We start from the raw sequence: 70,647 nt of genomic DNA, 5'->3' as shown, positions 1-70,647 counted from the left end.
AATAGATAAAATGAAATAAAAATTATCATTAAAAATATATATATAAGGCGTGTAAAACCAAATACAAGACAACAAAACCATAGAAACTTAGAAAAAAGGTTCTTTTATCTAGGACAAGAAAAGAAATAAAAAGAAAGAAAAAAATAAACTTGGGTCAATAAACTTAATGAAGAAATAGTTGAGTGCAACATGTTTTTTTCTTACTGACAATATCTGATGCACCCAATCATTATGACCATGAGATGGCAATTTATGGGAATATTAGGAAGTGATTTGATATGTATGCCAAAAAGATAGGCAAGAAAAGAAGTATCACAGTAGACAGCAATACATGGAACCCTGCCCAGTGCCCATGGTTTTGTCGGATTAGGCAAGAAAAATAACATTTTGTAGAGAAATCAGTCAACGGATTCATATGACAAGAAGAATACCTGTTCAAATATAGTTGTTTTATGAGGACCAAGGCGAATGAGATTGAGAAAATTGTACGAGATAGGAGGAGCATAACGAGCAACCATCCTGGGAACAAGTAAGTATAGAATATAACTGGTATTCATTCAACAGATAGGAAATTCAAGAAACAAAAATAACTACTAGCAGCAACAGCAGGAGGAGGAAATGAATTAAAACTTACGAGCATATCATAAGCAAGTTAACTGAGCTGGTCTGCCTGGGTGTCAGTGAGTAAAACATCAACATTCCAATTTTGAACAAGGAATAGTATGTACAGATACACATGTACATGAGAGGAACGAAAGCAAACACCTGGGCAAGAAATTGATTATTTGATTTCATACATCCTTTCAAAGATCAGAGAGTGAACAAAAAATACAAAATGACGGATAATTCACATTATTATAAATATACCAATATTTGACAATACGGGGACATTAACTCTAAATAAACATAAATTGTCTGTGATGCCAGAACAGATGAACACAATATTGAGGTGAGATTCTAAAAGGAACTTGTCTTCATTTCAAATAATATAGTAGCAATGTAGAATCAAAAGCAATTTAGACACATTATGTGAGATTCCATGAGCAATTTGTTTGCATTAATATACATCCTTAAACCAAAAGGCGTGAAAGTTTATTTTCATAAAAAAGAGAGAGAGTGAACCACCCATATTAAAAGAAAATCACATAAGCCGTAGATCAATGTATAAACAAAAGTCCATCTTAATCACAAAGAAGTTCATTTGAGATATGATAGACTTCAGTTTTCTTTAGAATATTATATGATTTCCAAAATTCTAGAATGAAATCCTCATCAAAAATTTCTTTCTAAAAGGTGAAAAAAATATTTTAAATATAATCTCGATGTCCAGTCCACTATACAAAAAAATTCTCGAACAAACTTAGTCTACCTGCACAAGCACTTCCTGTGATCCAACATATTTTATAAGAATGGAGAAAAGCGATAGATCAACGCTGGGCAAAAGAGTTGCCTCTGCTAAAAGAATTGCAACAGACATCATCCCAAGTAAAACAGCCAAGCCTTTCTCAACTTGTTTCCTTAAAATGCATTTCCAGAAAAATTCTGCAAAGAAGCAGCATTTATTCAGAACCCCAAGCCCAATGCCTCTAACTAAAATATTCCATATTCATAAAGGAGAGCAGAATGTGGAGTTATCCTTGCATGATGAAGCAATGTAACATAAGATGTTCATTGAGAAAGGTAAAACAAAAGTGAGATGAAATTCAAGAAACTTTTAAGCCAAAAACAACATATTAAGTATGAGCAAATTAGATTGACAAGCCACCAGGTTTGTCAACTCAATACTATATTCCAATGCTCTCATTTCAAAACCTAGGGAGGTAAATTTAATTTGCTCTACATGTACAAACAATTATGTACCACAAAATAAAAATATGTAAAATAGAATTACTTGAGGTCTCATTTACAAAGGAAGCAACCGAACAAGTAGGATATGGAGCATTATTTTGTCATTAATAACTTAATATACACACAAAGGGAAAAATGTTAACGGGACATCTCGAAAAACTAACAGAAACAGCATTACAAATTAAAAATAGCCAATGCTATTCCAGATGCAGCAAAAAAAATTAGGTGAAGTTAGGAACAAATGGATTTATTAAAAAATCTCAAGAATACCTAAAGTATCACATAGGGACCCCAACTTGCCAGTCCGAGCAGGTCTAATGCTCGAATTATATTCCCTGAAATTATTGAATAAAAAATTGTGAAAGGTGAGCTAGAAGAACCTGTAATATATTATAGAAGGATATTGAAGTGGGGCAAACCAACAGAAATGAAAACAAAATTGAAGCAAACCATCCGGTTGAGTTGCGGCGTTCATAATTCTTTATCTTATCTTCTAATTCAAGGGCTTCCAGTACATAAGTCATATACTCACTGCAAAAGCAACAATATTAAATAAAGTTTGGTTATCAATAGAGGAAAATTCTAAGAGACCTTAGTTGTAAGCATTTGATAGAACAAAGCCACAACTATGTAATCAAGCTGTTGTATATATCTTGTCATCATATACCAATCATTCTAAAAGAGGCAGGAAGGAATCTATTTCATCATTGCATAACATCAGGATGCCCAATTTTATGACGTCTTACATATTAATAAAAGCTAGGAAACAAAGATGAAACTCCTCACAGTTCAAGTAAAAACAAAGGATTGAAAATTTGAAATTAATGAACAGAATTATTGACCAGACCAATTGTTAGATTCAATAGTACATATAATTTAAAAGAAAAAGACCTAACAATGTAATATGTGTGGGCCACGTAAAGAAACAGCAATTTGATTCTCAAAAATAAGCTGTGCCTCTGTAGGCATTATCATTAATATGAAAAACAAAAAGAGTAAATACATTTTTTGGTCCCTAACAAAAAAATATGTTCTCCACTTTAGTCCCTTACAAAAATAAATTAGTCAGTTAGTCCCTAACAAATTTAAAGTGGACCCATTTAGTTGAAATCGTGGTCCCTCACAAATTCAAAAAAGACCCATATTAGTCCCTCAAAAGGACTAAAATGGATCCATTTTGAATTTGTTAGGGACTATCTGACTAATTTATTTTTGTAAGGGATTAAAGTAGGGACCGTGTTTTTTGTTAGGAACCCAAAAGGGTATTTACTCAAACAAAAATAAACAAATTTAGGTCAAATAGGTGTTTTTCCTCATTGTAAGAATTTAACAATTGAATTTACCACAGCTGCTGTAAAGGATTCAAGAACAACTTTTCAAGAGAATAACACAACTAAAGATGGAATTCATCATCTGCTTACCTTTTATATCTGTAATACTGCTCACGAGCTCCCCGAAGATGTCGCCTTAATTTCGCCATTGACTTCTCATCGGTATCATAATCCATATCATTTTCCCCTAATTGGCCACCTTGTGGTTTGAATGCTGGGTCTTCCCTAAACTGAAAATTTGAAGGTTATATCTAAACAAAGAAAACAATTTAGGTTCTGCAATCAAAATCCTTAACCGAATAATGTAAGCTCAATACCATTTGAGTTAGCATATCATCAATGACATCCATATAAGGTCTCAAAGGATCACGCTTGGACATCTGCTTGGATGTTGCTTGAGCAACCTATAGAAATAAACAATCATTAAACTCACAGTTTTTTTTTTTTTTTGTGGGGTTAAGGGTACTTTAAAAACATAGTTACTCAAAAGCAAGCCATTCTTATTTAGCACTCTACCCCTGCCCACGAAAACAAAGGAAAACACAATTCACATGAGATCTTCCATGTACAGAAAAATTGATCCAGTCCAATATTACATAGTTTTTATGAACGTAGGCACCAAAACAGCCAACAATACACTGCTGACAAGTAATACTTTCCCCAAAATGACAAAGAAAGACGGAATTGATGGAGATGCCTAGTTGTAAATTGGAATGTCCCTCACTAACACTTCCCTTAAAACCTTATCATAACTAGCCACAAACAAGTTATTAATATTTTATATATGAGAAGTGAAGGAACAAGACATCAGACACTGGACATAATTCATTCAGCTCCATGAATGAATGATGGGGTGTTTCAAATGCTCTCCATTTTCTCTCTTTTTTTACTATATTTTTCTTTTCTGGTTTATTTATTTATTGTCTTCTTCTTTTTTCCTTTTTTTCTTTTTTCTCTTATGTATTTTTCCTTCTTATTTATCTTTATTTTCACTTTGTTTTATTTTATTTTTATTTTTATTTTTAATTGTTTATTGATTTTTTTTTATTTCTAGGATTACTTATATATTTTTACTTATTTATTTTTATCCTCTCTTTTTTTTCCTCAATTTTTTCGTACTTTTCGTTTGGGTTCATGTGCCACCGACCCCTACTAGTTTGGGATAAAAGTATTGTTGATATTGGTGTTGATAAAAGAGTAAGAAACAAATCACAAACAAGAAAAGCTAGTTCTATCTTGCTTGCAAGTGATCGATTAAAAATATTCCCAAACTTGTAAATGTGCACTAGGAAAACAGCAACAACCGAGCCTTGTCCTTCTAGGTGGATTTGGCTACATGGACCAAATCACTACATTGGGCTCTATCAAAAACCAAAATTTTCAACAAAAACATTTATAGCAATGTCCTTTTAAAGGTAAAATTACAAAGAGAATATAGTTTCTAATGTTGTATGAGAAAAAATTGTCTCATATACACGCACAAAAACGGGTGGGACCTACTAAGGAGAAGAGAGAGAAAGAAACCAAGTGGATCCCACCCACTTTTCTGTGTGTGCACGAGAGCAACATGAGAAACTATATTCTCAATTATAAAATAAATTTACTGTCAACTTGAACAAATCACTTACAACAATAGCATTTGAAAGTTCTTGGTGTGCATCATCAAGTTTGACAGCTATTTGGGCAATTTTGTGGGAAAGAACTTTCTGGCGGGTGGTCCAGTCAGCATTTCTCCAAATGCTTTTAGGAATTTCACTTAAACCAAAGCCAAGAAGAAATGCACCAGTAACAAGTCCAAATGTATTTGAGCAAGCCATGGCAAATCCCAAAAGACCTCCATCCCTGTTTACAGAATTATCAAACAATTAGAAATCATTCCAGAATAAAAAAGGCATTGACTCACTTAAAACCAAAAAATAAACACACAGATACGGAAGAAAAAAAAAACCTTGTTGAATGCTAACTTGTCAACCATGACTATCATGTCAAAAAATAGACAAATAATTTGGCACAGAGCAGATATTTATGTGTTCATGACTTAAAAAATCACACAAGCTACTGATTATTGAATAGCTGTGACTTATGTGTACAATTTAAACCTGTAATTTCTTTATCTCGTGAGCCTAGCTCACTTGGTTGGGACATTTGCTTGCAAGTTCCCCATAAAGAGCTCAACATTCCTAGATGGAACATCACTTCCCCTTTCCCCCTCATTGGGACCCCTAGTGGGGATTCCTTAGGCATCACTCTAACAGTTGGGCCTCCCCTAGGCCCTAGCAGGGTCTACTACCCAAAACAACAACAAAAACCACTCCCCGTTAAACTTGACTAGCGAGTGTGGGGTGGAAGAAATCCTTGTACGCAGCCTTACCCTTGCATAATTGCAAAGAGACCGTTTTCTGAATTCGAACCCATGACCTTTCAGTCATAAAGGAACAGTTTTAATACGGCTCCGGTTCGCCCCCTTTTACCCAAAACAAAAATAAAAAACAAAAAACGTAATTTCTTTCATATGTCCTCACAACTTTTCAGCAAGTTATCTATATTATTATATACTAGCTCACTTGGTTGGGACATTTGCCTGCAAGTTCCCGATAAGGAGTTCAACACTCCCTGATGGAACATCCCTTTCCTTTTCCCCTCCCCCTCCTTGGGCCCCCTAGTGGGGATTCCTTAGACACCACTCTATGGTGGCGCCTTCCCCTCGGCCCTAGCAGGATCTAATACTAAGAAGAAGAAAAAAAAACTGTAATTTCTTTTATGTCCTCATATCTTTTCAGCTTGTGATTTATCTAAATTGTTATATACTCAATGACTTTTGAAGATGTTATACCGCATTTTCTTGAAATTTCCTCACAGAAGCAATGTCTTAGCCTCCAGGAGTAAATGAACAGATGTCAAAAGACTATACAGGTTATATTAAAACCTGAACTTCCAAATGCACAGCTTTATCAGATAGAGTAGTGTTTTACAGAAGCCCCTTAAAAAGATGTTTACAGGAATCTCATTATCCACATACAAAAAGAAATGAGAGAGGGGGGAGAGAGAGAGAGTTTGGTGCCTATAAGGCTCCATTTTCATGAATACATCAGCCTCACTCATAACAAAGCATGCAGCCAAACATTACTAACAAAGCATGTCCACATATGACACAGTAAATTATCAGGAAGAAACTAGCTGTCATGGGTGATGGGTGTATTTGAGGAAAACATATAAAACAAGAATCTTAAATTATTTAAAAAAAAACTCTAGGAAGCAATAACTTTGAGCTAACATCAAACTACCAAAAACTTAAATCAACATCAAAATATATAAGGTTAGGACGATGAGAACTAACCATTTCTTGTGCATCAAAATGAGAAGAATAAGTCCAACAAAGCCAATAGATCCCACTATTAGATAGAAAACCAAGTTAACATGTACACTAGTCTTCAATCTTTCTGATACAGTGAAATCCCCAGCATCTTCAAAACCCTGAATAAGGGGCACCACAGCCCTGCTTAGGATAAATAACTTAGATATATGAGGAAATTTGCATCTCTGATCCGTAAATGCCATTTAAATATTTCCTTGCAATAATCATGCTTATTATGTAGGCAAGAACATTAAGAGACAAGGAGTAACAATAAAACAAATTAGCAACAGAGCGTGCACACAGAAAATCACCTAAATTTTGCAATTTTACATAATAACTAAATCATGTTTTTTTACTCATTACTACTGCCAGTATAGCTCAAAGTCTGACCTGCACTGGAAAAATGTTAAAATGCATGCATGCCTTATGAATTATGAAATTCAATATAAGAGATACCAAAAGATAGTTATAGACATTCACATTAAAGAGTTACTTTAGCTTGATCCCATTACATATCGGATACATAGCAAAAGCATGCAGTCCACTGACTCAAAACAAGGATCCCAGAGGAATGTTTGACTGTCAGGCAATGAGAGAACAAAGCAAAAAAAACTGTGGGCTATTAACCAACATGCAAAGATAAAAATTGACCGGCCTTTCTAAACAATACAACTCATTTAAAGAACACACAAGGATGTGAAAGTGATGCAAACATATAATCATAAAAAATTTAGATGAAGCGTACCAAGTAAGCAAAAACGTACTCCAATATGACCAGCTCCAAAAGAAAGAAATAACTCCATTCTCATGGTGAGAAGACAATGTCTGTATGTGTCACAGAAACAACATTACATCAATGAAGTCAATGCACATATAGTTCTTCAATTAACCATAATTCTTTTCACCTTTAACAATGTAAAGTTCCAAAAATCTTCCTTTCGAAAGAAAAGAAAAGAAAAAAATAGCTTATGTATAAGCCAAAGAACTGCCAAATTTAACTAAATAGGAAAGAAGAGGCAATCACAACCTTGATTTAATTGACACAAGCTTAACTAAATAATACAAACTCATAAAGCTGCCTTGGCCACAATATAGAGGTAGCGTAATATTTTTGACAAAACTATGGACACTTTTAGACTGATGCAGAGTAAATCTTTCTAGTGCTTATACTTATAATATTATTTCTTCCAGTTTCTAATTTAAAACCCAGCTCCATCTGTTCAGAACTTCTCCATATCCAAGCCCTTTTTGAAAGTTAAGGCTTCCTCTAAGATGAAGACTATTGTATGGTAAGTGATACTTATAATCTATGCATTTATCACTTACCTTTTTATACGACTACCAGCATCTATGGATTACCTTAGGACATACAAAGCTCCCAAATAACATATGCATTTGTTCCTCAATTGTAAAGCAACTCTCTCTTTCATGACAAGTGGTAATAAAGAGAAAACGAAAAAACAAGCCATATTTGTGAATGTTTTTCGGTTTCGTTTCTATAGTAATCACACATCCAACTCAACACTGTTTCTCTGGCCAAATCTAAAACTCCAGCATCCCTCACAATCAATGATAAAAGCAAGTAAAAACAGCATAGGGCAAAACATTCCTAAAAATAAAATTCCGTTTATGCAACCCTATGACACTGAATTAAACAAGTCTAATCGGAATTTCAAAGAAGAATAAAAACGAAATCCGTTAATATGAAACAATGAAAAACTAAATTCGAAATCAAGAAAGTAGAAATGGAAACGGTACCGCCCAAATGTCAGCGGGGACGAGGATAATGATGGAGAGGGAACAGAACCATGTATATCCAACGGTGAAGAGCACGTAGCGAGGTACCTCTGGCCCAGCGAAGTACCTCAACGTGAAAATCACCATTCCAGTTGTTAGAGGAAGCGAGATCAGGTAAAACACCCACATCTTTCTCCCTCTCTCTGTGGAATCAGCAACACTGATCAAAGAGATAGATCATAGATCGGTTACAAAATTTAGAATCGCAGAGTGACAGTGACGTTTTTCAGGTAATTATGTATAAAGCTAGCCCCCGCAGCACTCTTTGGCGCGCCACACGTCCCTTCGAAGCGGGAGCTAGCGCCTTCGCTTATTAGATTTTCTTGTGTCTCTTGGCTTCGTCGTGACCGAGTTTGAACCAGCCTCGCTCAAGCTCCACACAGGTTGCACGGTTAAGTTATGACGGTTGGCACCACTATCGTCTATCGTCTCCGGCGAAAAACGCACCTTTTGATTGTTTGCCTTTACTGAAACGTGAATAAATCACAAATGCTTGAGGTTTTATTAATTAATTTATAAATTTCTATTAAATTTATAACACTATATATAAAATATATTATTTTAAAAAAATAATAATATCGTATTTTTAAAATAATTAGCAAAATAAAGTTTTATTTTGTTTTTAAATATGAAACTCAAAAGAATATGGACAAGTATTTCTTTTTTTTGGAAACTGATCATAATTACCTCTTTGAGGCGAATCAGAACTCCCGGTATCCCACGGGTTCGACTCTTTGAATCGCCTATGGGACTAATCCAGAGTTCGAGTGCGAGTCCAAGGATTACGGTACTTATGCCCCTCCCCAGATGGTGTTGGTGGGATTCCAACTGAGGTCCTCTCTCACCACTCAGTCTCATGCATGGACAAGTATTTCTTGGATAAACGAAGATAAGTTATTTTCGTTGAGTTCAAAATAATATTATTTAGAATTATAAAAATATCTTTATTTTTATAATTCTAATATATTGCAGTTTGCTGAATTATATTAGTCTTTATTATTATAATTTTCTAATTTTCTAATTTCACAATAAGATAATTATGAGTTGATTATAAATAATTTTATCTCAAGAGAAATATACTTTTCCAAGAGAATATACTTTCTTTGTGGTAAAATGAATTTTATAAATAAAAAAAATCACACGTCATCATGCTCTATCGCAGATGTAAGGATTATACTTTTATGCCAAGTATGCCTATTTCTTAATCACAATTCACATTGTGTATTTGTGTTACTTTATATGTAATGGATTTGCTAGCCAACATTCTCAAAGTTTCTGGTCTATATAGAAACTTTGCACGGAGATATGTGCAGATTAAATTTGAAAAAGAAAAAAAAAACTATGAAAAAATTAACGAGATTGCAAATGCTCAAGGGCCTACGTGTTCGAGCTTATATCAGCCTATCTCTGTTGCAAACTTGCAATTGGCCCATCCAACTGGTGCTGACTGCTATGAGAATAAATTTTTGGTGCCATGGTTGTTTTATTTGTAACTTTTACGAGCTAGTTTTTTTTATTTATTTTTTTTATGAGGAATGTGGTTTATTAGTGGTAAGATAAAAATAAAAAATAGAAAGGTGGATTGGCACCCTTACGCTTAAGACTAAATTGATTTTGTTTTAGATATATGATAAATTATCAAATAAAATAATATAAAATTATGGACGGATGCAATAGGATAAAAAATAAAAATAGGGGTTATATTTATTGAAGGGAAAAAAATGCTACAATTTTACGTAAAGTAGTTTGATCACGTGAACAGAAGATTGATAAAAGTTTAAGTAAGAATACACCAATAAGAACTTAATAATTAGATATTGAAAGGTCCTGAAAAAACTATAGTGAAAAATATCATTAAAAAGACTTCGATATAAAAAAAATAACGTAATAGCATCATTAGATGTATGTAGCATATCACGCCTATACAAAATAGCTTTTGTTGTTTTTATGAAATAATTTACGAAAAGAAAAAATATATATAAAAAGATTTATTGCATTTTATCAATTCCTTGTTTAGCTTGAAGATTTATTTATTTTCTGGAACATTACGAGACATTTGAAATAAATTTTGTACTAAATATTTTAATATTAATGGCTCAACGGGGCTGATTGATTCAAAGGTTTTTCATAACAAAAGGTAAATAAAAGAGTTGAATTGTTAAAAGAAAAGTTAAAGCGTGTATTACAGCTAACAACCAACAAGGTAAAAAAAATTAGTTTTTGAAATTCGCATGTTTGACCTATAACTTAACTTATTTATAAGTTTACCTTAATATAAAATTGTTATGTTTTAACAATTTGATTCCTCGATTAATGGGTCATGCTAAAACGTCTAAACTTAAATGAACAATTAATTAATTAGTCTAATTCCAGAGCTCATTTTAAGAGTATATTATTTAAGTTGTTCAAATATATAGGTGGACAACTCAAACGAATGTTTGTCTGGTCAAATTTTAATAGAAACTCGATCAGGTTTTCCAAATTCCTTTTATTATTTTGTTATTGTTATTGATTGGTTCATGGGTTTTGCATACATTTTTTTTTTGTCAACTCCCCACTTACAAGATCAAAAATGGCACGATCGGTTAATGTTAAACATGTTGCCATACAAAAGCAAAGGACTTTACCCTCATTCGACATCTTAACTAATATGCTTCTAACCTTGTACATCGTATGGCATACCCTTACTGATTTGAGCGTCGAAGAGTAAAGCAACAACATCATCCCTTTTATCCACCGAAAAAAGGAGATCTGCAACCATTATTTAATCTCCATCAACAAAGATTTAAACACAACATTTCAGTATTTCCAGGCATACTTGTCTAGACATTGTTAAGCGAACATAAAGTCTCCTTAACCCAATTTTGGGATAATGAAAAGTTTTCCTAATCCTTCGTGATAGGTGAGCAGAAAGCTCCTTCTGTACTTGATTATGTCGTAGGTGATTATAAAGTTTCTCTAAACCACTTCTGTATAAGTGAGCATAAAGTTTTCTCAATTTGCACCATAACATATTTTGTGGTGTTTCTGCCTGCAACTCACTATTTGTTGGAGTATTTTCTAGATGTTTCAGACCCTCACAAATATTGCAATTTCTGGCATTTTCCAACTTCCCTAATATGTTTGACTTTATGTAGGTTAAAAACCTCCACAAAATATTGCAATTTATGGCATTCTCTAACCTCCACAATATGTTTGACTTTCTGTAGGTTAAAAAAGTCTACAAAATGTTTAACTTTATGGAGGGTGTAGACTGCCACAATTTGTTTAGCATTTTTGGCATCCCTAAATCTCCACTATTTTTCTTATTTTGTGGCAGCTTCAAATTGTCTGTATATGAATTGAAAGTTTTATATATCATAATTTGGGGATTGGGCACTATCTCATCACTTGATTTGTTAGCCAGTTTATTTTTTAGTATTAGTAATAATGGTAAACAACAATAAAGCTGCACATTTGGAGAATTCAAGTTGATTGCCTTAATTGGTCTATCTCATCCAAATTCAAAGTATAATATAGATAACTAGCAAGAATAAATAAGGAATGAAGTCTTAAAATTATTGAGATGATTGCACCATCCAAAAACAAAACAATCATTTAATTACTAAGTCTAAATTTGCATCACAACCTGGCATACTTCTGTTGTTTATTGAGTAATATGACAATTTCAATATTTGGTAAAACCATAAGCACTTTAATAAAAAAAAACCAAAGAATTTGCACAAAATTCAACAAAACTGGGAAGCAACAGAAAACAACAAACCATAAGAGGAAGCAGAAAACTCACCTGAGAATAACAACCTACCTAAACCTGCAAAGGCAAAGAAGTTGAAAATTGATGTTCTCTGTGTTAATGAAATTTTTTAAACTAAATTACTGTAAAAAAAATCAAAAAGTAAAATAGACCCCAACAAAGAGAAAGAATGAGAACTTCATAATCAAAGATAAAAAGAGATTGAGAAACCAGAGAACTTCATCGTCTCTCTCAAGTTCGAATTCGGGAAAGAGGTTTCTGAGAAGAGTGACAGTGACAGTGACGTTTGCAATATATGATAAATTATCAAATATGATAAAAGAAAAGATAAAGCGTGTATTACAGCTAACAACCAACAAGGTAAAAAAATTAGTTTTTGAAATTCGCATGTTTGACCTATAACTTAACTTATTTATAAGTTTACCTTAATATAAAATTGTTATGTTTTAACAATTTGATTCCTCGATTAATGGGTCATGCTAAAACGTCTAAACTTAAATGAACAATTAATTAATTAGTCTAATTCCAGAGCTCATTTTAAGAGTATATTATTTAAGTTGTTCAAATATATATGTGGACAACTCAAACGAATGTTTGTCTGGTCAAATTTTAATAGAAACTCGATCAGGTTTTCCAAATTCCTTTTATTATTTTGTTATTGTTATGGATTGGTTCATGGGTTTCGCATACATTTTTTTTTTTGGTCAACTTCCCAGTTACAAGATCAAAAATGGCACGATCGGTTAATGTTAAACATGTTGCCATACAAAAGCAAAGGACTTTACCCTCATTCGACATCTTCACTAATATGCTTCTAACCTTGTACATCCTATGGCATATCCTTACTGATTTGAGCGTCGAAGAGTAAAGCAACAACATCACCCCTTTTATCCACCGAAAAAAGAACATTTCAATATTTCCAGGCACACTTGTCTAGACATTGTTAAGCGAACATAAAGTCTCCTTAACTCAATTTTGGGATAATGAAAAGTTTTCCTAACCCTTCGTGATAGGCGAGCAGAAAGCCCCTTCTGTACTCAATTCTGTCATAGGTGATTATAAAGTTTCTCTAAACCACTTCTGTATAAGCGAGCATAAAGTCTCCTCAATTTGCACCATAACATATTTTGTGGTATTTCTGCCTGCAACTCACTATTTGTTAGAGTATTTTCTAGATGTTTCAGACCCTCACAAATATTGTAATTTCTGGCATTTTCCAAACTCCCTAATATGTTTGACTTTATGTAGGTTAAAAACCTCCATAAAATATTGCAATTTATGGCATTCTCTAACCTCCACAATGTGTTTGACTTTTTGTAGGTTAAAAAAGTCTACAAAATGTTTAACATTTTTTTTGGTAAATAAAAGGCCTAAGCCCAAACAAACAACAGGAAAACAGACAGAAAGAACACCTAAGGACTACAAACCACCTCATGTGGTCTACTAATAGAAGTCAAATCAGCAAGCAGCAAAAATTAAACACCCGGAGGAGGATCCCACCAAACTCTATTATCAGGCTGCTCATGATCATCAAGTAAAAAATTGGCCAACCAATCAGCAACAGTGTTGCTTTCTCGAAATGTATGACGAAAAGAAACTGTCCAATCTTTCTGAATCCAAATCTGTATGCGAGATATCAGATGACACTCACGGATTGCTATACCATTCTTGGATAGCAGAGTGATTACACTAGAAGAATCACTTTCGATCAACACATTGCGATAGCCTGAGCTCCAAACCATCTCCAAACCCCTAAGCACCCCCCATAATTCAGCTCTGAAGGCATTACAATTACCCAATCGATAAGCATACCCACCCAACCATCTCCCATTCGCATCCCTCATCACACCACCACAAGCAGCAGAACCAGGATTACCACGAGCAGCACCATCAGAATTGATTTTAATCATACCATAATCAGGAAACTGCCATGAAACATCCAAAACCATAGTTCTTCGTTTCACATAACGATTTGATTGAGTAGAGCAAGCATACTGAATATCAACAACAAGATTTCTAATAATCCTTACACTATCAATAACCGAAGGCATTGTAGAGCCACGACAAACTTCATTTCTCCACACCCAAAACTTCCAACAAGCTACAAAAAATACGGACAACCAATTCTGCATAGTACTACCTGTAGACTGCAAATTATAATTAAAATGAAGCCAAGAGTCGAGATCTCCACGAAAAAAACTATGACCATGCTCAGGTGGCACCAGGCACACCCAAACTGAATAGACATACGAACAATCTCTTAGAGAATGGAGGACCGTCTATTTCTCAAAGCCACAAATCGGACACAGATCATCACCATTACCCCAAAGAGCAGTTCGAGCCTTAGTTAAAAGTCTCCCATGCATAATTTTCCACATAAAAATTTTGACCCTTTGAGGACCAAACCACTGCCACAGACATGACCAGTTATGCCTAATATTACCAACCGAACTAACCTGGTCCAGAATATAAGAATAAACAGCTTTGACAGATACACCACCCTTACCTTCCAAACGCCACAAACACCTGTCAGGACCATCAACATCAAGCAAAGCATTGAGAATGTTACTATGTTTAACTTTATGGAGGGTGTAGACTGCACAATTTGTTTAACATTTTTGACATCCCTAAATCTCTACTATTTTTCTTATTTTGTGGCAGCTTCAAACTGCCTATATATGAATTGAAAGTTTTATATATCATAATTTGGGGATTGGGCACTATCTCATCACTTGATTTGTTAGCCAATTTATTTTTTAGTACTAGTAATAATGGTAAACAACAATAAAGCTGCACATTTGGAGAGTTAAAGTTTATTGCCTTAATTGCACTGTCTCATCCAAATTCAAAGTATAATATAGATAATTAACAAGAATAAACAAGGAATCAAGTCTTAAAATTACTGAGATGATTGTACCATCAAAAAGCAAAACAATCATTTGATTACTCTAAGTCTAAATTTGCATCACTACCTGGCATACTTCTTGTTGTTTATTGAGTAATATGACAATTTCAATATTTGGTAAAACCATAAGCACTTTAATAAAAGAAACAAAGAGTTTGCACAAAATTCAATAAATCGGGAAGCAAAAAAAAAACAACGCACCATAAGAGGAGGCAGAAAACTCACATGAGAAATAACAACCTACCTAAACCCGCAAAGGCAAAGAAGTTGAAAATTGGTGTTCTCTGTGTTATAGAAATATTTTAAAGCGAAACTAAATTATTGTAAAAAAAATCAAAAAGTAAAATAAACCCCAACAGAGAGAAAGAATGAGAACTTCAGAATCGTAGATAAAAGAGATTGAGAGACTTGAGAACTTCATCATCTCTCCCAAGTTCGTTGACTTCAAGGAAGAGGTTTCCAAGAAGCAAATCATGGAAAAAGCAAGGAGTGGGTTGAAGCTTCAATTAAACCCTAGCACAATATGGGAAAAAGCGTGAAATTAGAAAGTGACAAATGTGAGAGGAGACATCACATGCGAATATAAGATAATACTAAAAATATTAAGTGCAACGACAACCAAGAGCATAACAGAACGTGAACGAAAGAGCACGAAGGAGAAGAGAAGTGCCGCCAAGAGAGATGGTGGTCAAGTGAAAGAGACAAGTATAAGAGAAGTGTGACCTAAAATTTTTAAAATTATAATTTAAAATTTTTAAACTAATTTGTAACAAATAACCAAAATGTGAGAAAATCAATAAAAAAATATAAAAAATTGACCTAAAATTTCCTGGCAGTTCAAAGCCTCCACATTATCATCTAAATCGCTAAAAAAAATTAGTTATCGGGGTCCTAAACCTACTAAAAATTGCAACGTATGGTATCATTTTCTTTAACCCCACAAAATGACAGTAAACACTTATTTTTGTGTAGTATAAGATAGGTGAGCATAAATTCTCCTTATGCCTAGTTTTGGGATGTTTGAGCAAAAAATCACCCTATATATATCCAATTTCCGAGTAGAATGTCTCCCCAACCCAATTCTAGGTTAGACAATATAATGTCTCCCTAACCCAATTACGAATTATGCCAACAAGAAGTAACAAGAGCCGTGTCGAGATGGGCAAACTTTTACTCATCGTTTTGCATCAAATTCACTGTTTTACGTTGTATTCATAGCTCAAATGCTTTGATAATTAAACTATGCAAATATTTTATCCCTTGTGCAAGCTGCAAAAGAAGTAATGAACTTTGGACCTAGTTATTCAAAACATAAACCACATTTGCAGCTTGACAAGGACACCCAAACCAATCCAGCAAGCGAGACATCAATTCAACTCGATACTCTGACTTCACACAGTATCAAGTTCCAGGACTTTTGTTCTAGATTGGTGCTTAGAACCTACATAAGTAATTTGTTATGGATTGGTTCTTGTGCCTCGCATAAACCCCCATTACAAGACAAAGATGACATAATCAGTAAATATTAAACCCAATAACAACTCTTGTAATGAAATTCCCTAAATCCAAGGCCCCTTACTAGCATCTTAAACACTTAACAAAGTCAACTGTCCCTATTGTCATACATAAGTAAAGGCTTCGACATCTTGACAATGACCAATATTATGCTTTTAATCTCATACATTCTATCTCATGCACGTATTGATTTGAGCAATGAGGTGTTTGCAGGCATACCACTCCTTTTGCTTATCGAAATGCACGAATGAGTAACCTGTAGCCACCATCTTGTTAGTATATAGGTGTCCAAGAGACAATCTGTTTTATCAAATGAACACCTTTTTCGAAGTGGTATTTCATGATTTATAAATTTGAGCAAACTTTATCTTTATCATATTTATGTCTCGCCAATATTTTATTGTTAATATGTGAATAAAGATAAAGACCCTATGAATAGAGCAGGTGTTCACTCGGGGATCTATGATAGGGATCATGATCATGAGGACTCGATGACACTGTATGTCTATTATCTAAAATCTGTTCCTGGTTTTGAATCACTAAGAAAGGGTATTGGTGATCTCAATAAGACTAGTACGACGTCATTTACTTGTATAAAGATACGAGGTAGGAACCTCATGGAATGCAGGCACGGTGATGTTTTAGGTGATGTCGTGGGTGGATCTGTTAGAGAACAGATAGCACTGAACTGACCCACCGAGAGACTCCACAAGGATTCATTATAGAGAGTATCATTGGATTTGTAAAGTCTCTCATCGTTTGGTAGTGCAGATCGTCCTAGACTTAAGGATGTCATCGAATACTATGTCCTAGAGTTATACTTTGACTGTACAACTTTATCCGCCTGAAAAATGGGGAGAACAGTGTACTCTTGGGTATGACTCGAATACATGAGTATAGATGAACATGCCGAAAGGACTTCACAATCCCCTACAAGGGATTAGTCGTTCACAAGACCGGTAAGGCTTGGATGACTTCTAGTTGACTTGGGAATCTATGCATAGTAAGAGATCATGAAGAGTCATGATCTATCTTAGAGTCAATGGAAGAAGATTCCTAGTTCCTGTGAAATATTATATTTAGTCAATAAAGAGATATGATACTCTATCCTTACTCTCGACTAAATGTGAATGACGTTGTGAGGGATGATGCCGGCACGGTATCCAAATTAGAAAGGTAGATCACTTGATCAACTCAATTAGTTATGGGGCTACAGAGCGTTGCTAGTGTCTTATGTGGTCATTAGATAAATTGGGCCTGTTAAACGAGTTTAATTGGTTCAAGTTTATTTATGTCAGTGACTAATTGAGCCTAATGGGTCACACACTAAGGTTATTCTTGATTGCTTACATTTAGCAAGTTTGGACCAATGAGTGTTATTGGATTTTTCAAGACTATAGGTGTAATTGGGTTGGAGTTGAACTCCAAGTCCACTATCATCATGCGCCTTTGGACTATTAGTGAAAGATTAATTTTTCTATTAATAAGCCCAAATAGTTGACTTGGCCAAAATAAGTTTTTGGCGCAAATCGAATTTTGAATTTTCGAATTCCGAATTTGAATTCAAATTTAAATTGCGGGCTAGGATAAAATCGAATTTAATTTTATTTAAATTCAAGAGGTTAGGTAATTAAGGATAGTTTTGAATTATCCTATCTAATATGATTAGATAGAGATTTATTATTTCTATTTTATTTGAATTATGAATTTAAATAAAATTATATTTAATGTAACGTCTGTCTCTTAATGCTGATTAAGGGATTTGATGAGGAAACGTTAATGTAACGTCCATCTCTTAATGCTGATTAAGGGATTTGATGAGGAAACGTTAATGTAACGTCCATCTCTTAATGCTGAATAAGGGATTTGATGAGGAAACGTTAATGTAACATCCATCTTTTAATGCTGATTAAGGGATTTGCTGAACCACGTTAAAGTAACGTCTTTTTCTTCAGATCAAGACATACAGCACCTCTCTGGACTAAAATCCTAATTTTTGTTATCAAAAAAAAAAAAAATCCTAATTTTTGGCTGCCCCTCTTTCTCTTCATCTCTCTTCCTCCATTATTGGTCCTTTCACCTAACCTCAAGACAACATCACAGTCTTGAGAAAAATAAACAAAAACACTTGAAAGTCTCCACCTTGCCGCAGCCTAGCGAGCTTCCAAGGAAAGGGAGGGTTCAGGGAGAAAGCGTTTCTTAGAAGCAACCAAGAGGTAGCCGTGTGGATTACTGTTAGGTGGAGTCATCCACTTTGACACCTTCAAATGAAAAAAAGTATGAATTTTAAACCCTACATGTTTAACGGGCAGATCCTAAAACATGAGACGCATAGATTGTCTATGCTTCCGCATCAAAAACCATTTTTTTGTTTTTACTCTCATGTAGACCCATCAAGGTGGGATCTTTGTGCAGCCAATTTTGACTTTCAAATCTAATCTCCATCAAATTTGATATCCACCAACAGAGGTTCAAGTACAACCTTTCGTTATATTGAGGTACACTTGCCTGAATAATTACGCTTTATACTATCCATCTTATTGTCAGATCCTTCACACTTTATTTGAATAAAATGGCTTCGATTATTTTAGCATGATATGATATTATGATATTTGAGATAGAAAAAATGTTTGTCGTTTTAAATGACACAATTTATGTCATTTCACCCTCACAAAGAGGTGAGATTCACTTTTATATTTTTTTTTCATTCTTTCTCATTCTTTATTTATTTTTTTCTCTCACTTAAAATGACATAACTTTACATTCCTTTAAAATGATACATATTTTTTCTATTTGAGATCGTAAAAACATTGCGTATAACATCTCTCACATTTTCCACATATTTTACGTCAATATAAATGTTGTTGAGGAATAAAGGAAAAAAAGAAAAGGTTGGGGTGGATGACACTGATTAAGGATGTGTGGGATCGATATCTAAGAAATTTACTTGCATGTAATATTTGACAACCAATTTTATTTTTATTTTATTTTATACAATCACAACCACTTTTAAATAAAGAAACGAGGGACTGATTCTATATATATTTTTTGTTAATGGAAACATTAATATTTAATAAATTTTATTTTGAGAATAATTTTTTAAAAATTTAAAATGATCCAATTACAATCAGGTGGCGGAAATTACACAGAGGATATTACTGATAGCAATCATAGTTTAAAATGGGAATATCATATTTACTAAAACAAGTTAAATAAAATAGAAATAATTAAAATTTATTTTTGATTTATTATTCTACAAATACAATTTGAAAACAATTAAAGAAAAATAGGCATTCAAGCATTTTCTTTTTTTGTATTTTAATTTTTAAAAATAAATTTTTTTTTTCAAAAACAGTATTGAAACATGTCGTTAGTCTTTTTTGGTAGAAGAGAAAATTTTTTTTATCCGAGGATCTCGATTTTCAAAAATATGATTTTTACATTCAATTTATCATAATATCTAAAATTAAAAATTCAGAAAAATTTAATTTTCTAAAAATCTTAAAAAATACCTTATACCAAACGTCCATATTTTTTCCTGTACCCTGGCCATGCTTTAAATGCCCTTCTGACTTAGGAATTATAAAGTGATGATTTATTTATTAAGTTTTAGATGAGAAATTCTATATATTCCTTGGTGTATTGCGTTCAAGCTACAGGTAGTGAAATCTGGACCTTGTATTATATTATGCCCCAGGCCTGTACTTTACCTGAGGGGAACCTCTGAAATTTTCATCTTTGATGGGCTAAGGCCCAAAAAGAAAGTATCAGCAGAAAAAAAAGTCGTTTATTCCAGGCCTACTGAATTTTTTCCAACCAAAAAAAAAATAAAAAATTGAATATGAATGCTACAACTGGTGTATTGAAGCAACCAATGAGGAGCAAACAAATAAACCTCACGATCCGTGTGTTGCGCCCCAAATAGCATCGAAGTCGTTCATTTGAATTGAGAAAACACAGCCCAACACTTCAGCAACCGTCGGATCGTAACGGGAAAAAACACACGGATAGTCATTTGTATCCGTCCGATCAGTTACCTACGCCTCCACCCACGCGCTATATATAGCTCGTCTACTCTTTTCTTTCAAAATCTTTAGATTCTTCTCTTTGAGATTCAGCAAACGAGTTTTAGAGAAAGAGAACAAAGTCCTTCGAGGTTAGTTTTTATTTGTTGATTTAGGAAATTAGGGTTTCTGTTTTTTTGTTCGTTGTTGTAAATTATTGCGCGTTTTCGTTCTTTCAAAAATTCGAATGTGTCTTAGGTTTCTCAACGGGGTTGCAGGGAATATGAGGGTTTGAGTCTTGTATAGGGTTGGGTACAATGGTTATTATCATGTCTTAGGTTTCTCATAGTTTGCATAATAAGGGTTTCCATTCGTTTCTCGTTTTTATTGTTTGATTTCTCTATTCCTCTAAGGAACTAATTCTGGTGCCATCGCTTTAACATTGTCAATTAGTTTTTTTTCTAGGGTTCCAGTTCCTTAATTTGGCTTAATAGGCGATAATTTAACTCGACCGATGTTGTATTTTTGAATTGAGTTGAGAATTGAATTATGTCGGTAACCATGGGTCTTATTTTTTTTTTGTTAACGACTCTCTGGATCGACATGAATATCCTTAATTTGGTCTTCGTTTGTTTTCCCCAATATATATGTATATATGTGTGTATTATATTATTCAATTAGAGGATGTCTTCTGAAGTTATTGTTGGTCCTTGTTACAGATGGCCCGTACAAAGCAAACTGCTCGTAAATCCACTGGTGGAAAGGCTCCTAGGAAGCAGCTTGCAACCAAGGTCTGTTTTGAATCATATTATTAATCATCGTTTGTGTGATTTGTGTTATGTGTTTGAATTTTTGTCTAATGGTTTTTTTTTTTTTTTTTTTTTTTGGTTCTAGGCTGCACGTAAGTCTGCACCAACAACTGGTGGTGTGAAGAAACCACATCGTTACCGTCCTGGAACTGTTGCTCTTCGGTGAGTAGCGAAATATAACTGCTAAGAACTGTCGTTTGTGCTATTTAATTTTTATAGCCCTGGTATCTAATGATGTATTGGTGCTTGAAACAGTGAGATTAGGAAATATCAGAAGAGTACTGAGCTCCTGATCAGGAAACTCCCATTCCAGAGGTTGGTTCGTGAAATTGCTCAGGACTTCAAGGTATTGTTGTGTTATTGCTGCTGTTAGTTAAATCTTGTTTGTTTGGATCATAGCTAATAATTAAGAACTGGGTTATTGTTGCAGACTGACCTACGTTTCCAAAGCCATGCTGTGCTTGCACTACAAGAAGCTGCTGAGGCATACCTTGTTGGACTCTTTGAGGACACCAACCTGTGTGCTATCCATGCCAAGCGTGTCACTATCATGCCTAAGGATATCCAGCTGGCTAGAAGGATTCGTGGTGAACGTGCTTGAGTTGATATGTTCGCTGCGCTGAAGATTTGGGTGGGGCTGCTGTTAGTGTTTTTTGTTTTTCGGTTGTATTTTATTGAAACAATAGATTGCTAGGTGATATAGGTGTGTCTGTTGGGAGTCGTCACATTAATGGGTACTGCCAGGAATTGTTAAGGTTTGTTTTCAGAAATTGGGTCTGTGTTGAACAACGTGGGAGCTTTCATTTTTCTCGTTGTGTAGTCACTCTAAATTCTATGGGACAACTTTTTGTTGCCATCTAATGTTGTTGTAGCTAGGTTAATGCACTTGTTTGTTCGTATTACTATCATAATTGTTTACTGGTATTTGGTGTTGAACTTCAGTTGTTAATGGTTGCACAACAAGCGTTAAGCAAATCTACCGCAAAAGTGATCATTGGGATTGTGGACCAAATATAATCTTTTTTACAACTGTTGCACTGTTTATTGCTTGACGATTTGTTTAACTTATAGGGCATCTGCGATTCTAGATCTTTTCTAGGATTTTTGTTCCTATGTCGTTAGATATAGTGAACTAACATAGATTTATTACTGTAATTGGTGGGCGATCCAGCCGTAATATATAGACCCCAAACATCAAATTGTGTAGAGTTAATTCTTTAATTCAAATGTTCAGATTTGGTTTATCTGCAGCCATATTGTTGGCATTTCTTTCAGTTTGATTCAAGATTCTTGCGAATTGTTCGGTACATTGCTATAAATGAATTCCACGTTGCTCGGTACTGCGAATTGTGCTTTTGTCATCTGTCCAATAATTGACACCTTGATCCTAATTTTCGTGGTAGTGGACTTTTAGTGCCTGTTTGGATCCTCTTATTTTTAAGCTAGAAGTTATTTATAAGCATAAGCTAGGCCAAATAGATTTTGAAAAAAATTCTTATAATGAAAAGCTTTTTTTTTATATTGAAGAAAAAGCTAAAAACTAAAAGCTCCTAGGAGGAGCTTTTTTTTAAGCTCTTATCTGTTTTTCTTGAATTGTGTGCTTTTTTTTAAATGAAGAGTTATAAAGATAGCGAGAGAAATAATTTACTTGAAACGTGTGCTTTTAAGTAATTTTTAAGCTAAATTTTTTATGTAATTACCAAACAGCTTTTAGTTTTTTTTTAAGTTCTTATTTTTAGCTTTAGCTTATAAGTAGCTCCTAGCTTAAAAATAAGAGGATTCAAACAGGCTCTATTGATCTCTTAACTTTCCTCCCTACCATGAGAGATCCTGCAAACCAATAATTTATTTAAAACAATATCTAATGCTATTATAAATTTTGAACTGAATCGGGTTTTCTTTTTTCCTTGTTAATTTATTTTTCATTTGTCCAATGTTTTGTGAAGGAATGATCTTTTGTTATTTTCAGCGGAGAAATGTTGATTTTTTCCTTTACGTTATTACGTTCCAATCAAGTGTCACTCAATGAGATCTTATCCCAAGATTCTTAACTTGGTATCAGAGCCTCGCCCGCTCCCCACTTTCTCTTGTGGCGTTTCTTAGCACAGGTAGGCTGGGCCTGTTTCATTGTTCACTCTTCAAATTCAATGAGCTCTTGTGTGAGAGGGCTCCCTCCCTTTGAGCTAGCTTTTGAGAGGTGGTGTATCCCAAGATTCTTTACATGGTATCAGAGCCTTTTACAGATCTAGAGTCAGTATTAAGCCCCAAATATAAGTAAATAGACTCCATAACTCAAGGGTTTAATACCTTAATTTTAATTAAGTATAATTTTTTTATCATCATCTAATAATATTTTATCATACTTAGTAAAATGTTCACATTTTCAAATATTTATTTATAATATTTATTAATGTTCACTAAAACGTCATTTCGCGTTTGAAAAATTAAAAAATAAGAATGATAAAGACAATTATAATCTTGAAATAAATTAAAATTTAAAAACAAATCATGATTTATGTTTCAAGATGACATTGTTTCGCTGAGCAATAAATAAAATTATCTAAAATAATTTAAAAAAAAACGAACCTAATTGTGCAACCTTTGACCAAAAGATATTCCACTTTAATGTGTTTTCCATATTAATGTGGTCAATTTTGCTTGTTGACTATACAAGATAAGTCCTATACGCCAAGAATGTGAGATTCATTGTCAGCATAAGACTAGTCCTGTACGATTTCCATATGGAATTTATTTGAACTTTGATATTTGCAAAAAATTTAAACAGCTCTTCGATATTTGAAACAAACATAAAGTGGTCTGCAAAAACTAAAATTCATATTGTTTCCCTAATAACTCTGCATGTTAAATCACATTGACTTTGCGCCTAATTTTTCTTTGAGTTTTTTTTAAAGTATCTCCTAATCAACAACCAAAAATTAATACAAGCGTTGTGATCATTAAAATAAATTTTGCCTTTATCAATAAAATATTTTTCATATATATGATCAGGAATCGAACTCATGTCAGCATGCTACACCTGACTTTTTGCATGATTCATTTTTAAAATATCGAAATTGGCCTATTGAAACAACCTGTCAAACCTAAAGTGATATCTTCTATTGTAAATGTAATCTACGAAAAGTTAAATATCAAATATCATAATTTGAATAAAATTGTATAAATAGGCAAAATAAACTTAAGTCCCTCATGGAATTCGTATTGGACTAGTCTCGTAGTATTTTCATGCAGGACTTTCATTTTGGCATTGAATCCTCCATTCTTGGTGTGCGGGACTTGTCCTGTATGGTTAACATACGAGATTGATTGTATAATCTAAAAAAACTTTTGGAAAATACATTAAGATAAGATGTTTTTTTATCAAACGTTGTCCAATGATCAAAAAAGCCCTGAAGCCTGGCTAAGAGAACCTGAATTTTTATATTTGATGAGTTATGGCCCAAAAATCAATGGTAATGATTTTATAATTTCCTATTCTAATTTTTTTTTTATTTCTTTATTATTATTAATTTACCTATATAAATTTAGAATCTTCTCGCATTATATGATAATGTTAAATAACATACGAGTAACAAATGTCTCTATCTAGAAAATCATGCAAAGGGAAGGTTGTTCCCTCATGCATAGTTTCGCAAGTGGGTATGGCGAGTGAATTTTGTCTACAATAAATTCCGCTATCGACAAGAGGAAAGATGTCATCGAAGTCAGAGTTATGATGAAAGATCAAGGGATTTACGAAACATAGAGCTTATGGTTCATAGTTGGATGCAGATTGGAAACAAATTCCATTGTTTTGTTACAGGGGATGCATCTCACCCAAACATTAAGGATATTTACATTGCGTTAAGGATGATTACATTACATATAATGCTGAAGAGTATCGCAGGCTCCGAAGAGTTTTACTTGTAACTTGTAAGAGCCAACTATTTTGATTTTGGGAAGCTATTGTTTTAAACTTTCTACATTATATGAAATTTCAATTTATCGGTGGGGTTTGTGAAAACATTTGATAAAAAATTATTCTTGATGTATTGATCCCTCTTTCATACATAAAGATTTTAACATTTTTTTCTAAATGAAAAAAAAGAAGACTTTAAGGTTTATACTTTGAATATAAATATAAATATTATAAAAATAGATAGAATATTATGTCTATATATATATATTTTTTATATTTATTTACACTATTTACTTTTTTTTAATTAAGATTAGAATCGAGGAGAAAGAAAGACTAAAAGTTAATTAATTAAGATTCTAATTTGGAGATGAGTAGGAAGGTTATGAAAAAGGGGAGATTATAATTACTACTTCCCGTCACCCCAGAATGAAAGGGGCGATCTCGTAGTTCTTGGTCTGTGAAGATATGTTGTTAGGTGCTCCGTTTGAACTCCAGTTACTTCGTACAAAAATTCGTACAACGGATTAGCAATCCGACGCTTTAAGGATTAGCTTATTTTGGTAAATACATCCAACCTGTTAAATTTTAACGTTGATTTTTGTCTATCTAACGGTTGTAATTTATTAGGTCATATTAATTAATTAATTATTAATTTTCAATAAATTATAACCATTAGATTGAAAAAAATAACAGTTAAGATTTGATCGTAAAATGTAGTTAAAAAAGAGAGGTAATAAATATAATCTCTCCCAATAAAAAATGCCTCTTCCATGATTTTTAGCATTTCCTTTTACTCAATTTATATAGGGTTTTATGTTTATTATGTTTAAGGGTGGCAATTTGGGTTGGCCCGCCTGACCCGCCACCAACCCGCCAAAAACGGAGCTGGACGGGTTGGCCCGCCATTAAATATGAGTTGAAAAAATGAACCCACTCTATTTTATAGTGGATTGGCGGGTCAACCCACCAACCCGTCAATTAAAAAAAATTTAAAAATTAAAAACAAATTATATTTTATTAATTTTTCTAATATTTTTTTTATTTCATACTTATCTTAATTTTGTTCAGTTTTAATATTAAATGTATATTAATATTTGTCAAACATTCTTTAGGAATTGATTTGTCTCCCTGTATAGATAACATTTGTCATAAATAAAATTGTTATTTTTTATTTTTCTAGGAAATATTAAGATAAAAAAAATTTGGATATCACAAAAATTTAATGACAAATGAAATACTACCTAATTATAAAATTTTTTTTATAATCTAGCTGGTTGAACCTGTTTTGACCCACTTCTAGGCGGGGCGAATTGAAGTCGGTTGGTGGGTTTAAAATCTCTATCCAGCCTGTCCCGTTTTGGCGGGTTAACCCGTCGGGCTAAATCCATATTGCCATCTCTAATTATGTTACATAATTTTCTCACACATACAATCGAGAAGAGAGAGGAGAGAGAAAAGTCAAGGGACGAGTCCCACATAAAATTATGTGTAGGGAAGTTATTACATAACATAAAATCTATTTATATATCATTTTTTTTTTTTGTTAATCTATATCAACTTTTATTAATCAATGTGCGTGCTTACATATAATATCATTCTCCAAAGACTTGGACTATGTCAGCCGCTTGAAGCCTACAATTCAAGAATATTTTCATGTCTTAACGATTAAGGACATTGGTTGGTTCGACGTAGATTCCGTCAAATGTTTGTCGAATGATTTCATCCAATTTCAAACTTCCTCTCGTCTTCATTCAGCGCACGGCACAACAAATTTTACCTTAATAACAATACGATCCAACGTTAAGGAAATCTCTTTGAAGCCCCTGGTTCCTATGGAAATCACGTCAATCTCGGAATTATCGAAAACTAAACCCCCTCTTTCTTCTCTTTATCTTGCTATTTCCTCGGTTACTATTCCTATATTCAATATTCTAATAATAGAAGCTTCCTAAATGCAGGGTTTATCTACGATTAAACATTTCACCTTCCATATCCTACAAGTCCTTTTTTTCATTGATTCCGCTTCCTCGCTTTCCTCTTGAAAGGATATTCTGTAATCCTCGTTCTTTGGTCTCCAATCATTACCTTGTTTTTGTTCACCTGACGTTGCTGCTTGAAAATATTGTTTCATGTTTGGGAACAACTCCACCACCAAGAAGTCCATGTGAGTCCCCAAGTTTTATCAAATACTTGTTTCTTTTTTGTTTTCTTTAGTTGTTTGTGATTGTAATCATGATGCCATGTTTTAGAATTATTATTTTGATTTGTTCTAATATGGTGGTGGTTTTTGAAAAGGGTAGATTGTGATCAATATAAATTGACAAGGTTCAAAAGATGCAAGCACATCATCGTGTGGAGCAATATGATGAGAAGCTGAATCAATTGAAGGAGCAGATGGGAAAATTTGAGGAAGAGAAAGGGGAAGCTTTCAAGGAGCTTAAAGAAATGAAAAAGGTTGCTGTGGAGACTAATGTCATGGTTGAAGAAGTATTAGCAACGAAGAGGATTTCAGAACCAACAAGAGAACAACAAATGGGTATAAAAGCTAACAGCACGGAATCATTAAAACATGAAAGCAAAAAAGGATCAGAATTCCAATTGTCCGAGGCTAATGCAGTTGCTTTATTGTCTGAGTATAAAATGAAAGTTCAAGAATTGGAGGCCGAAATTGACAAGCGAAAAGAATCAGAAGCGAATTTGTTTGACACTTTGAAGATGCAAACAAAAGAGCTAGAGCATAATAAGATTTTGCTTGAGGAGTCAAAGCTTGATATTGCTTCTCTTCAAGAAAAAATAAAAGCAATTCAAGGAGGTGCCACCCAAAACATTATCATAGAGGGTATGAAAAGTGAAGCAAAAAAAGAAGAGAGTGATGGGTTATCTACGAAGGCCAAAACTTTGCTTGAAGAATTGAACTTGCTTAAAAATGAATTGAAGGCAGCAACAGAAGCAGAAGAGAATAGCAAGAAGGCTATGGATGATTTGGCATTTGCACTCAAAGAGGTAGCAACTGAAGCTAACCAGGTAAAGGCAAAACTAACCTTAAGCGAAGTGGAACTAGAACACACCAAAGGGGATGCAGAGCGTTGGAGAGCTATGCTAGAAAGCACAGAAGAGAAGTACAAAGAGCTTCTAGATGTTACAAGGAAAGAAGCTGAAAGATTCAAAAACACAGCTGAGAGACTTAGATTGGAAGCTGAAGAATCGCTTTTGGCATGGAATGGTAAGGAAATGGAGTTTGTGAATTGTATTAAAAGAGCTGAAGATGAAAGATTGGCAGCACAAAATGAAAACACTAGAGTACTTGAGTTGTTCAAAGAAGCAGAGGATAAAACCAAGGTTTCAAAGGATGAAAATCAAAAGTTACGTGATATACTTAAACAGGCCTTGAATGAATCCAATGTAGCAAAAGAAGCTGCAGAGATTGCTAAGGCTGAAAATGCTCGACTTCAAGATAGCCTTAGCTTGCTTGTGCACGAGAATGAGATGCTTAAGATTCATGAAGCTTCATCATTTGAGAACATCAAAGAGTTGAAGAGGTTGCTGTCGGAATCATTATCATCAAAAAAGGAGTTCAAAAATGAAGATATGGAGAAATTATCAATAAAGGAAGGTAATAATAAGGAGGATAAGGAATCAGGGAAGAAAGCAAAGGCACATAGCTCAGCAGATAAGGAACATAAAGAATCTAAGAATCTGAGCAAAACTTTCAGTCTTAATCTAAAAGACATGATAACTCCTTATAAGCAACAACACAAAGTTGGGAATGAAGAGGCCAACAAAGAAACCGGTGATGATACATTAAGGGGTTCAATATTTGATGAAGTGGATTCATCAGACTCAGAATCACGTCATGATGCAGAAATAGGAACTCCAGAAGATTTTGATCATCTAGATGAATCGCAGTCTGATGATCCTGAGAGTGAAAGAAACTCAAGAAAAAGAAGAGCTTTGTTGAGAAGATTTGGAGATCTTATACGTAGAAGAGGTTATCATTCTCCCCGAAAGGAACCATCCAATGAGGAACACTTACAAACGTAACGCAAATTCCACAAGAATTCATACATTAAACACTTGTGTTTATATTGTTTTTTGCTTTGCATCTGTTTAGATAATTTCTTAATTTTTTTTTTTCTACTCTGTTTCTTTCTCAGAGATATAAGTAAAATTATAATCATTTAGACTACCTAAGCGTCCACGACAATGTTTAACTGACATAATACGCAAAGTTATTATATTTATGCCTTCTGTCGTTCACCACTAGCATTGATTAACGATGCAATAGCAACTTATTTTTCAAACCTTATCATTTTCTATTTATTTTTTTATCATGATTAATTGTATACAGTTTTTGTTATCTAGTAACTTATCTATGTATCCTACACGCTAACACCTTTTCGTTGCATTTTCTTTGCACTTTTCGAGCATATTAAGCTGTTGAATATATCTGTGTGCTCAAGACAACAAAAAATAGTACCTAGGTAGTATTAATTATGTACAAAGGTCAAAGCCTGACAGCATATATTAGGCACATTGTCATTATGTCTATCCAATATTTGATCGATTTACGACTTTGTTTTATTTTTCAGGTTTCCAATGGGCTTAGTTATATTAAATTTATTAAAAGTAGATGTTAATGATATCACGTTTAACATACTTTTAATTTTAATGTCCATCACAAATAAATAGAAAGGACATAGAATTAAATACACCAGGGGTCATGTCCATAGAAAAAGCCCAACAAATCAATTATGTATTCTCCGCGTAAAGAATTAATTCAATCCAAAAAAATGTATGCAAGAGTTTTTTAAATTTGAATCGTGGATATTACATAAGCTTAATTTTTAATTTTTTTATTTTAGTTTACTCTATGCTTATTTTAATTCCACAATTGAGGAGCAATGATGATTAAATTCGTGACTTTATGATCATAATACTTTGATACTATGTAAAGAATTAATTTAACCCAAAATTTTATTGTAAGATTTTTTTTTATTGATTTATATCAGGGAAATACAAGAATCATGTTGCAGGAATGACACTGTTCATTCCTGCAACAAGGATCCGCATCCGTATCTTAAGGATACGGCGTCGTATCTTGATTTTTGTCTGACTTTTTTTTATAAGCGTGTGACCCACACTTGATTTGTGTGTGCAGAAAAATGCTATAGTCATGTCACATGACAAAAAACCAACCCTTAATATTATCTCTAACCGATTCGGTTGTTTTTCTTAACAATTGAATTTTAATTACAGATTAAAAAGTGGACATTGACATGGGTTTCTTTTCTTCTGCCCCACAAGCCACAACCCTCTGAGTTGGGATAAAAAAATATCTTATCCAGAATAGCATGTGATTCGCATGATAATCTAGTTAGAATACAATTCGTGATAAAAGTAGCAAACGTGGCAAGTGGCCGTACCGTTCTCCATACACCGCCATACCATAGAATCACTGCTCGACACGTTTTCCTCTTAACTAAGCTGAAGGATATAATATAATATATAGTTGTAGGCAAGCAATTGATCTTCAATACGATTCGGTTAGTGCCTTTAAAAAAAAAAAAAAAAAACTCTTTCATTTCAGACTCATTTATTTGCTTGTAGTGTTTTTTTTTTTTTCATTGCTAATTTGAATTGCCAAAATCGCTCACTCTTTCATTTCAGAGCTAAAGAGAGGCAATGACATCTTCAGTGGTTGAGGGTGGACAAGATGAGGGCAAACGCGAGCCCTCTGATTTGATCACAGAAAACATGAATCTTACGGCTGCAAACCTTTCACTTCCCAGAGAGACATTCTTGAAAGCCGCAATTTCTCTCAAAGACAAGGCATGTGTCTTAATATTGTTCATTTTCATTTCTTGTTTAGGTGTCTGTTTTTTCTTTGCATTTTTTCGCACAATAACACATGGAAAGGAATAATAGTGTATATAGAAGTTGTTAGTCTTGAACATAAACCTTAACAAGTAGTGAAATCATGTGTACAGGTGGTGGAGGAGACTTGGAAACTGAAAGAAGTGGTTGACCCGACCGTGTACACGGGTCTTCTAGGCACAGCTTTCACTTGCTTGAGGTCGTACCAGGTTACTGGTAGCCAGAAGGATTTGCTATTATGCACGGAGATCGTCGACACGTGTGCCACTTTTGCACGTGCCTCCCTCAGGTACTTCCCTGTACTTGGTTTAAATTTTCAGTTGTATTGTCTATTCTCTCGTTAAAATTAGAAATATAATTAAATTAAGAGTAAAGTTAGTTTTTAACAGAAAAAACACGATCCTTATATTTTTTTTTTACAAAAAAAAAATTATTTTCGAGATTTTAAAAAATTTAAAGTGAATTTATTTAGTTGAGATTGTGATGCCTCATAAATTTTAAAAAAGAACTACATTAATCTCTTAAAAAAATTAAAATGGATCTATTTAAATTTCATGAGGACCACGAGAGACTAATTTTTTATTTTTGGTAAGAAATGAATATGGGGTCGTGTTTTTTGTCAAGGACAAAAAGACTTTACTCTTAATTTAATTTAATTATATTTTTTTCTGGAGGAATTATGTTTGGTGTACGATATCTTTAAAGTCATCATCTTACAATTATGCAGGTGACATAAATAGAATATAAGTTTATAAAAAAAAATATAATTAATTATAGTTAAATAATAGAAATTATAGAATATGAAATTACGTGTGTAGGTATTTTTATTCATGTAACATTATTCTTAGAGACGCCGGAAAAGAGTGTTTGCACCGATGGTTTCATTTGATATTTTGATTTGAGACTGGGAGATTCCGATGGCGAGGGTCGCGTCAGTCTCAGGCAACTTTAGCAAGATTCGTGTGATATAGTACGAAATTACGAATATTTCGATGAGACACGATTATATGGAGATGCGCTGTTGTTGTCAGTTCGGTTCGGTACAACTAAAAGTCATTTTGGGTTGATGGTCCGGTACCTAACCCAATGTACTTAGATAGTTAGATCGTTTGGAAGGGTTTTTCTTTTCTCAAAAGTTATTTTTTTAAAAAAAATATTTTTTAATAATAAATTTAGAATAAATATTTTTTTTGGTCCTCATCAAATTTTACGATACCCGCTTTAGTCTCTAACAAATAAAAAGACTATTCATGGTCTTTAAAAAATTCAAAATGGATCCATTTAAGTTCAAAAAATACCCACATTAGTCCTTCAAAAGGATTAGAATATGTCCACTTTGAATTTTTTAGGACCACAAATAACCTTTTTATTTGCTAGGGACTAAAGCGGGTATCGTAAAATTTGATGAGGACCGAAAAATGTATTTACTCATAAATTTATTTGAATATCTACTTTTTAAAAAAATAAAAGTCACAAAAAAGTCAAAAATATCTTTTTTTAGAAGCTAAATTTTTAGTTTTTTAAAAAAGAAGATATCAAAAAATAAATATTATTTTAAAAATTTAAATATTTTTAACTTTTATAAAAAGTTTATAAAATAAGCAAGGTATAATTTTTTTTTTTTTTATAGAAATTCATCCAAATTGGCCTTAGTAACTAATGTATCATATAAGTTACTTTATTTATTTATTTTTGCTAAAGTATGAGAATAAAATAATCTGTTATTATATCTTTGCTGATATATATAAGTTTCCCGAATAAAGTTATGGGAAAACATTTTCTCCTTTTAAAGGAGAAAATTTTTCTCATGTTAGTGACACATTGTATAAGTGGGTCCCACAAAATAGTGGAAAGAGAAAAAAAATTAAAGGTGGGACTCACATATGCTTTGAGTCACTAACATGAGAAAAATTTTCTCCTTTAAAAGAAAATGTTTTCCCTAAAGTTATATTGCAAAAAATATCCACAATTCTTAAAGTCAGTAGCAGTTAGTCTTCAAATTAATTGCGTAAAGAAGCAGTTTAACTAAAAAGTTTAAATCGTTAGGTAAGTTTAAATTGTAGGTAAGATTATTTTTAATTCTTAATCTCTTATCACACAGAGTTTACTTTATTAAGCTTGAAAAGTGGATAATATATTAATTTATTTACTTGTGTTAAGAAATTTTACAAAATTTAATTAATTATTAACTAAATGAAGCGACGAAGATCGAATTCATAATATCAAGAGTCTGATAACATAAAAAGAATCAAATTTAACTCACAAATTTAAGCAAATGATGTTACATTAATACTTATATATATATATATATATATATATATATACGAGTTTGCTTTTTCTGCGGTCACTGTAGATAAACTATCTGCTGTAACCCTAATACGACGTCATTTTGGGGAAAAAATCATGGCGTTTTTGTAATTTTAATTTATTTAAGAGTTATTATAGTTTTTATAATTATAATTTTTTAATCTTTCAATTTCAAAACGATGTCATTTTGAGAGTAAATGCAGATAGCTTATTTGCAGTAACTACAGAAATATTTTTCTGTATATATATATATGGAAAAAATATTTCTCAATCAGCTTGAGATAAGTTTATCTCCGGCTACTTCAAAACTACATCGTTTTATTTATTTATTTCCTTATATTAATTGATTCACCTTTGAAAGAATGATTATGATTCTCTTTTTCTCTCTCTTTATTTATTGTCATTGATCCATCGTTGTATGTACGGTTATGATTTACTAATTGGAGATAAGATTATCTCAAGCAGCTTGAGAAACGATAAGCTTTATATTTATATATATATATATATATATATTTGTTTAATTGTTTCTTCAGCTTTGATTTTTTTTTTTCTTTCTTTTAAAAAATCTAACCAGGAGAAAATACTTGTTGCAGGCACGTGACTTTTTTGTGTGGTAGAGGAGGCGTTTATGCGCTTGGTGCTGTGGTTGCTAATTACATGGGGGACCTTCAAAAGCGTGACCTGTTTTTGGGTCTCTTCATTGAGGTCAGTTTAAGAATCTGAAAACACAATATTTATGCGCATGCGATATTTTGGCTATGTGTTTTTTAATGAAACATGTAGTCACGTTTTGGCTCTTCATCCACCTTTATTCAATCCAAAAATTGAGAAATATTATTATTATATAATTTGATACACTTTATTCATAACATTTCTTTAATTATTAAGTAAATTTTAAATAAAAATGAGTCTATATTATTTAACAATTGAAAAATGTGTATCATTTTAAAGGATGTAAAGTTATCTCATTTTAAGTGAGAGAGATAGGTAAAGGAGGGAAGAGAGTGGACAAAAAAATATAAAGGTGTGGGTCACACCTCTTTATGAGAGTGAAATGACACAAGTTGTATAATTTAAAACGACAAATATTTTTTCCAAAAATGTATTAAATAATAAAGTATTAATTTTCTTACGGAAGAATTGTCTAGAAGAATATTCTTTCACAATTTATCATCGATTTTTCTTTTTAGCTAAGCAATCAAATTTCCACGCGTTCACTTGTATACTTGTACATACACCTCATCTGGGGTCCTGCTTTTAAGAAAGTCGTTGTCCTTAGGTGAGGGAAATGAATGTGGGGGTAGGGTCTTTACAATGGGAATTTTCATACTTTGTTTTCATTTGTGTGGCATTATGCTAAAAAAAATCTGAACATTCACACTCTGTCTTGCATTGCTGATGACGACAAATTCACACATCACCATTATGGGAAATGATTCCTTTACACATTTTTCTTACAAATTAATGACCGGTCATACACTACTCTTGATTAGTGTATGACCGGTGAGACACATTATAGTTTGTAAGAGTTTGTAAACAAAAATCTCACCATTATTTTTCATGGAATTTTCAATGCGTAGGTGGCTAAAGAGAGAGCCTTACCAGTTGGACCCGAGGAAGGTGGTTTTGGAATGTCATATGATCTTCTATATGGACGAGCTGGATTCTTATGGGGTGCATTATTTGTAAACAAGTATATAGGAGAAGGTGCAGTGCCCTCTGATATTCTGATGCCTATTATTGATGCGGTGTTGGCTGGGGGTAGAGCAGGAGCATCTGATATTAAAGACTGTCCATTGATGTATAGATGGCATGGAACTAGGTACTTGGGTGCAGCAAATGGCCTTGCTGGGATCCTTCATGTTCTACTTCATTTTCCTCTTCCTAGAGAGGATGCTGAGGATGTCAAGGGAACTTTGAAATACCTCATGAGTAAACGCTTCCCTCATAGTGGTAACTACCCTTCAAGCGAAGGGAATCCAAGGGACAAGTTAGTTCAGTGGGGTCATGGTGCAACTGGCATGGCTATCACATTGTCCAAAGCAGCACAGGTAAAACATCTTAATTATATCTCTTTGTTAGAGAAGTATAAAATTAGTTTTAGCTAACAGTTTAAGCTTTTGGATTGAAATAATTGTTTTATATGATATCAGAATTTTGATGTCACAGGTTTGATCCCCTAGCACCCCTTATTAAATTAAGTCTTGTGAAATTTCTTAGCACAGATAGTTAGGTCTGTGTATTATCCACCCTTCAAGGGGGTGTGTTAGAAAAGTATTAAAACCATTAATATAATCTCTTCCAACACGGCTTAAGCTTTTGAGTTGAATTGGTTCTTTACCGTCCTAAAGGGTTTCTTGATTTTCTTTAGTATTTGTAGTGTAAATGCTTGACAATTGACAACACAACTTGGGTATTGTGTTTAATTATTTTGCAGGTTTTTCCAAGTGACAGAGAACTGAGAGATGCGGCAATAGAAGCAGGGGAAGTTGTGTGGAAGAATGGATTGGTGAAGAAAGTGGGACTTGCTGATGGTGTGTCTGGGAATGCCTACGCTTTTCTTTCCCTCTACCGATTAACTAAAGAGAGTATATATGAAGAGAGAGCAAGATCATTCTCTTGCTTCTTGTGTGATAATGCAAGAGCTCTGGTTGTTGAGGAGCAAGCACTTAGTGGTGGCAATGGCTATTCTCTTTTCCACGGACTTGCTGGGACAGCATGCCTCTGGTTTGATCTGCTTGCACCCGATAACTCTAGGTTTCCAGGCTATGAATTATAGAGAAGAGATAATCCTTATTATGTAACGTGAATACTGGAGAGTATATAGTAAATTAGCCATGGGGTTCAGCTGCTATGAATTTAGATGATATTGACAGTCTTAACTATTATATACTCTTGAATTTATCATATAGAAAAATCGCCTTGCACTTTTTATATATATATATATATATATATATATATATATATATGGGCATGGGATATTCTGTTATAACACAACTTGCAAATTTTGTAAGTATATATTTCTACATAATTGTAATATACTTTTTTTAACCACGTACTCTCGAAAATTCATAATTAAAAAATGGTTGCAATAGTGAATAGTATCATTCCTAACACATGATATATATATATATTATACATGGGAAAAAAGACTATATATATATATATATATATTATACATGGGAAAAAAGACTATCATCAAAAAGGACACAAGTTGTATCCTTTTAGATGATTTACACAGAGTATGACCGGTCATACTCTGTGTAAATCTGAAAAGCTGTTTTTTTTTCTCTCCTCACTCACATCGCTGAGAAGTAAAGTGAAAAAAAATAACTTTTCAGAATTACGTAGAGTACGACCGGTCATACTCCATGTGTAAGTTACTAAAAGGACACAACTTGTCTTTTTGAATGACACACACTAAACCCTATATATATATATATATATATATATATATATATATATATATATATATATATATATATATATATATATATGAAAAAACATTTCTCTGTATATATATGGAAAAACATTTCTCCGGCAACTTGAGATAAGTTTATCTCCGGTAAAACATTTTCCATATATATATATGTATATATATATATATATATATATATATATATATATATGGCTTATCGTTTCTCAAGCTACTTGATATAACTTTATCTCCGGCTACTAAATCATAAGTGTACAAAAATGAATCAATTGTAATAAAGGAAGAGAGAAAAAAATTGAATTATAATCATTCAAAGGTAAATCAATTAATATTAGAAAATACATAAACAAAATGACGTAGTTTTGGGTTGACGGAGATAAATATATTTCATGCTGTTTGATAAATATTTTTCACATACACATATATATGAGTTTAGTGGATGTACAGTCACTGCCCTTAAGGATTGGTGCAGTCATATAAAACTATGTCGTTTTATAGTGTGAAAGTATTAAATATGAATAATCATAACCATACAAAGGTGAAAATAAATATAATATTTCCATTTTCTATAATCAATTTTGAACACGAACTTCCTTTATCTCACCCAAAATGACCTAATTTTTAGGTGAGCGCATCAATATTTATACACACTCACTTTACAAATTATTTTTCATATATATATATATATATATATATATATATATAGATTTTATAAGAGTTATGTCGTAGGAAAAGTGATTGTGTAACGTCATAGAGATTCGTTTTGCATGTTGTAATTTTCTTTTTTCTTCAAAAAGTGTGGGCTCCACAAAATGTTGTGTATATAAGAAAGTTTGTTGTGTCGTGTTAAATGCAAACATATATATATACAGAGACACACACACGGAGGATGGTTGATTCTATATTCTCAGGTTTGAAGAAGTTCCGTATCTCTTGCGCTCATATTTGTCAGTTGCAATTATAATTAAATAAATAAATTAATAGTTACCGGCAATAATGCTACATACTAATTAGGATAAGGGTTTTTATAAAAATAATTTTATTTTTAAAATGAACAATAAATGATGTGTTTATTCTGATTTAATTTCAGGATAAAGGGTGAGCAGAATAATTCCTCCCTTTACACGAACTTAATTAACCTGTTGTATATTTATAGTTAGTGTTGAAACTTGATTAGGAGTTAAACCATTACTTAACAAACTTAATTCAGCTAAAAAAATTTGTATATATTTATCCTAAAATCAGATATAAGACTCTTATAAGCAGTGATGTGAAATTCGGCCTGACCCGGTTGGGTCGACTTGAAACTCGGTAAATCGATTATCAAATCGGTTCGGGTCAAGCGTAGGGACGGACCCAGTAGGGGGGCTAGGGTGGCCCCCCCGCCCCCCTCTAAAATTTGGATTTTTTTTTGTAATATATGTAGAAAAATGTGATGATAAAATTACTGTATTGTACACATTTTTTCCTTCAGTTTTACATGCTTCTGCCCACACTTTTAAGGTGCGTTTGGTATAAGTTTTATTTTGGATTTGATGGGGAAGTGTGAGTGGATATTGGAAAATATCACGTTTGGTTTAAGTTTTTGAAAAAATTACTAGGCAAATAGGAAGGCTAGGAAACGACTTTGATATTGATTTTTAGGTGAAATTCACTGTTACAAAATACCACTTGAGATGTGGTATTTTGAGATAACTAGGGAAGTGGAAAAACAGGTGCGAAGTTCCTCTCAAATATAGATTAGATTTTGTAAATTTAAATAAATTTCCCCGGTAATATTTCGGTCAACCAAACATCTTTTTTTAAATTTTTCCAACAACCTGACTTTCCTACCATTTTCCCAGTAATTATATTTCCCTAGTAAAAAATTTTTTGTCCTCTACCAAACGCCTCCTTATCCATATTTTTTTTGAGAACATCATATCATCCTCTCTCTCCTTTTCGTGTTTCGTCCATCACCAACCTCCTTCTTCAGCCTTTGACTGTGTAAATTCTAGAGCCAAGTAGAATCAACTTCCACCTTCCTAAGATCATTGCATGTATGTATAGTCATAAACTATCTTTAATTACATACATTGAAAAAGGAATTATTTTGAGTTTTAGCACGGATTCAATTATATATGAGTTTAATAATATGAAAACACGTAGAGCAAGAGTAAGTGAAGTGATATTAATTTTGTAATAGATTTCTTTCAATTTTTTGTATATTAAGTTTGTATTGTATTTCAAGTACTTTTATTTATGAAATAGTATTGTTTATCTTATCCTCTTCTTAAAATTCCTGCGTCCGCCAAGCGTTAGACTAGTCATGCATCTGACCCGAACAAAACTGGCCAAACCCGATCAAAACCGGTAACCCGGTTAAGTCATGAATTTTTATATAAAAAAAAAACCAAAAAACCAAAGTTGTTTCATCTTGTTAGAAAAAAATATAGAACTCATTTTATTTTATTTTTAATTTTATTTGCTAGTATACTCTTTTACAATGATCTTAAATTTTAGTTTTTTTTTTTTTGATAAACAATTTCAGCTTTCAATACTGAAGCAATTTGCGGAACAATAAATTAAGAGAATGTGACATATGTCATTTCAATGTAGATGAATTTGAAAAATATAAGTCCAATATCATTGAGAGGTATACTTATGTGAATTTTGAGTTGCAATTTAAATTGACATAGTAATAACGTGCATTTTCATTTATTTGTGCTTCATGAATTTGTAAAAGTGTGATTGGATAATTTTTGAACTTATTTAGTGAATCTTGTTTAACTCATTTTAGATATGGAGAATATAATTAAATTTATATATTTATATTTATATAAAATTTTATATGTTTATATATATTCAGATCAGCGACCAATAACCAGTACTACGACCAAATCAATGAGTCAGTCGAATTTAATAACAGTGTTGTTGTTACAATTGTAGTTTCCTATAGTTGAATTACTCCATTGCTGATTAAAATATTATTCTAATATCCACGACAATTTATGACAAATTACTAGTATGAGATCAGTCCAATCCGAATAAGCAATTATAGCTTGTCATAAGCATGGGATACTATTAAACTGCTCGGATTATCTTTAAATAGAATAAATTTTTTTGGCCAAAGTATCACTAACGAGACAGTAAATCTTGATGCGGCTGGTCTTTACGTGTCATACTGAAAAATCACATACAATTTATTAGTCAATAAATGATTGTGATCTTTCACATAATATAAATATGGGAGGATCCATTTTATTAATTTTTTGTTTTGTTTTGTTTTGTTTTGGAGATATATCTTTACTCCAGAAAATATCGAGGATTATAAATTTGAATTTGATATCTACATGCAAGATAAATTAATTAAGATCCTTAGTAGGATCATCAAAACGGCCGAAGAGGTCATGTTTGCGAGGTCAGGCAAAGATGAGAATGATAATCGAATCCCTCGACAAATAATACCTTGCGTCTTCGCTTGATATTTTGTAAATGATTGCGGTATATCTTATGATCCTGTTTTTGATTTGAGGGTTTGCATCAAATTTTGTCAAGAGAGAATTGACGGCATACAATTTCTTTGACCAAGGTAGTTAAAAGTAGTGTCATGATCTAGTCTTATGACAAAACTTTATGCTATCTGGCCTGCCATAATTAATGTGATGTTGTTATGTATTACTCATTCAACGCTCTCAGCTAAGATATTGTAATGGTGAATGGTTATGGAGCTTTATCTCCTAGTTGAAATGAAAGGCATCCCCACGACCCCACCCTTTATCATCTTCCACCTTGAAATAAGTCAAATGACACTAATACAATACACGGCATATATTTCAGTAAAATAATAATTTTTAAGATAGTAAAAAAAAATATATATATTATGTCAAAGGAACATTTTCTGATATTTATGGAATCATGGTAAGCTGAGCACACAAAAATCCCCGAGAAAGAAATGTCATATTCCCCCAACCCAATTTCAAGGAAACTTCCAATTTTCTCATTGATGGAATAACATCTAACTATCTAAGAAACAACAATGGAAAACTGGACCCTACCTTTTCCCTTCCATCCCATAGTGTGGGGGTATCACATCCCGTTGCCTCTCTGTATCTCCTCACCGTCCACGTCATTCCCCTTCCTTCCTTTCATTCAATAGGAAAAAAAAGATCACCTGTACTTTATAAAAATAGCTAGGTGCGGTTATTCGTCCAAAAATTTATGTGTTATCTAAGTTTTATAATATATAATAAGGAAAATGTGTGTATCATTTTAAAGGATGTAAAGTTGTGTCATTTTAAGAGAGAGAAATAGATAAATAAAGGAGAAGAGAGAGTTGACAAAAAAAATAAAGGTGTGGGTCCCATCTCTTTGTAAGAGTGAAAGGATATAAGTTGTGTCATTTGAAAGGATAAACAATTTTCCCATATAATAATAATGAGATTTTTTCTATGATTGAAATTTTTTATAATTTTTTTTAAATGGTAGATGATCCAGATTCCTATATCTAATGGGAGTTGACACGGGTTATTAATCGTTAAATTCTTTTATTTTATTTTTATTTATAGAAGGCCTTGGCCGAAGAAAAATGTCTTTTAATATTAGTTGCTAAAAAATGAAAATTACCGCTATGTGTGAAATGTGATAATAATGACACTTATCAATCATTGGTATAATGAATATTGTCTTAAATTCTCTCTGACGATGAGCGAATACTTGTATTTATGGACGGGAGGAATTTTTAAATGTTATTGGATAGTCACATAAAATTGTGATTTCTCCATGGACGGTGCAATCATCTCCCACGTCGGATTAACGTGGACAAGTAATTTGAGGCCACGTGTGATTTGTGCCATTTTCGTCTTTCTGCTTTAGCTCTCTTTCTGAAGGCATATTGATATTCCACTTGTAGTTGTGATATAAATGGCAGCCAAACCCAAAACACATTAAAATTTTTTGCAAACATCTTTCCCCATTGGAATTTGGAGGCCATGAAGAAGATGGTGATGCTCCACACATAGAAGATTGTTCAATTCGCTAGCTCATATATTCTTCAATACAACAACCCTGTTGGCTATATTGTTAGCTTGAGCTTGAAGCTTTCAAGTATATATATAAAACAAATGGAAGAACAGTATGAGATAATTAAAGATATAGGGTCAGGGAACTTTGGGGTAGCAAAGTTGGTAAGGGAGAAACGGAGTGGTGAGCTCTATGCTGTCAAGATCATTGAGAGAGGCCTAAAGGTTGTAATTTTTTTTTTTTTTTTTTTGATTTTAAACTCAATTTCTCTGCCTTGTTATCTTTTTGGATTTTGCAGATTGATGAGCATGTTCAAAGGGAGATTATAAATCATAGGTCCCTGAAACATCCCAATATCATTAGATTTAAAGAGGTAAGAACCTTTTTTTTTTTTTTTAGTAAATATCTTTTTCGGTCCTCCGATGCCCGCTTTAGTCCTTAGCAAATAAAAAAAGCTATTCGTGGTTCTTAAAAAATTCAAAGTGGATCTATTTTAGTCCTTTTGAGGAACTAATGTGGGTCTTTTTTGAAGACCACGATTTCAACTAAATGGTTCCATTTTAAATTTCTTAGGGACCACAAATAGCCTTTTTATTTGCTAGGGACTAAATCAGATATCCTGAAATTTGTTGAGGACCAAAAATGATATTTATTCTTTTTTTTTTATTATTACATTGGATATCATTTTCATTAGTATGCAAAGTCAGTGCCATATATTATCCCTAAGCTCTAAGGTGTCATTTCTTATGCACTTGTTTGCCTATCACCTCTTGCTAATTTGTAATATTAATGGCGATGAAGATGAAATGGCAATTCATTGCAGGTGTTGTGTACTCCAACTCATTTAGCTATAGTCATGGAATATGCTGCAGGGGGAGAACTATTTGAAAGAATATGCAACGCTGGTAGATTTTGTGAGGATGAGGTATTTACTATTTAGATCGCTTTTTATTATTGATAATGGAAAGCTCCGTTGACTTAATGATAATGCTCTTGTCCAAGAGGCCACTATATTAGTTATGTAATTTCTTAATTACTCCCACAATAGTACTAAAGGTTGCATCCACAGTACATTTTGTATTAAACAAAGTAGGAGTGCTGTTTCTCAATTTAGCAAATACGACTCTATGTGTTGAATTTTTCAATAGCAAGTACTTATAGCTTGTTGGTTCCAACCCTGCTCAACAGAGGGTTTAATAATAAAATTTCATTTTGTAGTAACATTTTTATTTTTGTAATTTCAAAGTCCTGTATAGTGTTTTATTTTTTAAAACTAGTACACATTATTTCACATTCGAGATATTTGTAAACATTAAATCTTTTGTCCTAAATTCCTCTTTTGCGTCCATAGGCAAGATATTTCTTCCGGCAATTGATTTCTGGAGTCAGCTATTGTCATTCAATGGTACTATTAATCTTGTCCAATCTGAATCTAAATGGCTTCTTTTTCAGTGAATGTTTCAGTTTTGAATCCTAATATTTTAGCTGAATTGAAGATATCATTTTCTTGCAGGACATTTGCCATAGAGATCTTAAGCTGGAAAACACACTTTTAGATGGAAGCTTAGCACCCCAACTCAAAATATGTGACTTTGGTTACTCCAAGGCGAGTGTCACTTGATTTCATTTAACATTTTTCAAGTTCTAGTTAGACCCTGTTACCAATTCTTCTCTCTCTCTCTTTCTTCAGTCATCTGTTCTGCACTCCCAGCCTAAATCTACCGTGGGAACTCCAGCATATATTGCACCGGAAGTATTGTCAAGAAGAGAATATGATGGAAAGGTAAACTTTGCTGATAACTTTTACTTTCTAAGTTATTCTACCTTTGCTTACCACTTTTCAATATCATTACATCAGAATCTTAAGAAGAGAGAAAAAGATAAATGTTAGTTAAGATTATGATCTAACGGTGTTGGAGAATGGTAGATAAAGATAGACAGAAAAAATAATAGATAGAATAACCTATTCCTTTTAATAATTAGAGGTGTTTTACAAATTTGTAGCTAACTTTGGCTACCAAATATTTTCTTATCCTTGAGAACGTGTAGGTTGCTGATGTTTGGTCTTGTGGGGTAACCTTATATGTGATGCTAGTTGGTGGTTATCCTTTTGAAGATCCAGATGACCCACGAAACTTCAGAAAAACAATTCAGGTTAGTTAGATAACCAAATATTATTGGGTGCTTGACAGCACAGTGGAGGTTATTTTATATATAAAACTAGGGTTTTATTAATCTCCTTCCACATAAGATAGTTATCTCATGTGGTAGAGAGAAAATGGGTGGGTCCCACCATTACAAGAAAAAAGAAAAAGAAGAAAAAAGTGGGGTGCGAAAATCGAAGTGAAAGAAAATGAGATAAGTTACCTCATGTAAAAGGAGAGTAATATTTCCCATAAAACTATTGGGTACATACAACCTGAAATATATGATGTGAGACTAAACCTATACTATTTCTACTCTATGCATATATAACAAATGTCAAACTTTCAAGTGTTATAATATAAACTTATCACCCAATTTTATAATTTTATTTTTATTTTGACAGCGAATTCTTAGTGTCCACTATTCTATTCCAGACTACGTTCGTATCTCGAAAGATTGTAGACAACTTTTGTCTCGAATATTTGTGGCTAACCCCGAGAAGGTATGATAATTAGTTCATTCGTATATAAATATTTTTGTTGAATAACATATGGTTTTAGTTTCTATGTTGTCAACTTTTTTTTACGTTGTTACACATGCAGAGAATCCCCATCCCAGAAATTAAAGTGCACCCGTGGTTCCTTAATAACATGCCATTGCCAATGGAACTTATGGATGAAGGGGAAGGTAAGTTGCAAAATGATGTGAGTGATGTGGATGATTCATCTCAGAGCATTGAAGAAATACTGTCCATAATTCAAGAGGCTCGGAAACCAGGTGAGGGACCAAAAATTGGTGGACAGTTTGTTGGAGGAAGCATGGACCTTGATGAGATGGATTCAGATGCTGACTATGATGATATAGAAGCAAGTGGGGATTTTGTTTGTGCATTGTGAGTGTTACTAAGACTTCACATTTTACCTTGCTGACCAATTGACTTCATGGGAAAAAGAAAAAGAAAAAGAAGCTTTAAGACAAGATGTTTTTTTGGTCCGAATCAAAAGCTCTCTTCAATTGTCTTATCTCTGCCTAATGTTTAGAATAAGGGAATTTCATCTCTTTCTTGCATTCTGTACTTGGCAAAAATTCCATGTCTTATGTTAATATATAATATTGGTCTCTGTTACCATGATCCTCCAACCTTTTATTAATTTATCTTTGAAATAAAAAATCTTCCTGGGATATTTTATTTTTTGGGATATCATAACAAAATAACAAGTTACGCCAAAAATGAAATGGGACTATTATCTGATGGCACTATGCTGTACGAGGCGACGATGGTTAAGATATTTAACTTGAATTGGATAGAGTTTGATGCTAAATATGATACGTTTTCTTTTTTGTTCAAGAGGTGAGTCATTCATCTTAATTTGGCATAAAGCTGCTTGGACGGATATAGATTTAAATTGAAATATTGAACCTTTTCTTCAATAAATTTCATGCCAATCCGATACCTTTTCTTTTTCTGCTTCAGTTGTGATCTATCCAATTACTTTTTGGCTTCCATCTTTGAATATTATTCAAATTAGCTTCCATTGAGAGAGTTTTTTTCTTAATAATATTCCATCCAGTAATACTATGAGTGAAGTTAGAGTGCTGCAATTGCACTCTGACTGAAGTAAATAATAAATGGAAAATATAATTTCTTTTTCCTACACCCTTAAAAAAGTGTGGGACTCATTCCAATTTTTTTTCTTTTTATGTAGTAACCCACAATATTTATGTGTCTATGACACGAAGTGTCCTGCAATATTATATTTGTTAAAGATATATGAAATTATTAATATAGCCTCACTTAGGGGTGTGCAAAATAACCAAAAAACTGAACCGAACCATGAACCAAACTGAACTGCACTTAAAATAATTGGTTTTTAAAAATCAGTTCATGAACCGAATTGATTTTTAAAAAACCAGTTCATGAACCGAACCGGTTTTTAGAACCAGTTTAAGAACCGAACCGAACCGTTTTCGAACAGAACCAAATTGATTTTTATAACTTTATTTTTTTAAATTTTAAATTTTTTCTTTTCAAAATAGAGTCGACCCGAATCGGTTCCGAACCGAACCGTTTTCACTGAACCGAACCACTTCCGAACCGAACCATTTTTGAACTGAACCGTTTAAACCAATTTGGTTCGGTTTTTAAAAAAAATCGATTCGGGTCATCCATGCACATCCCTAGCCTCACCTACTAACTTAAGTTTTTTGGTTGAAATGACGCTTTACAATATTCATAAAACCCGTAATAAATATAGAAAAATATTATATTTACAAATTTTTTATTTACAAACTACACTATGTCTTATCGGTAAAATATTCTTAAATAAAATCTTACCGGTTGAACATAATATAATTTGTAAATTTATAAAAAAAAAATATGTCAATATAACCATCTCATCAATATATGTTATGCTTATAAGGGCTTATCAATACCAAATATTTATTTTTTTAAAAATCATCCAAACCAACTTTTAAAGGCCCAAGCCCAACATGTTTACGGTCTGGTTGACCCGGAAAGAATTGGCTTTGGCTACGAGTGCTGCAATTGCACTCTGAAAGTGAAACTCGAAGGCTATGAGGGAAGGAAAAGGAGGTAAGGGTCGTACTCAAAGAAAGCATTTCCAGCAGAGCAGAGAGAATGTGTGGAAGTGGAAGCGTCCAGATTCAGAATCTTCCTCTTCAAATCCTACTTCGACTCGCTTCGATACTCAAAACCCTGCTTTCGATCATTATTACAAGGCAAGCCATGCCTTATCTACTACTATCACCAACTCGTTGCTCTTTTCCTTATTTCAGATACTTTTTTTCTTTTTCAGGAGCAGGGAATCCTATCCTCAGATGAATGGGATGCATTCATGCGAGTTCTCAGAACTCCATTGCCCACAGCATTCAGAATCAATTCCAGGTATTCGGATTTAGATCTTGTATCAACAGCTCAACTGTCTACCAACTAACTCCAACAGAATGCATAACTAATTAACTAACTCTAACAGAACGACGATATTCGGTTTCGCGTAACGGAATACAAAACTAATTAACAAACTGTAACAAACTCCCAACTGGTGGCTGATTGCAGTAGCAGGTTTTCTGCGGATATTCGGTCTCAACTGGAGAATGATTTTGTGCATTCTCTTCAATCCGAGGCAAGTCATCAACGGCAATGCCATTGCCATTATAACCATGCTTCTTCTGTTGGTTTTTGTGTTTGAATTCTTTGTATTTTGGTTCTGAATTGTTATGTATAGGTTGTTGTTGAAGGGGATGATACTGATGCTATTAGACCTTTGCCATGGTATCCTGAGAATCTTGCTTGGCATTCTAATTTTTCCCGTATGCAGCTCAGGAAGAATCAAACACTTGGGAGGTAAATAAGTACTGATCTATGAGTGTGACTTAGTGCATAGTCTGAATTGTTTGGTTTTGGGTTATGTAGTTCTTCTAACCTATGAAGCACCGACACTTCAAAACACCTGACGTATCGTGTCCGACACTTCCCGATACTCCAACACACATTGCAAAGACTCAAAAAAGGTTCAAAGATTGCATTACGTTGCGTTTTTAGTTCCAACTATTAGATTCGTACGATTACAATTACCATTTTATTGAGTTTAATATAAATATTTGTGATATCTTATGTTTCTTTACAAAATTGATGGATATTATAAGTTTAACTTTAATTTTTTTAAATTATTGAATATTAAATATAATATACACTACATAAATTTAAAATATTATTTAATATCAAAACGTGTCCTAATGTGTCGAAATCTAACATTTTTTAGAATTATCGTGTCGGAGTGTCATGTCATATCCCGTGTCCCGTCTCGGTGTCGGTGTCGGTGCAACATAGGTTCTAATAGTGCGACAGTTTACATGATGTATTATGACTTGATGTTTGGTTATTACCTAACTATGATTGTCATGTGTATGACTCTTGCAGGACTGGTTGGTCACATTTAATTATGTTTTTGCCTTTATTTATATCAGAATGAATGATTTATTTTCAAACAATTAATTGAAATTAATTGAGCATATAAGTTAGTTCTTATACCTAATATGTCCAATTCCTGCTTCTTATTATGTTAATCTCTCAGGTTTCATGAATTCTTAAAGCTAGAAAATGAAATTGGAAATATTACAAGACAGGAAGCTGTCAGCATGGTGGGCCAGTTTACATACTGTCTGTCCATCTTCGTGATCATACAAAACGAATGAATTTTATTTAGAGAGCTGAATGGTTTAGTGCCTGAGTTTACTTTAGGCACTTACCTTTCAAGAATTTAACTTATGAGCACAAATGTTTGTTTGCAATATAGGTGCCTCCTCTGTTCTTGGATGTGCATTCAAATCACTTTGTACTTGATAGTAAGTAATTAATGCTTCGCTGAAGTACTTTTGTCATTTTTACCTGCTCTTGTGCTATTTTGTTTATTTGGAATGTGAATTTCAGTTTTTTAACTATTTTGCTTTTTCATTGCTTTTGTTCAGTGTGTGCTGCACCTGGTTCAAAAACATTCCAATTGCTTGAGATTTTACACCGATCAAATAAAGCAGGATCACTGCCTGATGGAATGGTTTGTGTCTTTATAATTAGATAATGTTATTCTCTATTTCGTTGGCTATGTATTATTTGATTTTCCAGATTATATAGTTTACTAAATATGATCTTTCCTCGTCAAGTTTCATGGGCAAAATTTATTGATTAGTCTATTTTTAATAATTAGGTTATAGCAAATGATCTAGATGTCCAAAGGTGTAATCTTCTCATCCATCAAATGAAACGAATGTGCACAGCCAACCTAATCGTCACTAATCATGAAGCTCAGCACTTCCCAGGATGTCATTTAAATAGGAATTATGATACAATGGAGCAAGATCAGCACATTGCCCGACTGTTATTTGATCGTGTTCTGTGTGATGTCCCATGCAGTGGAGATGGAACCCTTCGTAAGGCACCTGATCTCTGGAGGAAATGGTAGCTTTTGTTCCTTCTGTCTCCACATTCTTTTATTTTCTTCTTTTCCCATCAGCGACCATATTCTTTTTGTTGCTTAAGACTCATTTTGCTTGTATGCAGGAATACAGGGACAGGAAATGGGCTTCATAACCTACAAGTTCTAATTGCTATGCGAGGTACATTTTGATTGTTTTCTACCTGTTTTTAGGGCTTGTCCTTTTTAGGCTTGTTTTGATGTTTCCTTTTAAGATGCACTTGATGCGAGATAACTAAAGTGGGTCAATCATAATTAAGTTTTAGTTTATTGGGTGTGGGAGTTGTATTATGCGGATAATAAGTACATCTATGGGGAAAAAAATAAAATAATACACTTATTTTCTCAATTATGATCTCTATTGGTAAAATGAAAGTACACTCTTAGTTTATTGGGTAGGAAAGTTGTATAGAAGATGAAAAGCATTCTTTACACCAAGTAATTATTTGGTATTTTCTTAGTTCAAACTGATTGGCCCTTGTTGTTGGTTCTAAAATTTTTAAAGATGGCACTGGGATCAAAATGCTGCTATTTACTGATTTAGCTGAATTTAAATGAACTAGGGATAATCAGAATTAGCTCGGAAGACGATTTTGGCAAACTCAACTGCTATTTTGATTTTCACAGGTGTATCTTTACTTAAAGTTGGTGGAAGAATGGTTTATTCAACCTGCTCAATGAATCCTATTGAGAATGAAGCTGTCATTGCAGAGGTAATCAGCCTTGAATGCTCTGTAATTACATTTGGTGACAGCCATGCTATCTAGTCTGTCCAGCTCTGGAATTTCTAAATGGAATGCTTATTTTTCGTAAGATCAAGTAAATAACTCATGCTTTTTTTACGGGAGTTTATTTCTTCCAATGATGCAGTCCCCCCCTCCCCCCTTCTCCCTAACTCCCCAAATATCAAGTAAATAACTCATGGTTTTATTTTTTTTTAGGAATATGAGGGACCAATTAGTTGATATCATAGATATCTGGTAGATAACATGTTCTTATGAAGCATGGCTTTGATTTGAAGAAAATATTTGATTGCAATGTGTAATTTAATTAATGCAAGCTAACTGGCAGAATAATATAGTTTTGGAGCTAGCTCTTGATGGTTCAGGGTCATTGTGTCTATCTTCTTCTGGAACGTGCCTCATTCCTACTTCTGTTATTTACTAGTTAAGGTCCATTCTTCATGCTTACAATAGTTAAAATAAATCTTTCTGTTGTGGTAGTAAACATTATGAAGGACAAACTCTGCGTGAGATGTTACCGCTTTATAATTAGTATATAACATAAGGAGTTGCTTTTTTCTTATTAAACACCATGAGTTTTTTCTTGTTATTTATAAAAATGCTGGGAGATTTTATTTTTTTCATAGAGAATTTTATGTCCAAAGTTTTGGTCTTGATATCTATTAGAAAATACATAAACACTGCTTCTGGCCCTTTTAGTATTTATTCTGTGAGGGGTTGGGCATAATTCATTCCCCCCCTACTTTTCTAACCAAATGCAGGTTTTGCGGAGGTGTGAAGGGTCTATTGAACTTGTTGACGTCTCTAGCGAGCTTCCTCAGCTTATTCGCCGTCCAGGTCTTAAAAGATGGAAGGTTCGTGTTTTCTGTGACCATTTATTGCCTTGAGTTGTATAGTTTTGAAGATAATACATTTAATGTCAAGAAACGGATATCGTGATTGGCTCACACATGAAAAAGTTGAGCATGCCTATGATATTTCTGGAGTTTAGGAGATAATGCCCTCATTACTTATGAACTAAACTATTTCAATTTTCTTACAAGTATTGACTGGGAGGGTTTTGAAGGAAAGTTGTATGAGTGGGGCTGTCTATGTTTCCTCTGTTTTTCCCCCTCTGGTGATAATCAATGTTTGAATATAGTAAACTTCCCATACAGTCGCTGTGGGCAGAAAACCTAGTTCATCTTGACAGTTATATGTCTTCCAAGTTCCAACTCTTGTCATTGCTTGGTTGAATTGTATGTTTCATCAGTAAACAGTATTATTCCTTGGCAATTGATGGGTTATCTTTTAATAGTGTCATGGTTGTTAATTCTTTCTAATCGATCATTTGGATGTCCATCGAGTTATTCCCATGTTCATGTTCATGGCAAAACATTGAGTTTCAAATTATCTGAATATAAAATTCTTATATTTACCCAACTTGAACATGCATTGCCAGCAGAAGTTGTTGGATTATGTATGTAATTAGGCTCGTGTCTTCAAATTTAGAAGCCAAGAAGCGGTTAAGTTTATTATGCAGCTGTATGCATTTAAACACGTCTGAAGGTGTGACATTTGAGATGCAGGTATGTGACAAGGGCATGTGGTTGGTCTCTTGCAAAGACGTTCCCAAGCTCCGTAAGAGTGTAGTTCTTCCCAGCATGTTTCCGAGTGGAAGAAGCTATCAGGATGTTGTTGACAGTAATTGTAATAACAGCATTATTGATGATATTAATGGAAATTCTGAAGATGGTGTTCAAGTGGTGAAGAATCCTGTGATGCATGAGATTACTGAGGAAGTTTCTGATGTCCCACTAGAGAGATGCATGAGGTTGGTGCCGCATGATCAGAACACTGGAGCCTTCTTTATTGCTGTATTGGAGAAAGTTTCTCCTCTGCCAGGTAATTTCTTATATGCTATCAGTTGTTTTTCTATCTCTCTCAAATCTTGATAAAGATAGTCAAGGAGTTCTGGTGAACATTGGGAATAAATAACTCCTCCTTCAAATAGTTGTTTTTAACTTTTTACCCTGATTATGTGTATTCTTACACGTGCCTTGCCATTATAGGTTTGTGATTGTTTCCTCTTTTGCAGCAATTAAGGTAAAACCTAGAAAAGAATTTGGTAATCAACATGAAGAACCAGAAAACCAGGGAAATGAAGATGCACAAGTATTGCAGATTAATCCATCAGAAAGTACACATGAAGAAGTTTTTGAAGAAGTTTCAGAGGCTAATATAAATGACAATGAACCTGATACAGAAGATTTGAAAGTCAGTCCTGTTACGTGTGAAGAAGGGGATTCCAAGGAAGCCCAAGAGCTTCGGAATGTAGAAAACATAGCAAATATCACTCCGGTTAAAAGAAAACTGCAAATTCAAGGGAAATGGAGAGGTGTTGACCCTGTTGTCTTCTTCAAAGATGAACTAATTGTTAACAGCATTAAGGCTTTTTATGGTATTGATAAGCAGTTTCCATTCAATGGTCACCTTGTAACAAGAAACAACGATACAAGCCACGTGAAAAGAATTTACTATGTCTCCAAGTCAGTTAAGGATGTTATTGAGTTGAACTTCTCAGTTGGGCATCAACTTAAAATAACTTCCGTTGGCCTGAAGATTTTTGTAAGTACAATTTATTCTCGATTAAGAATTGTTTTTGTTATCTTATAATATGTGAGTGATTTATTTGTTGCACAGGCTCCTTAGTTTAAATTATCCAATGTAATAGAGAGAATGATAACCTTTCAAGGACTGATGCAGGTAGAGACTCACAGTCAAAGGTGGTAGATCTAGCCATCCATTTACGGAGATAAATTTAGTCAAACCATGTTTTATTAGCAAAAGTAGTCTATAAACTTTTTAACATTTTTATATTGAATAAGTACGCATGACTGTGTACGGAGTTAATTATTTCTATTTCTGGTTTCCTTGACTCATTTTGAAATACATTTTGATCTTTATCGGATTTGAATCATCGTCAACTACTGTGCTGTGTGATTTCATTTTGACGTGATAATTGGTATAGATTATATATTGTAATATAACATATAAAAAAATATTTATTGGTTCTTGTCCTTGTGAATTGTGAATAACTAAATGAAATATACTTGCCCTCATCATATAGGAAAGACAAACCTCACTTGGAGGTGGCTCTGCACCATGTGCTTTCCGGATCACTTCTGAAGGATTGCCCCTTATTCTCCCTCACATCACCAAACAGATTCTCTCTGCATCTCCTATAGACTTCAAGCATCTTCTGCAGTATAGATCTGTAAAATTTGCAGATTTTGTTGATGCTGAGTTTGGTAAAAGGGCAGCAAACCTAATGCCAGGCTGTTGTGTGGTAGTTCTTGGTGAAGGTATGTATGGATGGACCAACAACATGATGCAGAGAGTAAATGCCCATTGACTTGACTGTTTACGTGATCTTCTCCTTTTTTGCAGGGAACAAAGCTGCTACAGAGGCTCCCCAAGGGGATGAGTTAACAATAGCCATTGGATGCTGGAAGGGTAGGGCAAGTTTGACCGTGATGGTTACTGCAATGGAATGCCAAGAACTGCTTGAAAGGCTTTTAATGCGTCTTGACACAGTTACAGAAAAGGTATGCTTCATGCAAGAGAACAAACCGTCTATTAACGTGGGAGATGAAGCACAGGAGTCGAACAGTAAAATTGAAGATGTGGAAGCTACTTTGTGTTAAAAGCGAATAGTTATTTATCACTCATTACTACTTTGAGTAGGTTTTTACTTTTTATTCATGGCTCCCAGTGCTAACCGAAATATTTGTTCTGCATACTCTTCTTCTACCTCATTCATAATTATAATCAATAATTTAATATAAACTATAAACCCTGATGGGCAAGTGCCACACAAAGATGATCATGTGAATTAAATCTAGTTTCGTTAATTTCATTTCCAATACTACCAAAAAATGAATTATGCAATCTATATATTTTCCTTTCCGTGCAAAGTCTCATTCAAGATTGTTGAATCACAATATGTATCGCATCGAATCGTAAGATACAAAAATATAATAAAAAATAATTTAAAAATATTTAATATAAATTCAAATTTCAAAAATGATTCAATAAGCAAAATATAATTAAAGTGCAAATCAGTTATTCTCCTACTCATCAATTATTAAGACTAATATTATTACTATTACTATCAGGGGCATAATTAATCCATCATTCTCTTCCAAAAAGAATTCTTTTAGGTTTTTTTTTTTAATTTAAATTGCAAATCAAATCTCTATTTCTTTTTTTATATATATTAAAAGTTACAAAATTTGATTTAATTTTTATATCACATGATACATGTATCGTATCATAAGATATAGTATCGTATTATTCGATACAAATCCCAATATATATTGCTGAACTTGTGAATCATATCATATTGTACAAATCGTATCATGTATCATAAGATACTAATAACTATGGTCTCATTATATAAAAATACACAGCTGTAGGTCACTCAACATAATGATTGTGTAAGCATAAGTAAAACTTGGTTTCGTTGATTTCATTGCTTTACTTACATGGTTTCAACAGTTACTTAAGAGGATACGGAGGATGTAATTTATCAATTCTATTTTTTAGTGGTTACACTATAACAATGATGAATTGATTCTCAAATATTCAAATTTGTTTGTCCAGATATATGATCAGAGACATTTCCAGTGTCCATATCACTACAAAACTGACAAGAAATACTGGTAGGTTTCGAATGCAAGCATTTATCAATCCGATTCTCCAACCAGGCAAGTCTTCTCTCAAGGCTCAACACACCAATATGCAAAATCCGAATGTCAACTTGTGCAACCCGGGCGCAAGCCCGAAGCAAAATGTAGTAATCAGCATGAGCAACATAGGTCAGGGCACCTTCATCCCTCTTTCTGACATAGTGAAGGTAATCAAGTTTATTCAGCTTGACTCTGGGTGGTATATAACAAAATCTGTTCTCCTCCATGTCTAATTTCATCCGTCTAATGGCTTCCTTGACAAGAGTTTTTCCTGAACCGTGCTCATCGGAATCTGAGTCTTCACCGTCCGGCAGACTCGCAGCGGAATCATCATTATCCACACTTGCAGCAGAATTATCAGCAAGGCAAGTGCCATCATCAGAAGAGGGTTCATTAAAACATTCCTTTCTCATCTTTTCCTCCGTAGATGTCGTGCTAACACATCCCTCACCTCTCGACCTCCTTTGGTTAAAAGTATTAGATTGCTCTAGATCTGATGGATTAACATTCTGAAATAAAAAGTATCATCATCAAATTAGAACAGATTGACAAGCATTCTTCACAACGTAGTCAGCCAACAAAAGCAATTCCTAGAAACTAGACATTACAACGCAGATTTAATTTAGTTTAATAAAATCTGCCCTACATATTTATCCGAGAAGATGGAAAAGAATTTTCTTCCCATATAAAAAAACTATTCCACTCCCCGTTAAACCCGACTAGCGAGTGTGGGGTGGAGGAAATCCTTGTACGCAGCCTTACCCTTGCATAATTGCAAAGAGGCTCTTTCCTGGATTCGAACCCATGACCTTTCAGTCATGAAGGAACAGTTTGCCACTGCACCGGTTCGCCTCTTTAATTTTCTTCCCATATAAGTTGGAAGAAAATATTCATGAAAGAGGTCTTTATTATCATCAGCTATACAATGTCTGCAATCACTACAGAGTATCCATGACTACTACACTGACTAGTTACTATTATAATACAGAGTGTATAACCATTCACTCCAATTACATATCTTTAGAGAACAAAACAAACCCGTAGATAGTGCTGGCTCATGAAGGATACTTGAGACTTATTTTAGATACTGGAATCATTAGCAGATATATTGTAATTTTGATAACATGTAAATGTTATTAATCACATAATACAGAGGAAAAGTAACATGTCGATTTCTAGAAAGTTATCCTAATAAATTTCATCAAAAGAAAAGTTGTTCTAAATATTTATAGATAGGTAAATGATTGTGGTACTTAATATATGCAGTTTGAGACCCCTCATTTTTTTGCGGGAAAAAGGAGAAATTCCTTTCGTTTTCGTCATTCTATTTTGTTGAAATTAGATTTCAGGATAAAAGCCCATGCACAATAATTAATTCTTCATGGTATTTTTCTTGAAGTTTAATGTCCTTTAGCAAATAGTGATGTAGCCAATTTATTTTCAAGGCATCGCTGGAAAAGAAATTAAAAATCCAGAGCCAGCCAGGCCATGTCCCGTAGACAAAATATAACAAGCATAGGGACTTCATCCTTGAGACATCCCAAGAAAGAAAACAAAGTTGTAAGTAATTCCAAAGAAATGTGAATGCCAACAGAATAAATGTCTTTAATTACCTCTTCATTCTGATAAAAATTCCACAGGTATTGTATCATATTTTCTTCCTCATGGTTCCCATAAGATGGTTCTGATCCAGCAAAGACAACATCCCTACAGTATTTGAGATATGTAGTTAAGTCCTTCGAATACTCTGTCCATAAATACTGGATGTTAGATGGTAATTAATTATGTCAAAAATAGGAGGAAAAGAGAATATAAATTCAGGCAACATAGAATCAATAAGATAATAATATAAGCATACAAAAACTTTACCATAAGTATCTGCAATCTCATTATATCTTGATTGAAGGTGTTGGAGAAGCCCTGCAGAATCCAATTCATGTTTTTGAGGTCCTGCTGGATCTTCAGCTGACTCTTTATCAAAATCATGTCCATCATGGGAGGCAAAAGCGGTACCAATATCACCATTGTCTTTGGTACCACCATTAAGAGACAAACTTTTCTCCCATTCCCCAAAACCATTTATGTTATACAAAATCCTTATTGCCACAACCAGAATTGACATAACACAAACATGAGTAGGAAGCCTAAAATAATTTTTGGATAAGGATAACCACAATTCTGGGGGCATTGACCATTCATATATGCGGCATGCATAAGAAATAATCTTTCCAACAGGAAGAGATAATTTTTGAAGATAACGGTAAGCTATTGCATTAAAGTTCACAGGAGGTAACTCCAAGCCTATGAACTGAGCAATGTATGCAGCAAATGACTCTAGCTTCTGAACCGGAACAGCTCGCTGAGGCCTGAACATAACACTTGAACTGATAGGACACGCACTTGATGGATGTCCCATGCGCCTTTCAATTTCAACAAAAGCAGAAAAATAGGGAAGCTTCCCTTCACGTGTCCACTTCATCATGTCAGATGGCAAGACAGCTTCCCTGGCAAGATGACATGCCAGAAACGAAACTGCAACAGTGTAAGCTAGGGGGATCATTTTCTTTAAAGACCTGAACCATATCATTGCAGCTCGCTGACCAAAGTCATTGCGGGGTTCTGCTCCGTATTTAGCTCGTACTTCATAATATTTTCTTTCTTCTGAGACCAAGGAAGAAATAAACTCAAATGAATTACAAGATATGCATGATGAAAATAAGGTAAGTTTCTTCTGAGTGCTGTAAAAAACTATTTTAGACACTTGATAAACATGAAAAGTTAGTACAAATTTGTCAAGCTTTCTGCTTTCCTCTATCTTATTGTTCTATAATAAATTCACTAATAAAGATGTCAAATCCAAGCTTAACGAATACCAAACTGAGTTGTTCTGACTAATCAGATGCAAGATGCTAGTCAAGTAAATTTTTGAGTTACATATCAGGTTTTCTGAAATTTTGATAGAAACATAAAGCATTTAGTCAACTTTTCATGAAAAACACATAGTAATGCCCCACATATGTTACCAGAAAATAAACTAAAAATTGGCATATTATGCTCAATTATGAACCTAGAATATGCATTAACTCCTATATTGAGGAATAGATTGGTAAACACAGAACCAGACCATGCAACAAAAAGTGGTACATGTATTGTAATATAAAAGTACGGGAGAGGTTATAATTACTACCTTTTTTTTTTTACTACTTGTTACTACTAAATCTTAACCGTTGATTTCCGTCAATCTAACGGTTGTAATTTATAGGATCATACTTATTAATTAATTATTAATTTGCAATAAATTATAACCCTTATATTGACGGAAATCAACGGTTAAGATTCGGTACTAACAAGTAGTAAAAAAAATAGGTAATAAGGATCACATCTCCTATACTTTTATATTACAATACATGTACCACTTTTTGTTGCATGGTCTGGTTCAAAGATAGGCAAGGAAACTTTATATTGTTACCTTCGTTCTGCATCTCAGATTCAAAGATTGCTTTATTAGGCCAATCATCATCAAAAACACCAGTCATGGAGACAAACCTCAGCCAAATAGGCCCAACCAAGCCACATATTAAAGGGGTAACCTTAAACTCCTTCACCAATGCTTCGCATTGAAGCTCAATCATAATCTGCAACCCCATCACATACCGCATCCTTATCTCCTTGTGGTAATCTTCACTGCTGGGAACTTCCGAGCCTCCAAAATCTGCAGGAACTGTTGGGGGGTTGTCAAATTCCTCTCTTTTAACTTGACCATGATCGCTCCATTGAGGAGTTTCATCTTCTAACCTCAGATTCCTAATGAAATTTGACTGGGAATCGTAGAAGGAGTCATACTGAGAGATGGGTTCAGCTTTGATTGCATCAGGTCGCTGGTGCTGGCGGCGGCGCTGGTGACTGGCCTTGTAGACAGCGCCGCCACCGGTCTCTCCGCCCTTGTTGAAGAGATCATCATCGTCAACCGCTGTGTCAACAACATCCTCGAACTGAGAACCGCAGCGAAGGCAGTAGAAGAAGCCATCGGAACCGTCAAGACCCTCATCGGAACCACAGGTTTGACAAGTCAAGTTATGGAGATCAGCCATTGGAGGGTAGCTACCTGAAATTTGATTGGGTTTGTTTTGTTTTAGTTCAAGTTAAATGAACTATCCCCTCTTTCGCCAGCAAAGTATTCTTTATGATTTTCTCTAGGGCAAGGATAGCGATGACCATGACTGTCCTCGTATTCAGTTTTGTGATGATGATGAAAATCGATTTTTGAGCTTTGTCGAAGCTGTGAACTCGATTTTGAGCGAGTCGACCATCAAAGGAATCAAGAAGAAAAATTGCAATAGAGAGAAACTTCAATAAATGCTAAGGGTTATTGATACATCGTGACAAACACATTTTAAGCTCATACAATTCATACTAATATAAAATTTATTAAATTCGTCAAATTTTTTAATGGAAAAGAATATATTTACTACCAAAAAAATTTACTATTTTTACAATCAATTTAATTACTGTTGATTTTTGTCAATCTAACGGTTATAATTTATTGAAAATTATTTGGTCGTATTTATTAATTAGTTTCCAATAAATTCAATAAATTATAACCGTTAGATTGACGAAAATCAACGACAATTAAATTGGTTGTAAAGGTATAATACCCCTAACTTAATAATTTAATTAATTACCTGCAATTAAATAATTAAGCATGTATAAGTGGGTAGGATTAAGTAAGAGGTTAAAATTAGTGAGTTAAGGACACTTTTAAAGTATAAAATGCAGTCAGTGAGAATTAAAGGATAAAAATATGGATAGGCAAAAGTACACAAAATATGAAAGTAAAGTTAAAAATTTTCATTAGCTGGAAACCACCAGAAGAGCATTGGATTAAATTAAATACTGATGAAGCTGCTAGAAGATCTCAAGGTTTAGCTACTTGTGGTGGAATGGCTAGAAATCATGAGGGTCACTGGCTTAAAGGTTTCTCATACAGGATTGGAAATTGCAATGTTCTAAATGCCAAACTGTGGGGAATGCTTAAAGGTTTGGAGATGGCTTGGGAGAAAGGCTGGAAAAATTTAATTGTTGAATCTGATTTAACATCTGCAATCATCATTCTTTCTAGAAAGGGTGTTGCAGCCCGTGAGTCCCACTTGGTGGCTCGAATACGGGCTTCGTTTCAAAAAGATTGGCGAATTCAGCTTGTCCATACTTACAGAGAAGGAAATTATGTTGCTGACTGGCTGGCTAATTATCCTCTGGACAATCCTACTGCTCCTAATATGACTAGTTTCTGTTTCCCCCTTTTGCAGATTCAATCTATTTTTATTGCTGATTTATTTCTGTTTGTATAGCTCGAACAGTGACTGTTTTGTAGTTTCTTTGCTGGGTTTCTCCTCAGCACACCAAAAAAAAAAAGTTAAAAATATTCCTAGAAAAATATTTCAGACCTTTGGGTAAAGTTTGGTAGTGAATAGAGGTGAATAGATAGATAAGCTTATACCTAGTTAACATAACTTAACATATGTAAGTTGAAGAATCAGCCCCACTTTCCCTCATTTCTTCTTCTTCCACGCGAGAAACAGAGAGAGGGAGAATGGGTGAAATCATTTGAGGAGCAAACCCCACCTTCCCCATTTTCTCAACCAAATGCATCCGTTCCAAAACCAAAAACGTAGAGAATCCTTCACTCGTTGCAAATCCTAGCTTGGTTTTGGGTGGGAAGCCTTGTGGAAAGAGATCTCTTCCTCCAATGATTTCGACCCCTTTGATGATTTGAGGAGTTTGATGGCATTTTCACCCATGGAAGCTTAAGAGACCTCTATTGCTTATTTGTGTGACCTATTGTGGTAAGTTTCCACTTCTCCAACCTAGTGTTCATGGAGTTTTCTAGAGGTTGAAGATAATAAATAGTGTTTTGTGGGTTTTATGAGTTTAAGTAAGATTGAGGCTAAATTCATTTGGAAATATTGTTAGGAATAATAAATAAACAGTAGAAATGAGTTTAGATTGTCATTTTAGTATACTTTGATAATTGGAGAAATCTATGCTTGAAATTAAGGATTTTCTTACATTATTAGCCTTGGTTATATGTTTGATGGTGTCCCTTGTATGACTAGGATTGAAGCAAGTGGACCAAGTGGAGTGACCAATCCTTGTGGTTGTGTTCAATTGAGGAAAGGAAAGCTTTGAGGAAAATTCAAAAGCAAGAAAAACCTTTGGACCTTGGGGTTGATCCCCTTGAATGTTCCACCATACTCCGCTGAGGAGGAATGGTTTATGAGGTGTGATATGCAATGATGATAGTGATTGTATGCTCATGCATTGATTCATGCATTGATAAATGTTATGATTGATTAATGATTATTGATTGATGTTTGATTGTTTAAGAGTATTGAGGAATGATTAATAGATGTAAAAATAAGGAATGAGGTAATGGTTGAGGGTTATGATTGAGGTTTTGTTGATAGTTGATAGATAAGGTAGGGGCTGATGAATGAGAAAAGGGATTGAATAGTCCTTGGATCAATCCAACGAATGTAACTAGTATGACGGATGTGAGGACTTCCCCTGGAAACAGCCCTACGAGGATCTTCAGGTGGTTTGTCTTATCCTTGAAAACAGCCCTATGTGGACCTCCTTGTGGTGAGAGTCTAAGAGAGATAGCCCTGTTGTGGATCTTTCTTGGATGTGCCTAAGAGAAACAGCCCTTGAGGATCTCTCTTGGAAGCCCCTAGTGTGAGATTGTGGACTTCCCTTGGAAACAACCCTATGTGGATCTCCTTGTGGTGAGCACCTAAGACAAACAACCCTTGAGGATCTCTCTGAAGTCAATGTGATGTTTATGGATAAGAATGTGTTAAGTTGGTATTATAGTGTGTTCCCCGAAAGTGAACCTTAGGGTGGAGTGATCTCCAAGGACGCCTGGTTTACTGAGATATATTCGTATATCTCACCCCGTGTTGTGGTGCATCATTTCAGATACTGGTAGAGGTGAAGTTGATCGAGGCAAGAAACTTGAGTAGATTATACCTGAAAGCTGGATATTTTGAGTTGCATGCCATTCAGAATTATTATATGTATTTATTTTGAGGTCATGTGATGTAGTATGGAGGACTTAGTCCATGATCATTATTATAGTAATTGCCTTGTTGTATATGGCTAATCGCTTTGATCATGTTTTTGGATAGCTAAGTTCTTTGACATGTATTTATTTTGAAGAACATTGATGTAATAGGATATTATGTTGTTGTACTTATAGATTGGTGCATGGATTATTTAAGGGATTAAAGATAAATGATGGGATGTAAGAGCCACCATATGTGTTGGATGTTGTTGGCCATTCCTAGTCTATTAGATGTTAAGAGAATGGTGAAAGAGAGAGGAATTTCTTCAAGAAATTAAATGAAAACAGGGGAGGGCATGTGTTGCATAATTGGAGAGCGTTTTAGCGCTGATGAGGGTGCTAAAACGCGCTGTGTTCGTGAAATGGAGGAAAAATCTCTGCCCTTAGGCGTTTTAACGCCCATATGGGCGCTAAAACGCGCAAAAGGGCGCTAAAACGCATTGAAGACCTGGAGAAGGCTAAATTCTCTGCCTCTGAACGTTTTAACGCCTAGTTGAGCGCCAAAACGCGCTACCCGAAATTAGCAAAAATGTAGTTTAGTAAAACTTACATAATTTGAGCTACGGAGCTCCGATTTGAACGCAGTTTGAGCCCACGCGAAGCTAACAAAGAGATCTATAATATAGTGAAAGATGAGAATTATAGAGGAAGTATAGAATTCATATAATAATAAAAGAGATGAAGACGTTTAACAACGTGTAGGCAAATAAAATAAGAATATGATGTTAAGCTTAGTTTCATTTATTCTGCAATGTCATATGGTTATGGTCACGCAATTGGTTATTTTAAATTCGGCTTTGTTCAAAAAGAAAATTTATCCGGATTTCTAATTGAACCAATTTGGTTGTAACTGCGTTTAATATCATACAACAATGTTAACAAACCGGTTCTAGAACGGGGTGTTACAAAAAGCGGTAAACTTTTTTTGTCTTAAGTATATCCTGACTGTTTTTTTTTAATACCACAATATTGAATATCATATTCATTTTTTTTGAAATTCTGATTGATGGACGGACTCTAAAATAATCTTTTAAAATCCTAATCTAATGACTTTTTTTCAATCCTTTAAAATCCTAATTGAATATCAATGCATTTTTTTGTCAAAAAATAATTTATTAAAATACTTTAAAATCTCAATCAATACATCCCCTTAATCACTTAATTCTTTATGTTTTTTTCATCCACACTCCTTTTTTTTTTTTTTTGGAGTTACCCAACCCATCCACACTCCTTCTTAACACTATAGAAAATTAACTTAGTATACCTATTCTACCCTTTTTATTTAGATATATTTGGCCTTTTTTATATCTCTATTTTTCTCTCTCTTTTTAGAATTTTTTTACGAAATTTTTTAATAGATGGGATAACACAAGACTAAAAAAAATCAAAATAAAATAGATAAAAAAAATAGAAAAAGATCAAATATATCTAAATAAAAGTGAACAAAAATAGTCCAAGGACAAAAAAGAAAAAGAAAAAGAAAATACTAGATATATTGAAAACTCATAATTATAATTTTTTTTTGTTCTATTTATTTTTTATCTTAATTTTTTCTTCTATTTTTTTGTCTTTAGTATATATTTTTTTTTTTCATTTCAACTATTGATTCAGTATATATATTTTTTCATCAAGTCAAAATGCGCAAGTCATAATACATGATAGTAAGTAATTAATGCTTCACTGAAGTACTTTTGTCATTTTCACCTGTCCTTGTGCTATTTTGTTTATTTGTTTTAGGGTTTATCATCTATCATTTAACATAATTACAAAAAATTTCCTACACACACAATATTTTGTGTGGCCCACAACAAAAAAAAAAAAACTTCGGCACACAAAATGAATCTCTATAACATAACACAATCACTTTTCCTACAATATAACTCTTATAAAACTCTTTATTTTATTAGCCATCCATTTACGGAGATAAATTTAGTCAAACCATGTTTTATTAGCAAAAAGTAGTCTAAACTTCTGAACGTTTTTATATTAAGTGCGGAGTTAATTATTTCTATTTCTGGTTTCCTTGACTCATTTTGAAATACATATTGATCTTTATCAGATTTGAATCATCGTCAACTATTGTGCTGTGTGATTTCATTTTGACGTGATAATTGGTATAGATTACATATTATAATATAACAAAAAAATATTTATTGGTTCTTGACTTCGAAAAAATTTAACATGCTCTATGCCCACCATTTATTCAGTGGTCCCTTTTCTATAAATGAAAATTTTTCTTTCATTTTTAACCTTTTCTTTTTGATTTTTTCCTCCTCCGTCCTTTTTTTTTTTGGGAGGGACCACCATGGTCTCGTCCCACAAAAAAACTTCCCCTTGACTTCTTGTCCTTGTGAATTGTGAATAACTAAATGAAATATATTTTCCCTCATCATGAGTCATATAGGAAAGAAAACGTCACTTGAAGGTGGCTATGCACCATGTGCTTTCCGGATCGCTTTTGGGGGGTTTGGTTGAGGAGAAATTTTTTGAATACTAGGGAAATGGTTGGAAAATGAGTTTGGTAGGAAAATTTTAAAAAAGTTGTTTGGTACTGTAAAATATTAGTGGAGAAATTGAGTTAAATATGCTGAGTGTATTTTTGGTTGAAAATAAAAGTTTGATGGGGAAATAAATAGAAATTACAAAAGTAACCTTTTTATAAAATTTTGAATGTTACATGCGGTTAAGAAATTGGGTATTTTTGTCTTTATTTTCATCCACTTTTTTAATTTCCCCATCTTTCCAAGAAATACCATGTTGCAAATAGCATTCTTTAACAATGCAAAAGTTCCTTTTTTAGTGCATTTGTAATTTAGATAGGCAACTCATTTTCATAGGTAAAAATTGTGATTCCATTCAACTAAACGCAGGAAACGAGAATACAACATCTACTTTCCTAGGCAAATTTTGAGATACTTTGAAACAAACACCCTACTCATTTTGAAATACATATTGATTTTTATCAGATTTGAATCATCGTCAACTACTGTGCTGTGTGATTTCATTTTGACGTGATAATTGGTATAGATTACATATTATAATATAACAAAAAAATATTTATTGGTTCTTGACTTCGAAAAAATTTAACATGCTCCAGACCCATGGGTGTTTGGTTCAGCTGAAATATTTTTTTACTAGGGAAATAGAATCACTAGGGATTACCAGGGGAAAATGAGTTAGGTAGAAAAGTTAAAAAAAAATTGTTTGGTTGGGCAAAATATTACCAAGCAAATTAATTAAAGTTATTGAAGTCTATGTTTGGTTGAGGATAAAATATTGATGGGTAAATGGTATAAAATTACAAAACTAACCCCTTAATAATTATAAAGTCACTGTATGCAACATTCTTGCTATGTTTTATCAAAAGGGTAGTTCAGTCAGATATGGAGTTCTATATATCTCATTTGCCTGGTTATCATACAATACTACATTGAAAGTGAAAATGTTGCTCTGTGTTTCTCGTTACTTTTTGCAAAGAATTGTGAAAGCTTGCCAACTCACTTTGCTGGGGAAGTTTTTAAAAACGTTGGACCAAACGTTGGCTTCATAAAATTCCAATTTGTATTGCCTGAGGTTATCATAAGAAAACCCGAACCAAACGGCCCCCTACTATAGACTTCAAACATCTTCTGCAGCATAGATCTGTAAAATTTGCAGATTTTGTTGAAGCTAAGTGTTTTGTTCTGGAGATAGAGATGTCTAGCTTAATGGGACAATATATTACTTTTGGATCTAGGTGCCCTCTCTAAGGTATCTATGGATTAAATGCCCTTGAGAATCAAGCAGATCACTGTGCACATAAGAACAATAAACGACTTTGTCAAAAGGGTGTGTGTATATACAGTGACAGCATAACAGTAAGAGAGAGAGCATAGCGTATCTGTAAGTTTTACCTTTTAATTATAGAGTTTACCTGTAGGTAATGGATTGACATATGTCATGTTATCGTATTAGGATTGACATCCTTAATGAATATTCTTCCTTAGTTATATCTGATTAATATCTTGAATTGCCTTTGTTGGACTTATTAGTAAATAGATCTCGTATATGAATCCATCAGAGTTTGGTAAAAAGGGAGCAAACCTAATAATGCCAGGAGTCGAACGGTAAAATTGAAGATGTGGAAGATACTTTGTGTTAAAAGCGATTAGTTATTTATCTTTACTACTGAGTAGCCAATCTAGGGTTTTACTTTTTATTCATGGCTCCCAATTCCCGTGCTTCTTATATGAGCATTTACAAAAATTAAGGCTTGAAAGTTAGTTATGATTATTTTTTCGGTTTGTCCTGTTCTTTATAACTAATTTAACGGACTTTGATTCATAGTTCTATTAATATATCAATATTCCATAACTTTGGAAAGTTCACCAAATTGCTTAAACACGAGAGATGCATCCCATTTTACTGAAATCAGCATGGCATTTTAAATTATCATAAAGTATGTCAGTGATATTTGCGGACTCAACATTAGCTGAACGCAGCTCCAAGATGTTAAATATGGAGCATAGAGGTCCCAATTTTTTTCTCAATACTACCGGCCTTGCTAAAGGTAATTTGTCTGTAGGGAATATTTATGTCGCAAGAATAATGAATTACTGGTAAACACAATATTACAGCCATTTAGGCCTTCTACGGAACTTAACAAGTTTCGCAACACTGTTAATTGACTCGCGAGTTTAGAACTTTAAAGAACTACATCCGCAAGTTCAGGCTTAAAACAGGACCACCGCGGTAATTAATTTATATCTATGGGCATGACAACATTTCATAATCAACACTGTTCCAAGTCCAACCAAGTTACCCACGAAATTCACGGGCATTGTACCAAGCAATTTGTAATTACTAATCAACTCAGGAAAAATAAATTTTGAACAACGTAAATATACAAAGGAAATGAGCCAAACCATTAAAAATGGAGATAAGAACATAGAAGAACCATGAGATCTAATAAATTAAAACAAAATATAAAGAAAGTCAGGATTACTGACAACACATGTTCCTCTTAGCAGGGATTTCTTGTGCAGGACCAGGAACAATAATCTTCTTGCCAGACAGAGATGCCGAGTTGCCATTTCCCTGATTTTCATCAGCAACTAGGTTCTTCTTGTTAACAATGTTGAAGATTTCTGTCAAAACAGTCATGAAGGCTGTTTCAACGTTAGTTGCTTCCAGTGCTGAGGTCTCTAAGAAAAATAAGCCTTCTTTCTCGGCAAATTCTTTTGCATCCTCCGTGGGTACTGTACGCTGGTTCTCAAGATCACTTTTGTTTCCTATAAGAATGATGACTATATTCTTATCAGCGTGGCTACGCAGTTCTTCTAACCAACGAGGTATGTGATCAAAGCTCTGACGTTTGGTAATGTCATAAACCAACATTGCCCCAACAGCACCCCTGTAGTATGCACTTGTAACTGCTCTATATCTGCAGAATAAACCATTTGATATTAGGGCAAACTCCAACTTGAAAGTTAACCATCGGTACCATCGATATGATCAGATATAATCTTAACAATGTGAAGATTGAAGAAGCATAGACTCAAATCAAAAATACATCCCCAAAAAATGTTGCCACTTCCATGGATGGTCAGTCACATATAGATACTTCTGTCTGTTGAAGCTCAAGGTGAATGAGTTTTTAACACACAGGATTATGGGACACCACCATACTGGAAAAACAATTATTTTAAAAGCTAAATCCAATGGAAATTGGACGATGATGATATCTAATTAATGATGGAGAAATGAACGGGATTCATTGACATCCTAACTGCTTTACGAAAATTTCATTTCTCTCACCCTCGTAAAGCAAGAAATCAGATCATACTACTAACCAGTTAACATGCAATTATGCATCCATAACCATCAATTGCAAAATGAAAAATGGTGTTTGCTTTGTATCCGAGCGGATAAGATAAAAAATGCCAAAAACTAAAAACATGATTTTTAACAGAGAATAGATGCCGGTATTACAATAACAGGCCTATTTGCGGACAGAACTGTAGCAAAAACTTGACCAATAAAGGAATTAGATTCGTCAATAGCTTTGAGTTCTATGTACTTACTGACATATACCTATGTGACCATTGTTTAACACATAATAAACTTATAAGCAACACCTTTAACACACCTTCCAAATCTAGTACTTGGCATAACCGTATCAGAATCATTTCTAAGGATTTTATTACATCGTTGTAGATAATTTAAGGTATTTAACCTAAGCTCTATTAGCATACTATATAGATTAGCAAAGTTCTAAATGATTGTTTGCCTGCCGGTGAAGTTCTAATATGCCTATATAAGGGCATGCAAATTGCAAGACAACACAACACATATTTCTACTCGAAAATAATATTATATAGAGTTTTCGTTATTCCCCAGCAAATTCCAGAAATTTGCTAAGTAGATTTCTAATTCATATGCTAGACTAGATTGATATGTAGCATCCCTGTCTTATTCCATTTCATGCTTTAGTCCTGCGTCAACACTGCACACACACTCAAAATCATACCTAGGCAAAACTGGTGACAGCAAGACAGCGAGACAGAAAGGGGTCCAGGTTGGTAACAGGAATGACAATTAGGGTTTAATATTGACCTTTGTAGTTGTCATCAGTCACTCTTTCAAGGATGTGCCAACACGCAATTATATGATAGAACAACAAAGTTTTACACGGAAAAACTAAACTCCAAAAGTTTAGGTTGATAGACTGATTTGGTACCAAAAAAATTACCAACATAATATTTTCAAATAAATTTACCTTGTCTAGGACCGGAATAACATATGATGCAATAAAAGATAACGCCTCTCATGGAAAAAAAAGACAAATGCCACATGGCAGTACCATAGGAAATGCGCTAATCCACCTAACCCTAGGTGGACCGCCACACCCCATAATAGAAACGCTTTGGTGAGATGCATCAAAATGTTGTGTTTTCCATTATCTCTTTGCTAATAATAAGACAAAAAAGAGTAAACGATTACTCCTCATCTTGCATAACAAGAAGCAAACTAATCATTTCTCTTCCTTATAAGTTTTCATACCTACAAATTATGAAGTTTTAAACTTTCTTAAAGAAATACGCATCAATGACAAAAAAGATACTGTGATAAAAAAAGCTACAAGGACAAGAGAGTCAATGAAAAGAAAGGAAATTGTAACATATCTTCGAAGAATCACATTGCAGCTCAGGATACATAACCTATTACGCTCGATATATTGTAAAACACACAATATAAATGTTTCAAATTGCATATTGTTATTAAGTCTTCTATTCATATTGCGTATTCTTATTCCCAATAATTATATCTATTCATTTCTTTAAATATATTTTCGGTGTCATTTTTTTAATTTTTTACTATTCGATTTTTACATGTATTCATGATTACACTTAGGTATTAATGCTTTTAGTTCCAATGAATCTTTTACCAACTTTCATTGCATATCAGTACCGCCACGAGTGGTTTAGCACATATATGAAAAAAGCGGCGCAATACCACATCCGTAGTGTCACTCAACCGCAACAATTTACTGTTGCCGTAGTAGCTGCTGAGATTTCCATTTGCGTTTTGCAGGAGTAGCGGCGCAATTTCAGCGCTACTGATAGAGGAGGAGAAATTTTTTAATTCTAAGGGTATTATCGTCTAAAATCTAATGTTAAGGTAATGGATTTCTTTAAGGAGGCCATGAACAAAGTAGAAAAAAGAAGAAGAGTGAGTAATCTAAAAAAAATTAAAAATAGAAGAAGAGTTAGATTTTAAGGCAACAGGGGAGAGACTTCTTCTCTCTCTTTTTTTGGATTACTCAATCTTCTCTTTTCTACTTCGTTCATGGCCTCCTCACAGAAATCCATTACCTTAAAATTAAATTTTAGACAATAATACCCTTAGAATTAGAACTTTTCTCCTCCTCCGTCGATAGCGCTGAAATCGCGCCGCTAGTCTTGCAAAACGCAACTGGAAATCTCAGCCGCTACTACTGCAACAGTAAACTGTTGCGTTGCATGTGGATTGTTGAGGCTAAGTGCCGCTACCCGCTACCCGCTACGGATGTCGTATTACGCACTAATGCACCTCTTTTTTCATCCAAGTAAAGGGTATCAAATGAAGACCAAAAAAAGGTGTAAAAAAATCAAGGACTAATGTTTTATTAAAAAAACCAACGAGTCAGCCCGCCTTGTGGCAAGTTTAACCCATTCTAAACCACACTTATGCGGGGTGGGCTTAAACAAATTGGCGGGTTAGATAGGCTAACCCAACAGGTTGAACCCGTTTTGGCACCTATACGTGCGGTGAAAATTTGAAAATCATTATAGAGTTGAATAATTTTAAACATTTATATCGTGTGCTTTACAATATAATGAGGTTAATAAGTTATTGTATGTGTGACTCTTCGAAGATATGTTAAATTTTTCCTTTTTTTCATTTTCTTTACCGCATCTATTTTGATTGTTTGTGGTATCTTTTTCATCTTTGATACGCATTTGTTTGAGAAAGTTTAAAACTTGATTATCTATTGATATGGGATTGGGAACTTGAAAGGAAGAAAATAAATTAGTTTACTTCACATCATGGAAGATGAGAAGTAATCATTTACTATTTTTTGTGTTATTCTTTCCAAATCAATGATGGAAAATAGAGTATTTAAAGTGCACCACACCAAGGCATTTCTAGTATGGGTTCGGGAAGAGAGGTAAGAATGGGGAATAAATCTTTGGTACTACTGCTGTACCAAAGATTCAGTGCATCCCACCAATGAAAATATTACATGTCAGTTAATTTTATTTTATTTTCTGTCAAATTTTTTCTCTCTCCTCTAATGTGTAATATTCTCATTGATGAGATGCACTGAATCTTTGTATAGCAGTAATACCAAAGATTTATTCAAGAATGGGATGGGATGGGATGGTGCTGCCACCTAGCACTTTATAAGGTGCTACGTGGACTCACACAACTCCTTAGGCACTGCTAAGTGACATTTGTCTTAACCGATTTAGCCCCTCTCCCTAGTTGTGTCATGTATCATTCCAACTCCATACAAAATAAATATGTTTTCAAAAATAATATTAA

The 70,647-nt window shown here is 33.6% G+C and overlaps 8 protein-coding genes across 13 annotated transcripts in view; 5 read left to right on the top strand and 3 right to left on the bottom strand.

Moving 5' to 3' along the window:
* Positions 1-8,788, bottom strand: part of LOC133283681 (uncharacterized) — a 10,570-nt gene extending 1,782 nt beyond the window's left edge. The window contains exons 1-11 of one of the 2 annotated variants that reach the window (XM_061480577.1): positions 8,293-8,788; positions 7,280-7,359; positions 6,517-6,675; positions 4,808-5,021; positions 3,497-3,583; positions 3,270-3,409; positions 2,299-2,379; positions 2,119-2,183; positions 1,370-1,542; positions 635-765; positions 432-519 (exon numbers count right to left, since the gene is read on the bottom strand). In XM_061480577.1, the coding sequence (XP_061336561.1) occupies positions 432-519; positions 635-765; positions 1,370-1,542; positions 2,119-2,183; positions 2,299-2,379; positions 3,270-3,409; positions 3,497-3,583; positions 4,808-5,021; positions 6,517-6,675; positions 7,280-7,359; positions 8,293-8,460 (1,386 nt within the window). In that variant the 5' untranslated portion in view covers positions 8,461-8,788. The remainder of the gene's footprint in view (positions 1-431; positions 520-634; positions 766-1,369; positions 1,543-2,118; positions 2,184-2,298; positions 2,380-3,269; positions 3,410-3,496; positions 3,584-4,807; positions 5,022-6,516; positions 6,676-7,279; positions 7,360-8,292) is intronic. The other variant, XM_061480578.1, reaches the window with a different exon arrangement.
* An 11,223-nt stretch (positions 8,789-20,011) lies between these two features.
* LOC133283689 (histone H3.3) lies at positions 20,012-22,254 on the top strand. Of its 2 annotated transcripts, none has more exons than XM_061480588.1 (5): positions 20,012-20,024; positions 21,212-21,300; positions 21,404-21,480; positions 21,574-21,664; positions 21,749-22,254. In XM_061480588.1, exons 2-5 carry the CDS (start codon positions 21,229-21,231, stop codon positions 21,917-21,919), a joined length of 411 nt encoding a protein of 136 aa, XP_061336572.1. In that variant the 5' UTR covers positions 20,012-20,024; positions 21,212-21,228; the 3' UTR covers positions 21,920-22,254. The 2 variants fall into 2 exon arrangements, with proteins under 2 accessions (XP_061336572.1, XP_061336571.1); XM_061480587.1 differs by lacking the exon at positions 20,012-20,024 and adding an exon at positions 20,575-20,661 and having other exon boundaries at positions 21,229-21,300.
* Positions 22,255-27,568: 5,314 nt separating this feature from the next.
* On the top strand, positions 27,569-29,275 carry LOC133283706 (WEB family protein At3g02930, chloroplastic). The gene has a single exon (XM_061480610.1). It carries the CDS (start codon positions 27,569-27,571, stop codon positions 29,273-29,275), a length of 1,707 nt encoding a protein of 568 aa, XP_061336594.1.
* A 1,478-nt stretch (positions 29,276-30,753) lies between these two features.
* Positions 30,754-36,337, top strand: LOC133283709 (lanC-like protein GCL1). Its single transcript, XM_061480614.1, has 6 exons — positions 30,754-30,777; positions 30,902-31,063; positions 31,222-31,397; positions 34,009-34,120; positions 34,996-35,466; positions 35,853-36,337. Exons 2-6 carry the CDS (start codon positions 30,917-30,919, stop codon positions 36,192-36,194), a joined length of 1,248 nt encoding a protein of 415 aa, XP_061336598.1. The 5' UTR covers positions 30,754-30,777; positions 30,902-30,916; the 3' UTR covers positions 36,195-36,337.
* Positions 36,338-41,802: 5,465 nt separating this feature from the next.
* Positions 41,803-45,129, top strand: LOC133283694 (serine/threonine-protein kinase SAPK2-like). 2 transcript variants are annotated; one of them, XM_061480595.1, is made up of 9 exons: positions 41,803-42,076; positions 42,151-42,225; positions 42,676-42,777; positions 43,204-43,257; positions 43,366-43,458; positions 43,543-43,635; positions 43,902-44,006; positions 44,401-44,499; positions 44,600-45,129. In XM_061480595.1, the coding sequence occupies exons 1-9, from the start codon at positions 41,954-41,956 to the stop codon at positions 44,891-44,893; spliced, it is 1,038 nt and encodes a 345-aa protein (XP_061336579.1). In that variant the 5' UTR covers positions 41,803-41,953; the 3' UTR covers positions 44,894-45,129. The 2 variants fall into 2 exon arrangements, with proteins under 2 accessions (XP_061336579.1, XP_061336580.1); XM_061480596.1 differs by lacking the exon at positions 43,902-44,006.
* Positions 45,130-46,571: 1,442 nt separating this feature from the next.
* LOC133283693 (uncharacterized) lies at positions 46,572-53,597 on the top strand. The gene is made up of 15 exons (XM_061480594.1): positions 46,572-46,736; positions 46,814-46,902; positions 47,074-47,140; positions 47,243-47,361; positions 48,092-48,158; positions 48,314-48,362; positions 48,486-48,571; positions 48,722-48,972; positions 49,075-49,130; positions 49,616-49,701; positions 50,493-50,585; positions 51,300-51,615; positions 51,809-52,338; positions 52,841-53,075; positions 53,161-53,597. Exons 1-15 carry the CDS (start codon positions 46,572-46,574, stop codon positions 53,415-53,417), a joined length of 2,466 nt encoding a protein of 821 aa, XP_061336578.1. The 3' UTR covers positions 53,418-53,597.
* Positions 53,598-54,248: 651 nt separating this feature from the next.
* Positions 54,249-58,809, bottom strand: LOC133283696 (TATA box-binding protein-associated factor RNA polymerase I subunit B). Of its 3 annotated transcripts, XM_061480601.1 has the most exons (5): positions 58,305-58,463; positions 57,931-58,182; positions 56,331-57,122; positions 56,075-56,208; positions 54,249-54,970 (listed from the first exon to the last, which is right to left on the bottom strand). In XM_061480601.1, exons 1-5 carry the CDS (start codon positions 58,444-58,446, stop codon positions 54,350-54,352), a joined length of 1,941 nt encoding a protein of 646 aa, XP_061336585.1. In that variant the 5' UTR covers positions 58,447-58,463; the 3' UTR covers positions 54,249-54,349. The 3 variants fall into 3 exon arrangements, with proteins under 3 accessions (XP_061336585.1, XP_061336583.1, XP_061336584.1); XM_061480599.1 differs by having other exon boundaries at positions 57,931-58,809; XM_061480600.1 differs by having other exon boundaries at positions 56,331-57,119; positions 57,931-58,809.
* Positions 58,810-66,321: 7,512 nt separating this feature from the next.
* The window catches only part of LOC133283710 (ras-related protein Rab11A), a 5,207-nt gene continuing 881 nt past the window's right edge, over positions 66,322-70,647 (bottom strand). Inside the window, exon 2 of the mRNA XM_061480615.1 lies at positions 66,322-67,003. Coding sequence (XP_061336599.1) covers positions 66,562-67,003 — 442 coding nt within the window. The 3' untranslated portion in view covers positions 66,322-66,561. The remainder of the gene's footprint in view (positions 67,004-70,647) is intronic.

Source organism: Gastrolobium bilobum, unplaced genomic scaffold (genome assembly GCF_033153095.1).
Source record: "Gastrolobium bilobum isolate Gb01-03AN ecotype WA unplaced genomic scaffold, APGP_CSIRO_Gbil_v1 utg7888, whole genome shotgun sequence".
NCBI lineage: Eukaryota > Viridiplantae > Streptophyta > Magnoliopsida > Fabales > Fabaceae > Gastrolobium > Gastrolobium bilobum.
The sequence above is the reverse complement of the archived record's forward strand: the minus strand, read 5'-3'. Positions and strand labels throughout refer to the sequence as shown.

Coding starts and splice junctions, on each gene's coding strand:
- LOC133283689 (XM_061480588.1), top strand. CDS start 21,229: ATGGCCCGTACAAAGCAAACTGCTCGTAAATCCACTGGTGGAAAGGCT. Junction 21,301..21,403: donor GGAAGCAGCTTGCAACCAAG/GTCTGTTTTGAA, acceptor TTTTGGTTCTAG/GCTGCACGTAAGTCTGCACC. Junction 21,665..21,748: donor AAATTGCTCAGGACTTCAAG/GTATTGTTGTGT, acceptor TTATTGTTGCAG/ACTGACCTACGTTTCCAAAG.
- LOC133283706 (XM_061480610.1), top strand. CDS start 27,569: ATGCAAGCACATCATCGTGTGGAGCAATATGATGAGAAGCTGAATCAA.
- LOC133283709 (XM_061480614.1), top strand. CDS start 30,917: ATGACATCTTCAGTGGTTGAGGGTGGACAAGATGAGGGCAAACGCGAG. Junction 31,398..34,008: donor TTTGCACGTGCCTCCCTCAG/GTACTTCCCTGT, acceptor TACTTGTTGCAG/GCACGTGACTTTTTTGTGTG. Junction 34,121..34,995: donor TTTTGGGTCTCTTCATTGAG/GTCAGTTTAAGA, acceptor TTCAATGCGTAG/GTGGCTAAAGAGAGAGCCTT.
- LOC133283694 (XM_061480595.1), top strand. CDS start 41,954: ATGGAAGAACAGTATGAGATAATTAAAGATATAGGGTCAGGGAACTTT. Junction 42,226..42,675: donor ATATCATTAGATTTAAAGAG/GTAAGAACCTTT, acceptor AATTCATTGCAG/GTGTTGTGTACTCCAACTCA. Junction 42,778..43,203: donor GTAGATTTTGTGAGGATGAG/GTATTTACTATT, acceptor TTGCGTCCATAG/GCAAGATATTTCTTCCGGCA.
- LOC133283693 (XM_061480594.1), top strand. CDS start 46,572: ATGAGGGAAGGAAAAGGAGGTAAGGGTCGTACTCAAAGAAAGCATTTC. Junction 47,141..47,242: donor TGCATTCTCTTCAATCCGAG/GCAAGTCATCAA, acceptor TGTTATGTATAG/GTTGTTGTTGAAGGGGATGA. Junction 48,363..48,485: donor AAATCACTTTGTACTTGATA/GTAAGTAATTAA, acceptor GCTTTTGTTCAG/TGTGTGCTGCACCTGGTTCA.
- LOC133283696 (XM_061480599.1), bottom strand. CDS start 58,552: ATGGCTGATCTCCATAACTTGACTTGTCAAACCTGTGGTTCCGATGAG. Junction 56,209..56,330: donor TGAGATTGCAGATACTTATG/GTAAAGTTTTTG, acceptor ATTTATGGACAG/AGTATTCGAAGGACTTAACT. Junction 54,971..56,074: donor ATTTTTATCAGAATGAAGAG/GTAATTAAAGAC, acceptor TTTTTATTTCAG/AATGTTAATCCATCAGATCT.